Source organism: Pituophis catenifer, unplaced genomic scaffold (assembly GCF_029215685.1).
Source record: "Pituophis catenifer annectens isolate HBS135680 unplaced genomic scaffold, rPitCat1.0.hap2 SCAF_13, whole genome shotgun sequence".
NCBI classification, from domain to species: domain Eukaryota; kingdom Metazoa; phylum Chordata; class Lepidosauria; order Squamata; family Colubridae; genus Pituophis; species Pituophis catenifer.
In genome coordinates, this window is record NW_027256893.1 from 4,787,098 (window position 1) to 4,859,186 (window position 72,089).

At 43.2% G+C, this 72,089-nt stretch overlaps 1 protein-coding gene across 1 annotated transcript; it reads left to right on the forward strand.

Moving 5' to 3' along the window:
* Positions 1–7,232: 7,232 nt before the first annotated feature.
* On the forward strand, positions 7,233–56,153 carry DRC7 (dynein regulatory complex subunit 7). Its single transcript, XM_070952979.1, is given in 18 exon segments — positions 7,233–7,378; positions 11,091–11,265; positions 15,985–16,110; positions 17,555–17,749; positions 23,816–23,848; positions 23,850–23,975; positions 25,355–25,573; positions 30,564–30,692; positions 31,291–31,363; positions 32,514–32,642; positions 34,268–34,396; positions 37,618–37,844; positions 40,108–40,323; positions 45,025–45,135; positions 49,050–49,160; positions 51,931–52,125; positions 53,431–53,570; positions 55,823–56,153. Coding segments are annotated over 18 exon segments (2,571 nt in total). The 5' UTR covers positions 7,233–7,235; the 3' UTR covers positions 55,917–56,153.
* Positions 56,154–72,089: the final 15,936 nt, after the last annotated feature.

Below are 72,089 nucleotides of genomic sequence, written 5' to 3' on the forward strand. Positions count from 1 at the left end.
TTATCTCCAAACCAGCTGATCCCCTCCTTCCAAGGTTCTTGGGATGACTATTCCTTTGCCAGATTGGGGCCTTCTAACGCCTCTGAAAATACTGCAATCCAAGGCAAGAAGCCACTGTTTAGAAGCTGGGTTGTATCTTTGGGGTGTCTGGCTTTCCAGGGTGTAAGAAAATTCTTGGTTCTTCTTCCCAACTTTTGATCTCCTCTTCTCTTTTTAAAACTGCTTTGAGAGAGAATCTTCCAGAGGTTCCTTTTAGATCTTTGAAGAGATCTAAAGTGCAAGATTTAAATCAGATACCCACCCTGCTGCTCTATCTAAGGGGCAGAAATAATCATAGATGAAAATTTTATTTATTTTTTTATTTTGCTGAAATAAACCGGTGGCTATGATGAGTTAAAAGGACGCAATGGCTCAGTGGCTAAGATGCTGAGCTTGTAGATCAAAAGGTCAGCAGTTCGAATCCCTAGTGCCGCGTAACGGGGTGAACTCCTGTTACTTGTCCAGCTTCTGCCAAGCTAGCAGTTCGAAAGCACGTAAAAAAATGCAAGTAGAAAAATAGGGATCTCCTTTGGTGGGAAGGGAACAGTGTTCTGTGCGCCTTTGGCATTGAGTCATGCCGGCCACATGACCACAGAGATGTCTTCGGACAGTGCTGGCTCTTCGGCTTTGAAACGGAGATGAGCACTGCCCCCTAGAGTCAGGAACAACTAGCACTTATGTGCGAGGGGAACCTTTACCTTTACCTTTACCTATGATGAGTTAGGAAAGAAAGAAGGATATACCAGGAAATTAGACGAGACACAACAGTTACCCTTCTCATAGTGACTGAAAGTTGCAATTATTCGGCTAACGCTCAAGTTTCAAACATTTCTTCCTCTGAAGGAGCATGAGGTGAGAAAAGAAACAGAATTTTAAAATGTTAAAAAAAAATGATGATGGCTGCAAGATATATTTATGACACAATGGCAAGTCCCATCACAGGCGTTTAGCACGGATGTCAAATTTAGAGAGTAGATGCAAGCAAAAATGAGAATTTGTGTACATTTAGTCCTCAACTTACAAACATTCATTTAGTGACTGTTCTAAGTTACAATGGCACTGAAAAAGTGGCTTACGACTGTTCTTCACACACCTATGACCATTGCAGCATCCCCATAGTCATGTGATCAAAATTCGTATGCTTGGCAACTGACATGTATTTTTGACGGTTGCAGCATCCTGGGGTCATACGATCACATTTTGTGACCTTCTGACAAGCAAAGTCAACGGGGAAGCCAGATTCCCCACCCACTCAACAATCTCAATAAGGATAGTGCACCTTCAATAACGCAGCAATAGTTGGTCTGTAAGTAATGATGTGTAGGTATGTTTATTGTTGTTTCAGGTCTACCCTTCTTCTGGGGGGTCGGCATGTCAAGACTGATTTGAATTTTCACCTATATCCTGTTTCGCTCGCAAGCTTGACAAAGAATGGAAAGGGTTGGGGTGGATTGTAATTCAAGGGTGGGGGGAATGACATCCAAACATCGGCAGTTCCCGTGAGACATTGCCCCCCCCCAAGGACACCCAGAGCAGATGCCACATTGTGATTGGCTGGTTCCCAAAAGAAAATGAACAGAAGTGATTGGTGGATGTAATGGACTGTGGATGGCCCATGGGGAGAGAGGGAATGAACTATGAATGTTTTTTTCTGCAGGAAGCCCAGAGCTGATTTTGCTTCTTCTGTGCCAATGTGGATTTATTCAGTAAAGTTTGTAGTCTTGGTCAAAAGATATTCTTCTTCTGGATTCACCAACTGGACAGTTGACATTTAACAACCGTGTTACTAATTTAACTGCAATGATTCATTTAACAACTATAACAGGAAAGGTCATAAAACAGGGCAATAGCAATGGCATTTAGACTTCTCTACCGCTTCACAGTGCTTTTACAGCCCTCTCTAAGTGGTTTACAGAGTCAGCCTATTGACCCTAACAATCTGGGTCCTCATTTTATGGCCCTCGGAAGGATGGAAGGCTGAGTCAACCGTGAGCCAGTCAGGATCGAACTGCTGGCAGTGGGCAGTCAGCCTGCAATACTGCATTCTAACCCCTGTGCCACCAGGGCTCCTAGGACGAACTCACTTAACAACTGTCTTGCCTTGCAACATAAAATTTGGGCTCAGTTGTGGTCATAAATTGAGGACTACCTGTATTAGTACATCAAGAGATCCATTTGAATCAATGCTGGTGTCTCCTTTTTTCGTGGTCTACAAGAATTTCACAAAATGTTTTATTTTGGAGCAGTAGTATGGCCCACCAATACAGGTTGCCCTAGGCTTATGAACACAATTCAGCCCAACACTTCTGTTGCTAAGCAAGACAGTCGTTAAGTGAGTTTTTGCCCCTTTTTGCGGCGTTTCTTGCCGCCGTTGTTAAGTAGGTAACACGGTTGTTAACTGAATCTGGTTTTCCTCATTGATTTTGCTGGTTGTGACCCGGGACACTGCAACGGTCATAAATGTGAGTCAGCTACTAAGCACTCGAATTTTGATCACGTGACAATGAGCATGCTGCAACGGTCGTTAAGTGTGAACAATGGTCTAATGTCCCTTTTTTCAGGGCCGCTGTAACTTCGAACAATCACTAAAAGAATGGTTGTAAGTGAAGAACTATCTGTAATGTGATGATCATTTGCGCCCCCCCCCCCCCCCCCGGTGGTCTTCTGATAAGCAAAATTAATGGGGAAAAATTCACTTAACAATTGTAGCAAAAAAAGCTTGTAGAATCAGGCAAGATTCACTTAACAACTACGCTGCTTAGCAATAGAATTTCTTGTTGCAGTTCTGAGCTGAGGACCATCTACAGTAGTGGCCAAAATTGTGGAAACCTTTTGGGAAAAGTGTATTTTCTAAAACTAGCTCATATCACCACTTTTTTTTTTGGAGTAGTACCATAAAGTTATATATCAATGGAAGGACAATTTAATCAAGAATGTAATGCAATAACTTTTATGAAGGATTTGCTATTAGAATAGCAGTCACAGTATAAAGAAGAAATGTGAAACACGTAGAAAGAACGAGATATACAAAAATTATCACCATAGAAAAAAACGAGATATACAAAAATGATCCCCATGTCAGTTAATCCTTAGTTGGGTAACCTTTAGCACGAATGACGGCCTTACAATGTCTTCCCATGGAGTGAATCAAGTCTTTTAGTTCTGCAGCTGTTCTAATGTGAAACCAAGGTTGAATGATGGCTTCTATTAACTGGGTTTTATTGCTGGGTCGCTTCTGACTAACAAGTTTCATAGATTTTCAATTGGGTGAAGGTCTGGGCTATTCCCAGGCCATTCCAGCAGTGGGATAGGATTATCCCGAAACTCCAAAAAATAGTGGTTATTAGCCATCAAACCTCAAAAATACACTTTTCCCAAATTTTGGCCACTACTATATATTGACTTATGATTGAAGCTTGTTTGCCATAACAATTATTTTTCTATTGATGATATAAAAAGGATGAGGGGAAAAATCCGAAAATTAAAACCAAACAAACAGGTGACTGTTATTGATCGTTATTGCAGAGGAAGTGCTGGGCCGTTCTCTTAGAAATCCGCCAGAAATTTCATTCCGTTTGCCTATCTTTGCTTCTTAATATCCCTGTTTCCCCAGCTGGAGCAACTTTAAGCTGGTTGAAGCAAAGGAGCAAACTACCACTCCCAGAGGCCTCTGCTTCCGGAAGCTGGTTGTCATGGAGACGGAGATCAACAGATCTTGCAGGAAAGAGCAGAGACTTGGAGGTCAGTAGGAGGGAAGGGTGACCCATCCATAGTGTGAATTTAGAAAAGGAACAAGCTCTTTTAAGGTCAAATAAACATGGAGGAGCGAAGGACAACTGCTAGTGCAATTCACATGCCTTTAACTATCATTGCTTTGTTAGATGCAGGCATGGAAGCATTGATATACTTTCAACTTTTCCAAAGTTTAGAAGCTTGGGGAAAAAAACACCCTGCTAGAAATATTGCAACCTTCTCTTTGCGCTAATTTATTTTTAAGGGAATGCTTTTTGCTACTTGCTGGGTCTTAAGCCCAGACTTCGGTTTTGCTTTGAAAATAACTTTACTCTCACTTTCCATCATTTTCTCCTGGTAGTGTTTTTTTTTCCTCTCTGTCATTCAGCTTAGAGTCTGTTCTATTTGTTAGCCAAAAACGCTGGAAAGCTGGAAGAAAACTTTGTACTTCGGTTGCTAGAAAACCTTCATTTCTCAACCAAAAGAACAGAAAACAAACCAACTGAAAAATGGGAAGTGGAAATAATAATTTATTGAGCTGAAAATGCCTGTGATCTCGGGAGTTTTAAATCTCTGATAGAGGAAATTTTTAAAAAAACACACAATTTTTCCTCTCTCTCTTTTTAGCCTGTCATATTATTTCCTTAGCAGGGCTTAACTGACAAACATGACCACAATGGTGATTACAGATATCTAATCTTAAAATAATCTTCCGGAATAACGGTCCATATTTTTGCCGTAAATAATGCTCGATCAAGGATGAGCTTGAAGGCTGGTCTCCTTCTTTCTATCTTCTCAGAAGGAAAGGGACAAAATCAGGAGGGAGGGAGGATTGGGGGAGAACAGCTTGACCTGTTGTAATGTTGCCAGCCCTTTATTTTATATATTTCTGCTTTGCTGTTTACAACCCTCCTTGGAATTCCTTGTTTAAGAAGGACACGGCGGAAGAAGGGGGATGCGTGGAGATAGAGATAAGGCAAACACATTGACGGTTATTCATCCTGATTTGTACTTAGGAAAAAAAACAAACAATTAGCTTCAAGGTTTGGACCACAACCGTTACTGAGAGAGGGATGGTGGAATGCTTCTCAGAAGTTTTTGGAGAGTCAACTTTCATCCCAGAGCATAGAGCTAAATTCCTGAAAAATGTTCATTTCCACAACATGGGAACAAGTCGGTTACGTTGAACCAGCGTTACTCAACCAGTTGTTGAGTGAATTTTACCCCATTTTATGACCTTCCTTACCCCAGTTGTAATCACTGTGGTCCTTAAGTTAGTCACATAGTTGCTAAGCAAATCTGGCTTCCCCACTGACTTCCCCATTAACTTTGCTTAAGAGCAGTAAGTGTGAAAGGGATCTTGGGAGTCTTAGTGGACAACCAGTTAAATAGGAGCCAGCAGTGTGTAGCGGCAGCCAAAAAAGCCAATGCAATCCTAAACTGCATTAACAGAGGGATACAATCAAGATCAAGGGAGGTACTAATACCACTCTGTAAAGCCTTAGTAAGGCCACACCTAGAGTACTGCATCCAGTTTGGGTCACCACACTATAAAAAAGATGTGGAGACTCTAGAAAGAGTGCAGAGAAGAGCAACCAAGAAGATGAGGGGACTGGAGGCTAAAAGATAAGATGGACGGTTGCAGGAACTGGGCATGGCTAGTCTAGTGAAGAGAAGGACCAGGGGAGACAGGATAGTCTTTTCAATATTTGAGGAGCTGCCACAGAGGGTAGGGGGATCAGCTTATTTTCCAAGGCACCTGAAGACCAAACAAGGAATAATGGATGGAAACTCAACAAGGAGAGATTCAACCTGGAAACAAGGAGAAATTTTCTGACAGTGAAAACAATCAACCCATGGAACAGAAGTTGCCTTCGGAAGTTGTGGGAGCTTCATCACTGGAAGCTTTCAAGGACTGTCCTCTGTCAGAAATGGTGTAGGGTCTGCTACAGGGGCAGGTTTCAAAACCCGTTGCTAACGGTTCGCTCATGTGCAGAAGGGTCCGGGCAGGTGGGCGGAGCCTCTCGCCACTGCTGCTACGGGTTCGTCCGACCTGGGGTGAACCGGTAGCAACCCACCACTGGTCTGCTGGGCCTACAAGGTCCCGTCCAACTCTGTTAATCTGTAAAATCTGTCTGAAGGTCGTAAAAGTGGATCACATAACCCCAGGACACTGCAACCGTCATAAATATGAATCAGTTGCCAAGCGTCTGAATTTTGATCATGTGACTACGGGGTTGCTATAGCAGTTGTAAGTGTGAAAAGCGATCATAAGTCATCTTTTTCAGTGCTGTTGTAAATTCAAATGGTCACTAAATGAACTGTTGTAAATTGAGGACTACCAGCATATCTACTTTCTGTAGATTTTTTTATTATTTATCCCATTTGATCCTAAAAGGCTTAGGAATCACATCCCACCATCCTACATCCTTTTCTTTCTAGGATTGGTTGAGTAGAATGCATCAAAATAACTTCAAATAATTCATCTGCGAGATAAGACTTTTGAAGATTCAGCAGTAAATCCCAGGTTTTTCAAATATTGAGTGCTGCCTTGGAAACCTGGTTCCAAAAATAACTGGGCCTTTAAAGATAAGGCCCATCACATACAGAACAAAACAGAACAGAACAGCAATGAATAGAATATAGAATAGAATAGAAATAAGAGTAGAACAGAACAGAACAGAACAGAACAGAACAGAACAGGAAGGGACCTTGGAGGTCTTCTAGTCCAGCAGAAGAACTATACCATTTCAGATAAGTGGCTGTCTAGTCTCTTCTTAAAAACCTCCAGTGATGGAGTGCCCATGATTTCTGGTGGCAAGCTGTCCCACTGGTTAATTGTCCTCACTGTTAGGAAGTTTCTCCTTCATTCCAGGTTGCTTCTCTCTTTGATCAGTTTCCAACCATTCTTTCTTCTCCTGCCCTCTGGTGCTTTGGAGAAAAATTTGATCCTCTCTTCTTTGTGGCAGCCCCTCAAATACTGATGCCATACCATCAAATACCATGCTGGCTCAGGAATTCTGGGAGTTTTGTTTTTTTTTAATTTGATTTATATGCCGCCCTTCTCCGGAGACTCAGGGCGGCTTACAATGTGCTAAGCAATAGCCTTCATCCTTTTGTATATTTATACAAAGTCAGCTTATTGCCCCCACAATCTGGGTCCTCATTTCACCTACTTTTGAAAGGATGGAAGGCTGAGTCAACCTTGAGCCTGGCGAGATTCGAACCTGCAGTAATTGCAGACAGCTGGTCTTAATAACAGGGGTGCTTTAGACCACTGTACTACCAAGGCTCATTGTTGAAGTCCATAAGTCATAAAAGGGCCATTGTTCCCCACCCCTGACATAGATGAACAATATATCCAGAGAGCGGGTGACATCTTTTGTCCTGTATGTGTCATTTTGCTTTCTATGACTTTGTCACCCAGGTTTTTTCAGATAACCTGTGCTGTTGCGAACAGCAAGATGCAGGGCCGAGAGGAAAAATCTGGATCTCCCCCAACCGGAGGTGAGAAAGAATTGCGAAGCTCATCAAAGCTCACTAACGAAGTCCAAGACCTGGAGAAGCAGCTGTCACGGATCAAAGTCCATGTTCCTAAAACTGTATGGTAAGCAATATCTTACTACCTTACTATCTTACTACCAAGAGCCTTGGTAGTACATTGGTCTAAGGCACCCTGTTATTAAGCTGGTTATTAAGACCAGCTGCCTGCAATTACTGCAGGTTCGAATCTCTCCAAGGCTCAAGGTTGACTCAGCCTTCCATCCTTTCTAAGGTAGGTAAATTGAGGACCCAGTTTGTGGGGGCAATAAGCTGACTTTGTATAAAGATACAAAAGGATGAAGGCTATTGCTTAGCGCATTGTAAGCCGCCCTGAGTTTCTGGAGAAGGGCGGCATATAAATCAAATTAAAAAATTAAAAAAAAAATCTAACTTACTTTGGGGCATGGAAGTTAGTTACCGTATTGACCCACTTTCTGGGTTCTCACAATAACTTGTACCCTAAGCCTAAGCCTACTAAATGGCCTGAAATTTCACAATGTGAAATTGATTAGCCTATTGTGAAAATGCCCACTGAAATTTATAAGCACAGTATGAAAATCTATGTTGAAATGTATTAAATGTATTAAACCAGGTTAAAATTGACACTGAAATTTATAACATATTGTGAAAATCTACATTGAAATGTATTAGCGTGTTGTGAAAATCCATGTAGTAGCATGGTGGGAAAATCCATGATGAAATTTATTATCCCATTGTGAAAATTCACATTGAAATTTATTAGCACAGGATGAAAATCTATGTTAAAATGTATTAAATTAGATTAAAATTGACACTGAAATTGTATTGTGAAAATCTAAATTGAAATGTATTGGCTTGTTGTGAAAATCCATGTTATATAGTATGCTGGAAAATCCATGATGAAATTTATTAACACATTGAAAATATGCTAAATGGTTGATCTTGGTTAACCATCTTGTGGAAACACGGATATCTATCCAAATCAAAGATGGGTGCAGTTACCTCCTGTCTCACTCACCTCTTAAAAACTATCTCAATTAATTAACTACAGGTAGTCTTTGATTTACAACCATAAGTGAGCTCAACATTTCTGTTGCTAAGCAAACGTTTGTTAAGTGAATTAGCCCCATTTTGTGACTTTTCTTGCAAACAATTGTTAAGTGATTCACTGCATTTGTTAAGTTAATAACACAGTTGTTAAGTGAATCTAGCTTCCCCCTTGACTTTGTTTTTAAGAAGGTCGCAAAAGGGACGTGACCCCAGCATCCGTCGTAACTATGAACCAGTTCAGTGGTGAAATCTAAAATTTGTTACTACCGGTTCTGTGGGTGTGGCTTGGTAGTCGTCGTGGGTAATGTGACTGGTTGGGCATGGCCATTTTTTAAAAACTTTTAAAACCATTTTTTCTACAATCTTTTCGGTGAAGAGGTTGTAAAAAAATGCTTTCAAAAGGTTTTGACGATCCCAGCTGAGTTGCCTTATCGACGGAGACTTTTTTTCTTTTAAATGCCTCTGCCGATCAGGCAACTCAGCTTGGATCGTCAGAGGCATTTAAAAGAAAAAAAGCTTCCAATGATTGCACGGCTCACCTGGGCATGGAGTGGGGGCAGGGATTTTTGCTACTGGTTCTCTGAACCACCCACTGCCATTGCTACCGGATTGGGAGATCCGGTCTGAACTGGGAGCATTTCAGCCCTGAACCAGTTGCCAAGCATCTGAATTTTGATCCCATGGCTATGGGGATGCTGCAATAGTCATAATTGTGCAAAACGCTCATTAATTGCTTTTTTCAGTGCTGTTGTAACTTTGTAAGTCAAGGATCATCTGAATTAGCCATATTTTAGTTTTGTTTATTGGCCAAAAAAAAAAACAAGACTGGGAGTTCGTTTATGATCCGATGTGTCCAATGTCTCAGGAATTTTAGTTCAATTAACCATCAGAAAGTGTACTATGAAAGTGTACTTAGCTCCAGTTACAATATTTTCTCTAGGATCAAATCCAGTGGTGAAATCCAATTTTTTTTACGACTGGTTCTGTGGGCGCGGCTTGATGGGTGTGGTCTGGCTTGGTGGGCGTGGCAAGGGAAGGATATTGCAAAATCTCCATTCCCACCCCACTCCAGGGGAAGGATACTGCAAAATCCCCATCCCCTCCCCTCTCCTGGGGGAAGGATATTGCAAAATCTCCACTCCCACCCCACTCTGGGGCCAGCCAGAGGTGGTAATTTGCCAGTTCTCCGAACTGCTCAAAATTTCCGCTACCGGTTCTCTAGAACCTGTCGGAACCTGCTGGATTTCACCCCAAAATGATGCCATTCTTCCCAAAATTAGGAATTTAAACTTTCACATAGATTCAGCAGTCTTGTTCATGTGCACCGAACCATGGCAGAAATATGACTCGGTAACATCTTGTTTCTCCCACAAGTGAGACAGCCTGGGAATTGTGCTAAATTGCTTTTCGCTTTCTTCTGAAATCATCCCCTGGCAGCCTCGAGGTGGGTGAAATCTCTGAAGTGTTATCACCAGTTTATTTTGGAAGTCAGGGCTACATGGGAACAGAAGCCAGTGAGGCAGGAGAGCGATGGGCCAAGGGGAAGCCTATCTCATGCCAGCTGTTTTCTGCTGACTCGAGGATGGGTGAAGGTTGTTTTAACGTGATAGCTGGGAAAAGCCCTTAGCTGAAGTTCTCCGTTCTTATGCTGTAGGAACTTTAAAAATATACTGTTGTAGGTGCTCAGAGAGAGTTCTGTTTCTAGCTTAAATAAAAGAAATCAGACGTCACTTTTAGTCTCCTAAAAGTCAGCAAGTTATTCCCTGAAATCTCAGCACATGGCTAGGTATCAGTACAGGTAATCCTCAATTTACGACCCCAGTTGGAGCCCAAAATTTATGTTGTTAAGCGAGACATTTGTTAAGTGCGTTTTGCCCAGTGGTGAAATGTAAAATTTGTTACTACCGGTTCTGTGGGCGTGGCTTGGTGGGGGGGGGTGTAATGTGACTGGGTGGGCGTGGCCAACTTTTAAAACCATTTTTTCTACAACCTCTTCGGCCGAAGAGGTTGTAAAAAAAATGCTTTTAAAAAGGCTCTGCCGATCAGGCAACTCAGCTGGGATCGTCAGAGTCTTTTAAAAGCATTTTTTTCTACAATCTCTTTGGCCGAAGAGGTAGAAAAAAATGCTTTTAAAAGCCTCTGACGATCCCAGCTGAGCCCCACAATCATTAGAGGCTTTTTTTTTTTTACTTTACTTTTAAAAGCATTTTTTCGACCAAAGAGGTTGTAAAAAAAATGCTTTTAAAAATAATTTTAAAAAGCCTCTGATGATTGCACGGCTCAGCTGGGCACTGAGGGGGGCAGGGATTTTTGCTACCGGTTCTCTGAACCACCCGCCTCTATCGCTACCGGATCCAGTCCGAACCGGGAGCATTTCACCCCTGGTTTTGCCCCATTTTATGACCTTTCTAGTCACAGTTGAAAAGTGAATAGTTGCAGTTGTTAAGTGAGTAGCAAGGTTGTTAAGTGAACCTGGCTTCCTCATGGACTCCCTTTTGTGACCTTCCCCAAGGTCACAAAAGGGGATCACGTGACCCCGGGATATTGCAACTGTCATAAATATGAGTCAGTTGCCAAGCATCCAAATTTTGATCATTTGACTGAGGATGCTGCAATGGTCGTAAGTGTGAAAAATGGTCATAAGTCTCTTTTTTTCCCAATGCCATTGTAACTTTGAATGGTCCCTCAGTGAACTGTTGTAAGTGGAGAACTAACTGTATTTCCTTCTTTGTCCTTCCTGCATATAGTGAATTTGACTGGAGCAAGATTGACACAGCCCACTTGCCGGAGTCCTACAAAACCAACACGCCCAAGGAACAGTTGCTTCTGCAAGTAGCTGACAATTTTCATCGGCAATACGCACACCTTTGCCCAGACCGTGTACCCCTCTTCCTTCACCCAATCAACGAATGTAACGTGGAAGTAAGTTGGGCAAAGAGTTCTAAAAAGGAACTTCCAAGTTGCCCCAAGAATCTATAAAGCCTTAATAAGATCACACCTGGAATACTACATCCAGTTTTAGTTTACCACACTACCCTGTTTCCCCCAAAATAAGACATCCCCTGATAGTAAGCCCAATCGGGCTTTTGAGCACATGGCAATAAGGCCAAGTGCTTATTTCAGGGTTCAAACAAATATAAGACAGGGTTTTATTTTCGGGGAAACATGGTAGGTAAGTAGGTAGGTAGGTAGATAGACAGATACTATATAGATAGATAGATACCCTGTTTCCCCCAAAATAAGACATCCCCTGATAATAAGCCTAATTGGGCTTTTGAGCGCACGGCAATAAGGCCAAGCGCTTATTTCAGAGTTCAAAAAAATATAAGACAGGGTCTTATTTTCGGGGAAACACAGTAGGTAGGTAGGTAGATAGATAGATAGATAGATAGATAGATAGATAGATAGACAGACACTATATAGATAGATAGATACCGTTTCCCCCCAAATAAGACATCCCCTGAAAATAAGCCCAATCGGGCTTTTGAGCTCATGGCAATAAGGCCAAGTGCTTATTTCAGGGTTCAAAAAAATATAAGACAGGGTCTTATTTTCGGGGAAACATGGTAGGTAGGTAGGTAGGTAGATAGATAGATAGATAGATAGATAGATAGATAGATAGATAGATACCCTGTTTCCCCCAAAATAAGACATCCCCTGATTATAAGCCCAATTGGGCTTTTGAGCGCACAGAAATAAGGCCAAGCGCTTATTTCAGAGTTCAAAAAAATATAAGACAGGGTTTTAATTTTCGGGGAAACACAGTAGGTAGGTAGGTAGGTAGGTAGATAGATAGATACTATATAGATAGATAGATACCCTGTTTCCCCCAAAATAAGACATCCCCTGATAATAAGCCCAATTGGGCTTTTGAGGGCATGGCAATAAGGCCAAGCGCTTATTTCAGAGTTCAAAAAAATATAAGACAGGGTCTTATTTTGGGGGAAACATGGTATAAAAAGGATGTTGAGACTCTAGAAAGAGTGCAGAGAAGAGCAACCAGGATGATTAGGGGACTGGAGGCTAAAAGATAAGATGAACGGTTGCAGGAACTGGGCATGGCTAGTCTAGCGAAGAGAAGAGAAGGACCAGGGGAGAAATGATAGCAGTCTTCTAATATTTGAGGGGCTGCCACAGAGACGAGGGGGGTCAAGCTATTCTCCAAAGCACCTGAAGGCCAGACAAGGAATAATAATGGATGGAAACTGATCAAGGAGAGATTCAACCTGGAAATAAGGAGGAACTTTCTGACAGTGAGAACCATCAACCAATGGAACAGACGTTGCCTTTGGAAGTTGTGGGAGCTTCATCACTGGAGGCCTTCAAGAAGAGATTGGACTGCCATCTGTCAGAAATGGTGTAGGGTCTCCTATTTGGGCAGGGGGTTGGACTAGATGACCTACAAGATCCCTTCCAACTCTATTAATCTGTTAAATCTGGAAACTGCAGTTTGATGAACAGCTAAGAATGGTCTGCTAGAAATGGTTATAATAAGATAACACAGACCCTATTCCATTCTAGACCAATGATTGTCCAGTCTCTTCTTTAAAACCTCCAGTGATGGAGAACCCACCATTTCTGAACTTCTCATCCACTGAATATTTTTTCTCACTGTTAGAAAATTTCTCCTTAGTTCTAGGTTGGGTCTCTCAATCATCCAGGTTATCATAGCTTCAAAGGTTTTTTTCTTCTTCAAAAGGCACCTGAACTGTTTTTTTTTTTTTCTGAGAAAGAAGGAATCATTTTGCTTCTCATCCAAGAAGCTTCATCGGTTCTGATAATGGGGAGGATAGATGGAGAGGTTCTGATAGGATGGGGTGTGTGCATGTGTGGGGTGGGAGAAATGGAAGGATTATATTTCTTTGCAGTCATCTGGTCATTAGCACTCTCCCTGGGAATTCTTAAGGTCACGTGGGGTTTATTTGTGCCCTCAGGGTCACCTGAATCAGGGTGCAATTGCTTGTGGAATCTTCTTGAAACTGCTTCTTCTTCTAACCTCTTCAGCACCTATTATTCTATCGCCCCACTCTCAGAACTGATGAAGCTTCTTGGATGAAAAGCAAAATGTTTTCTTCAGAATAGAATAGAATAGAATAGAATAGAATAGAATAGAATAGAATAGAATAGAATAGAATAGAATAGAATAGAATAGAATAGAATAGAATAGAATAGAATAGAATAGAATAGAATAGAATAGAATAGAATGGGGTGGAGGGGAGGGGAGGGGAGGGAAGAGAAGAGAAGAGAAGAGAAGAGAGGAGAGGAGAGGAGAGGAGAGGAGAGGAGAGGAGAGGAGAGGAGAGGAGAGGAGAGGAGAGGAGAGGAGAGGAGAAGAGAAGAGAAGAGAAGAGAAGAGAAGAGAAGAGAAGAGAGGAGAGGAGAGGAGAGGAGAGGAGAGGAGAGGAGAGGAGAGGAGAGGAGAGGAGAGGAGAGGAGAGGAGAGGAGAGGAGAGGAGAGAAGAGAAGAGAAGAGAAGAGAAGAGAAGAGAAGAGAAGAGAAGAGAAGAGAAGAGAAGAGAAGAGAAGAGAAGAGAAGAGAAGAGAAGAGAAGAGAAGAGAAGAGACGAGACCTTGGAGGTCTTTTAGTCCAGCCCCCTACTCAGGCAGGAGACCCTATACAATTTCAGGCAAATGGTTGTCTAATCTCTTCTTAAAAACTTAGAAAGCTCAAGAAAAAACTGTCCAGTTGCCTTCTGAAGAAAGAAAAAGCACATTTGAGTTTCTCCTTGATGTTTCCATCTGTTATTTCTTGTCCTGCCTTCAGGTGCTCTGGAGAATAAGTTGACCCTCTCTTCTCTGTTGCAGCCCCTCAAATATTGGAAGACTGCTGTCATGTCACCCTAGTGTTAGACTTGTGTGAAATCTCAGAGTAATTTCCATGGAGAAGAAATAGCTATTCAACCAGTTGATTATGGCCAATTTTTCCCCTTGACCAAAGCACAAGCCACAACTTTCTTTTCTGTCCATAATTTGTCCTTATTACTCATTTTCTTAGAGACCAATTAGTGGTGTCACCAGAATTAGACTTGGGAAGTAAGGGAGGCACACCCATTTTGAGGGAAACCACTATCCAGTACCCACAATTTAGCTATTTTCAAAGCTGTTACTTCCCCATCTCGCTGTGACACCCATTTTTTTTTTTTTTTTTGCTTCTTGATCAGCTTTTAACAAAAATAGAGGAGAACAAACTTTTACAGCCAGCTTGTTAAAAATGCAGAGGATTTTTAATGAAGCAAATCCAAGAACTGAATTTCCTGGAATTCTCTAAGGTGATTTTCCCAGGAAATTGCAGGGGGGGGAAAAGAGTATGTTTATAATAAATACCACAATCTTTTGCTGCTTGTCCTCCACATCCTTATTTGTAAAGTTCTCTTTGAAGTTGTTTTTTTTTAAAGTAGAATGTTGTTGAATCTTTGAAAGGACAACTTTTATATTTGCTTATCTGTCGGCGAAGCGGGTGACTTCCCAGCTGCAAAATTGTAATGGTGTAAAAGTTGCCTACAAAGTTCCTCTCTTGGCATTATCTGATCAGGATAAGCAGACAAATCTGTACATTCCTTCCCGGGATGAACTTCTGCATGTCATTTGCAAAAACTGCTCGGCCTTTTGCGTGGAGCGAGCAAAGAGCAAACAGCAGCTGGCCAACCTCTTTTTAAAAATATAACTTTCACATGCCGTGAGTTGTTGTTTTTTTTTAAAAAAATAAAATAAGCTCAATTATTTTGCGGGAGTATCTAGAATGTTATTCTGACCTACAAAAACAGGACCTACAAAAATGGGCTTATCTAGAAACTCACAGGAAATGAACAAATTGAAACAGATTTTTTTTTTTTTTTTTTTAGAAAAATGTTTATTTTTTTTAAATGACAGAGCATGTGATCAGATTGTGAGATGATAATGGTTACCGGTAATACAACCCATTTTGAAAAAGATTAAAAAAACAACAACAACAACATTAATTTTACCAAACCTTTTTTTTCAGGGTTTAGGTTGATATTTTGGAAGCCTTTATTTTTTTAACCATGAAGAGTTTGTGTCATATCTGAGAATGTTTTGATGCATAATATGGAAATGCTAGAGCTTTTACAACATTTTAAAAAAATGTTCTTTATCACACCTTTATTATTTTTATAAATAACTCTAGGCGCAAACACACACAACACTCCTTTTTCCTCTTATTTTCCCCACAACCCTGTAAGGTAAGTTGGGCTGAGGGAGAAGGACTTGGCTCAAAATCACCCATCTGGATTTCATGCTTAAGGTGGGACTAGAACGCACAATCTGGTGATTGGTTCATAGTCACCCAGCTGGCTTTCATGCCTAAGAAAGGACTGGAACTCACCATCTCCTGGTGATCGGCCTAAAGTCACTCAGCCAGCTTTCATGGCTAAGGCAGACTAGAACTCACCATCTCCTGGTGATTGGGTCAAAATCCCCAAGCTGGGTTTTGGTGCCTAAAGCCACTCTAGAACTCACAATTTCCTGATTTCTAGCCTTTACCTCTAGACCAAATTGACTTTCTGAGTTCAAATCCCAACTCCATTGACATGGGATTATATTTCTGATGAGTTTAGAGTCCCGATTGGTTGATTTACATTTGCTTTGCTTGTAAAAATAACCCAACGGCTTTTTTTGTTGCAGAAATTTGTAAGCACAACGGTCCGGCCAACTCTGCTCCCTTACTCAGAGTTATACAACTGGGATAGTGCTGCCCGTTTTGTTTCTGATTATCTCAACATGGAGCCTCTTCCTTCTCCACTAGCACCGGTAAGAAATAGGACCTGCATGGGTGATCTGAAGGTCCCATGGGGAGCTGATGCAAAGAAGACCTCAAAGCCATGTAGATATGGTGCTAAAGATGGCCTAAGGCAAGCTCCCTCTTCAGTGTATCCTAACCCCCTGGTCAAAGGCCTTTCACACCTACTAGCACAAGTACAGTGCCAATGGCTACATCATTGGAAGATCTGAAAGACCAGGTTAAGGACACTGTCTTGGAGAAGGTCCATCTATGTGGTTGCTACAAGTTGACATTGAATGCATGTCCCAAAGGTGCTTTTTCAAGAGGCAACTGGACTTCCTTGGTTTTTCCTTGAAGACGGTTCACTTCTCATCCAAGAAGCTTCTTCAGTTACTTGGATGAGTAGTGAAACGTCTCCAAAGAAAAACCAAGGAAGTCCAGTTGCCTCTTGAAAAAGCATCTTTAAGACAACCATGATCTGGATGACTGAGAATCTCCATAGACACTGAATTCATGGCATATAATCAATCGGTCAATCAGTTACATTTATTGACTGATATATTTTGTAGACTTGGGTGTTTAATTTTTGTTGCATATTTCATGAACTAAAGTTGTATATTTATTGAACTAAATAAACTATGAGTAAAAACAGTATATCAAAATATTTACTGAAGCATAAAGGTGTAAAACATACACAGTGAAATCAATAGCAATATATATATATATATATATATATATATATATATATATATATATATATATATATATATATAAAAGCGAAAACCACTCATGCATTAATCACGAAATCTCCAGAACCATAAAGCCTACAAATTTGAAATTTGCCATGTATGTTCCTCTTGGATTCTAGGTGGAATCTAGAAAGGATTTTTCAAAATGACCATCAGAGCATTAGTATTTCCTATATTATTATTAACACGCTCTGATGCTAAGGAGTTCTACTCCCCCTCCCCAGCTGAAAAGAAATCTGTTCCAAATGCAAAACACAAGCAGAGGAGAGGAGTTTCACTCTCAGCTTTACTTTCACAACAGCAAGCAGCTTTACTACAGAACAGCTGAGCTAAGCCACACCTAGCCTCCTTCCTGTCTCCTCCTTGCTCACACAGCAAATACTCTTTGAGTTTCCAAACACCCCTCAACTCTCTCACACACTGACAGGATGCTAGCCAGATGAATACCGATGGATGTTGGGGGCTGGGACATTCTACCCCCCTCCCCCTCTGTTCCAACTGCCAGTTGCATTATATTAACACACACTGATGCTACGGAGTTACACATTCTACATTAAGTTTCAGGCTGCAAGTGTCAATTGATCAAGCCCGAGCACATAGTTTCATAGCGAAGCACGGGTGTCCAGCTAGTCAATAATAAAAATAGACAACGCAAAGAACTAAAGTTGCAATAAAAAGATTAAAAATCACAGCAGGTTGAAGGATATGTGTTTTCTCTCTCCAGCCCTGCTACTTATGTTCACCAACAACCATCTTGAGGTACCAGCAAGGAAACTGTTTTGATTTTAGCATCCTTTTATGCTCTCTGCTAATTGGGGCTGGCTATGATGCCTATTGCGTGAACGGTTATGCCACCAAGGACATCTGCATGATGGATGAGTCCAAGGAAGAGTGCCCGCTCTTACAGAAGCCGGAAGAGGTGAGAACGGGACTTGAGTGGGATCCAGAGGCAGTTTGGCCTATTGGTTAACGCGCCAAAATAGAAACCAGGTGATGGTAAGTTCCAGTCCTGCCTTAGACAAGCTGGTTATTCTTTGGGACAATCACCAGGAGATAGTGAATTCTAGTCCCACTTTAGACATGAAGGCTGGCTGGGCCCAATTTACCTCTCTTTCAGCCCAATTTACCTCAGAAAGTGGTTGTTGTGGGGAAAAATAAGAGGAAGAAGGAATATTATTTTATTGATTTATTTATTTTATTTCGAAGTTATATACCACACCTTCTCCCGAGGCACTCAGGGCGGTGTACAGCCAGATAAAAACATACAATACAAACATTAAAAAACAATTAAAAGGATATATATTAATTTGGCCCCAATTTAAGATAACAAACCAATTAAAAAATTAAAAATATGTTAAAAAATATGTTAAGCCAGCCCAGCTTGCTGAAAAAAGAAAGTTTTAAGGGCACGGCGGAAGGCACCGAGATCTTGGATTCTCCTTATCTCTAGGGGCAGCTGATTCCAGAGGGTAGGTGCCCCCACAGAGAAGGCCCTCCCCCTGGGGGTCGCCAGCCTACATTATATTAGATATCTATATTAGGTATCTTCGCTGCCTTGACTTACTTATAAGAAAGAACAAAGTGGGATTAATAAAATTTAACAAATAAATTTTAAAAGATAGAAAAGAGAGAAAGAGAGAGAATAACGAGTGGACAGCTAAGACTGACTTTGTACTTTAGTTTTAAATCTCCCCAAAATCAGGAATAGTCCAGTTAGGTTAACACGTTCTATTAAAAGGCAAAAGCTTTTTGTCTAATGCTGAAGTGCTAAAACAGTGTTTCTCAAACCTGGGACTATTAAGATATGTGGAATTCAGCTCCAGAATTCCCCAGCCAGCATGGTTCCCAAGACTGAGAAACACCAAGCTAAATACAGGTAGTTCTCAACTTACAGCCATTCAAAGTCACAATATCACTGAAAAAAGACAATTTTTCATACAATGGTTGCAACATCCCCATAATCATGTGATCAAAATTTGGATGCTTGGAAATTGGTTCATATTTATGATGGTTGCAGCATCCCAGGCAGTGGTGAAATTCAAGTTCCCCACTTCAGGGGAAGGATACTGCAAATTCCCCATTCCCACCCCACTCCAGGGAAAGGATACAGCAAAATCCCCATTCCCTCCCCACTCCAGGGAAAGGATATTGCAAAATCCCCATTCCCTCCCCACTCCAAGGGAAGGATACTGCAAAATCTCCATTCCCTCCCCACTCCAGGGGAAGGATACTGCACAATCTCCATTCCCTCCCCACTCCTGGGGGGAAGGATACTGCAAAATCCCCATTCCTACCCCACTCCATGGGAAGGATACTGCAAAATCTCCATTCCCTCCCCATTCCTGGGGAAAGGATATTGCAAAATCCCCATTCCCACCCCACTCCTGGGGCCAGCCAGAGGTGGTATTTGCCGGTTCTCCGAACTACTCAAAATTTCCGCTACCGGTTCTCCAGAACCTGTCAGAACCTGCCGGATTTCACCCCTGATCCCAGGGTCATCCTTTTGTGACCTTCTGACATGCAAAGTCCATGGGGAAGGCACATTCACTTAACAACCGTGTTGCTAACTTACCAACTGCACTGATTTGCGTAACAACTGTGGCAAGAAAGGTCATACAGTGGGCAAAATTATTACTGACCCCCTCCCAGCCTGCAGTCAGAAGTGGAAGTGCAGCAAAAGTGCAGTGCAATTCAGAAACGCAATTCAACATCATTTAGAAATCACAGAAAACCCCACCGAATTCCCCACCACCACCACCAATCCCAAAAGAACCCAAGAAGAAACAGGAACTCCCAGCCCTGCGTGTGAGCTCTGCATTATTCCCCAGCCCATGGCCACACACTTCCTTTCTTCAAAAGTTAATTTCCAGCCCCTCCCCCACCCAAAAATTGTCCTCACAAGTCAATTTGTGACTTTGGCACCCACTGCCTGCAGAGCCCTCGAGAGCAGTGTTTCTCAACCTTGGTAGCTTGAAGATGGGTGGAAAGAAAGAAAAGAAAGAGAGAGAGAGAGAGAGAGAGAGAGAGAGAAGGCGGAAGGAAGGAAGGAAGATGGGAAGGAAGTAAGGAGAGAGAGAGAAAGAAAGGAAAGAAAGAAAGAAAGAAAGAAAGAAAGAAAGAAAGAAAGAAAGAAGAGGGAGAGAGGAAAGAAGGAAGGGAGATGGGAAGGAAGGAAAGGAGGAAGGAAGGAAAGAAAGAAGGGAGGGAGGGAGGGAGGGAGGGATGGGGGATTCTGGGAGTTGAAGTCCACCCATCTTCAAGCTACCAAGGTTGAGAAACACCGTTCTAGAGGGCAGCATTGTTTTGATTTGCAGGGTGTAAAAGAAAGATAATGTCATTTTTTTCTTTTCAAAGTCTCCGTACATATTGTGATTGAACAGTATCACTGAGGATAGTTTATAGTCCTTTTTTTATTGTTGTGTCATTTAGAGAATGCTTTGTATTGTTTTGATACAGTGGTCTTTGATTAATACAACATGATGCAGTTAATTAATAGAATCAGTTCATTAAAGGTTATTAACACTTTAATTTTAGATAATACATTTATTTTATTTATTTATTTGTTTAAATTTCTATACCGCCCTTCTCCAAATAGGACTCAGGGCGGTGCACAGCCTAAGTAAAAACAAAGCATACAAAATTTAAAAAACAGTATTAAAATAATTACATATTCTGGCCGTAAATTAAAACAACCCAATTTAAAACCAATTTAAAATTTAGCTCAAGCCAGCCCAGCTAGTTGAAATAAATAAGTTTTCAGGGCCCGACGAAAAATCCGGAGGTCTGTTATTATACGTAACTCCGGGGGAAGGTTATTCCAGAGGGTGGGCGCCGTCACAGAGAAGGCTCTCCCCCTGGGGGTCGCCAGCCGACATTGTCTGGCGGACGGCACCCTGAGGAGGCCCACTCTGTGCGAGCGTACTGGCCGGTGGGAGGCTATTGGTGGCAGTAGGCGGTCTCGTAAGTACCCCGGCCCTAAGCCATGGAGCGCTTTAAAGGTGGTCACCAACACCTTGAAGCGCACCCGGAAGACCACCGGGAGCCAGTGCAGCTCGCGCAGGAGAGGTGTCACATGGGAGCGCCTCGTCGCCCCCATAATCCCCCGCGCGGGCCGCATTCTGGACCAGCTGGAGCCTCCGGGTGCACCCCAGGGGGAGCCCCATGTAGAGAGCGTTGCAGTAGTCCAGGCGGGAAGTGACTAGTGCCTGAGTGACTGTGCGTAGAGAGTCCCGATCTAGAAAGGGGCGCAACTGGCGTATCAGGCGAACCTGATAAAAAGCCCCCCTGGCCACGGCCGTCAAATGATCTTCTAAAGACAGCCGTGCGTCCAGGAGGACGCCCAAGTTGCGAGCCCTCTCCGTGGGGGCGAGTGATTCGCCCCCAATAGCCAGCGATGGCGTCAGCTGGCTATATCGGGACGCTGGAAGCCACAGCCACTCGGTCTTGGAGGGGTTGAGTCGGAGCCTGTTTCTCCCCATCCAGGCCCGCACGGCCTCCAGGCACTGGGACATCACTTCAAGGGCATCGTTGGGGTGGCCTGGGGTGGAGATGTACAGCTGGGTGTCATCAGCGTACTGATGGAACTCCACCCCGAAGCCACAGATGATCTCACCCAGCGGCTTTACATAAATGTTGAACAGAAGGGGCGAGAGGACCGACCCTTGTGGCACCCCACAAGCAAGGTGCCTCGGGGTCGACCGCTGCCCCCCCGTCAACACAGATTGCGACCGGTCAGAGAGGTAGGAGGAGAACCACCGCAGAACGGTGCCCCCCACCCCCAACCCCGCCAACCGGTGCAACATGATACCATGGTCGATGGTATCAAAAGCTGCTGAGAGGTCTAACAGGACCAGGATAGAGGAGCAACCCCTATCCCGAGCCCTCCAGAGATCATCCACCAACGCGACCAATGCCGTTTTCGTGCTGTGCCCAGGTCGGAAGCCGGACTGGAGCGGGTCTAGATAGACAGTTTCATCCAGGTACCGGGGAAGCTGTTGTGCTACCACACTCTCAACAACCTTCGCAACAACCGTATCAGTGATATCAGAAACATATCAGTGTTTCTCAACTTTGGCAAGCTGAAGATGTGTAGGTATCCTGGGACTTGAAGTCCACACAACTTCAATTTTGTCAAGTTTGAGAAACAGTGACTTAGACTATTGAGAAAGGAAGGAAGAGAGAAGGAGAAAGTGAGTGAGAGAGAGAGAGAGAGAGAAAGAAAGAAAGAAAGAAAGAGAAGAAGGTGGGAGAGAGGAAGGAAGGAAGGGAGATGGAAAGGAAGGAAAGAAGGAAGGAAGGAAAAGAGGGAGGGAGGGAGGAAGGAAGGAAGGAAAGAACGAAGGAAGGAAGGGAGATGGACAGGAAGGAAAGAAGAAGGGAAAGAAGGAAAGGAGGGAGGGAGGAAGGAAGGAAAGGAAGAAGGAAGGAAAAGAGATGGGAAGGAAGGAAGGAAAGGAGGGAGGGAGGGAGGAAAGAAAGAAAGAAGGAAGGAAGGAAAGGAGGGAGAAAGGAAGGAAGGAAAGAAGGAAGGAAAGGAGATGGGAAGGAAGGAAAGAAGGAAGGAAAGAAGGAAAGAAGGAAGGAAGGAAAGGAGGGAGGGAGGAAGGAAGGAAAGAAGGAAAGAAGGGAGATGGACAGGAAGGAAAGAAGGAAAGGAGGGAGGAAGGAAGGAAGGAAAGAGGGAAGGAAGGAAGGAAGGAAGGAAGGAAGGAAGGAAGGAAGGAAGGAAGGAAGGAAGGAATTATTGCTGGAAACCAGCAAAACATTTAGTGAATTGTGGTCATTCATGGATCATGAAGCTGGTCTGCCTAACGTATGGTTACGTGCCTGTGGGGGCTGGCCTAACCATTTACAACACCTGAGCATGCTTTATGGGTCGTAAAGTACCCATTCCCTGGCCATCGTAACTGTGAAAATGTCTGGTTGTTAAGTGAGGACTACTTATACAAAGGTAGAAAAAAAAGAATCAACTCAGTGACCAAGTCCAAGAGGTTTGGGGCAATCCCTCTGCCGTCTCTGAGATGATGGCCAAGAGCAGAATATGCCACATTAGGGGCGGGTTCCAAATCCCATTGCTACCGGTTCGCTTGCGCGCGTGTGCGCAGCACTTCTGCACATACACAGAAGTTTCTGCGCGTGCACAGGAGCGTTTGGGCTGGTGGGCGGAGCCTCCCCCTGCCACCGCTACCGATTCACCTGATCTGGTGTGAACCGGTAGCAACTTATCACTGTGCCACATCCTGTTGTGGCCCGTCAGCGGCCTGTGTAGCTAGTAGCTGATTCCGACAGCAAGGAGGCTGGTGTGGTGCTGTGCCAGCAGCCTGTGCAGCTGGCACTCGAGTCGGACAATGAGGAGGCTGGAGAAGATGTGGTGCCAGAGGCGGGGATTCAGCCAGGGCCTTCAGAACCTCCAGAAGCTCCCATAAGTGAAGAGGACGAAGAGGAGGAGCCTCTTCTCGATGCACGGGCACGCAGAGCTGTCAAAAGGCAGGAGTGGCTCCTCAGGAGGAGGTCTCCTCGAGAGTAAGACTTGGGGCTAATTGGCCACTCCCTTAGCTTATTTAAGGAGGAACGCCAACTGAAGCAATTTGCAGGGAACAACTTAAGTTCATTCTCCTTCGCGTCTTGATCTTAGTTCTCTGCAAATTGCTTCTGGGCTTTCTGCCAACCATAGTAAGATTACGATTATTTATTCTTTGGATTCTTGTAGGCTGTTAAGAAAGTTTATTAACTGCCTTTGTTTGAAAAAGACTGATTTAATTTAGTAAACTAAGGTTTGTACAGACTTTGTGTGTGCTGCGTTCTTTGGGGTCCGTAGCTGGGGCAGAACCCATCCTTCCTTTTGCACAATTAAAAGCATTTGGGCTTCACCCGCAGTCTCCTGACCATAAGCAGATTTTCTTTTGCGGGGGTGGGGGTGTGGCTGAGGTGAATAATTGTCAAAGTTTGGATTAAAAAAGGGGGGGGGGATTGTTTTTGGCCACAGGTCCAAGTTGAAGAGAAGAAGGAGAAGGCTAAGAAAATACGCCATCAAGCCCCCGCGCGACCTGCGGAGCAAGTATGAGTTACACCAGGAAGAAAAGCAACAGGCTAAAGAACAGGCTGCAGAAGAGAAGAAGCAGAAGGAGGAAGAAGAGAAGAAAGCCGTACGTTGTTCAGAAGAGATTTGTGGGTCTGGGGTGGCCTGACTTGAGTGTTTGTGGGAAGGCATCAAGAGCTCCAAGAGACAGGTGACAGCTCAGCCCTGGAGAAACCTGGTTAGAAGCATTGCAGGTCATTCAGAGATTCCCATTTCAGTTTCTCTGGTTCTGTGTTTGACCCATATTAGCACTAATAAAACCTTCCCTGAAGACCTGCTACCTTGATCTTGGACCAGCTTCCAGGAGTTTAACCTCCGGACACCATTGCCCAAAGATGTGTGATGCTTCTTTTGAGTATTTTTTTTTTTAAAAAAAAGATTTTGTGCTTCTCTCTCACGGGAGAAATTTGTAACTTTGCAAGATCGTGTGAAATATCAGGATTTCCATGGGATTTTGCTGGAATCCGTGAGAGTTTAGCCAGTTAATTTTAAAATACTGGTCCAGGCCACTAAAGATGTCATGAATCATGCAGGTCTATGACAAGTCACCCCAGACGACTCACCATGGCCAACTAGCTACACCCAACTTGCTGCGGTCAACTCGCTGAGGGACAAGAGTTTCACTAATATCAAAGAAATGGTGGGATGGAATCATTAAAGAAAGGACAAATTCACTGCTTGGAACTTGCTGGGAGACCTGCCCCTCCATTCCTCCCTCCCTCCCTTTCTCTCTCTCTCCCACCCTTCCTCCCCCCTCTCACTCTCCCCTCCTTCCCTCTCTCCCTCCCCCTTCTGTCTCCCTCCCTCCTCCCCCTCCCTCACTCCTTCCTTCCTTCCTCTCTCCCCCCTCCTTCCCTCTCTCTCTCCTTCCTTCCTTCCTTCCTTTCCTCCCCTCCCCTCCCTCTCTCTCTTTCTCTCTCTCCCCCTCCCCCCATTCACTCTCCCTCCTTCCCCTTCTCTCTCCCTCCTCCTCTCCCTCCCTCTTTCCCGCCTTCCTTCTTTCCTGTCTCTCCCTCCTTCCCTCTCTCCCTCCCTCTCTCTCCCTCCTTCCCCTTCTCTTTCCCTCCCCTCTTCCTCCCTCTTTCCCTCCTTCCTTCCTTCCTTCCTTCCTTCCTATCTCTTCCTCCTTCCCTCTCTCCCTCCCCTTCTCTATCCCTCCCTGCCTTCCTCCCTCCTTCCTTCCTTTCTTCCTTCCTTCCTCTCTCTCCCTTCTTCCCTCTCTCCTTCCTTCCTTCCTTCCTTCCTTCCTTCCTTCCTTCCTTCCTTCCTTCCTTCCTTCCTTCCTTCCCTCCCTCCCTCCCTCCCTCTCCGCAATGTAAAAAAATGCAAATAGGATGATTAGGGGACTGGAGGCTAAAACATACAATAAGTAGGGGGTTGGACTAGATGACCTCTAAGGTCCCTTCCAACTCTGCTATTCTGTTCTGTTCTCTCTCTCCGCTGCAGCTGGAAGAGAAGCCAGTACCGGACCGTCTTCAGGGTCTCCGTGTCCACGCCTGGGTGCTTGTTCTCTCCGGCAAGCGGGAAGTGCCTGAAAGTTTTTTTATTGACCCTTTTACTGGAAAAAGCTACAGCACCGTTGACGATCACTTCCTGGGTATCGAGAGTCTGTGGAACCATCGGAATTATTGGATCAACATGCAGGATTGCTGGAATGGTTGCAGGGTAAGAGCCTGGCTGGCCCTTCCTAGATTCCTGGAAGAATCTCGAGTTTCTTTTTCAATTGCAAGCCCTAGATTAGAACCCGGAACACAGAATTCTAAGGCTGGAAGGGGCCTTGGACGTCTTCTAGTCCAACTCCCTGCTCAAGGCAGGAGACTGTCCGAAGAATAATTTGGTGGTTGCAACTTGAGCCGGGGTTGCGCAAGAATAAATAAAAACGACATCCAGACAGCTGTGAGGGAAAGAGAAATATTTATTCCCCAAAGCAAAGCGGTTTGCTTTGCAGGCAGCTGCAGAGAAAATGGGTACAGAGCAGGGGTGAAATGCTTCCGGTTCGGACGGATTGCCCGATCTGGTAGCGATGGTGGTGGGTAGTCCTGAGAACCGGTAGCAAAAATCCCTGCCCCCACTCCCCATGCCCAGCTGAGCCGTGCGATCATCAGAGGCTTTTTTTTTTTACTTTTAAAAGCATTTTTTCTACAACTTCTTCGGCTGAAAAAATGCTTTTAAAAGTAAAAAAAAAAGCCTATGATGATCGTGCGGCTCAGCTGGGATCGTCAGAGGCTTTTAAAAGCATTTTTTTCTGCAACCTCTTCGGCGGAAGAGGTTGTAGGAAAAAAAAAAGCCTTTAAAAGCCTCTGGTGATCCCAGCTGAGTTGCCTGATCGTCAGAGGCTTTTAAAAGCATTTTTTTCTGCAACCTCTTAAGGTTGTAGAAAAAAATGCTTTTAAAATAAAAAAAAAAAGTTGGCCACACCCACCCAGTCACATTACCCCACAACCACAAAGCCACGCCCACATAACCGGTAGTAACAAATTTTACATTTCACCACTGGTACAGAGATATTGCTTTATAGTGCAGCTTGTCCTAGTTGTGGAAATGTGTGTGTTGTTGATTCTAGGATGACACTTGAGGGGCATGGGTATATGCAGACTCCAGAGAAAGGGGTTGATTAAATCAAGTGATGTGGATCGAGTCTCTTCGTTTGAACCGTGAATATTATAATTATGTCAGTGGTGAAATCCAAATTTTTTTTACTACCAGTTCTGTCGGCGTGGCTTGGTGGGCGTGGTGTGGCTTGCTGGGCGTGGCCTTGGTGGGCGTGGCAGGGGAAGGATACTGCAAAATCTCCATTCCCACCCCACTCCAGGGGAAAGGATACTGCAAAATCCCCATTCCCACCCCACTCCTGGGGAAAGGATATTGCAAAATCTCCATTCCCACCCCACTCTGGAGCCAGCCAGAGGTGGCACTTGCCGGTTCTCCAAACTGCTCAAAATTTTCACTACCGGTTCTCCAGAATCTGTCAGAACCTGCTGGATTTCACCCCTGGATTACGTGTACATCGTGTTAATTGAGTTTTGTGTCTTTGCTTGTGTGTGTTTGCAATTTAAAATAAGCGTTGAATTAATTCTGATGTTTGCATAATGTTAAAGGATTTTGAAGGCTGAAAATGAGTAACTTTGTGGAGACCTGAGTCAGTTAACATAAGATTTCCTATAGAATACTTCTAACACAGTTTATAAAATTTATAAATTCTTCACACAAGACCTTATACCATTCTGGACAAACAGCTGTCCTGTCTCTTCTTGAACACCTCCAGTGATGAAGCAGCTACAACTCCTAGAAGTTAGCTGTTCCACTGATTAATTGTCCTTACTATCAGGAAATTTCTCCTTAGTTCCAGGAAGGATCTCTCTTTGATGAGCTTCCGCACAGTTTCTTCTTGTCCTGCCCTTTAACAATTAATTATTAATTCTATTAGTAATTTAATAATTAGACGAACAAGTTTCATAATCCGATGGCATATTAATATAGTGATATTATTGAACATTACAATTGCAGCAATAAAAACTAATGTGAATTGAAAAATTAAAAGATGAAATAAAGAGAGAAAGTACAGAACAGAAAGAAAATAGAGAAAGAGAAAAGAAAGGAAAACTAAGAATATAATAAAGAAAAGGAATAATAACTTCCCCTTCATCCCAATGAGCATCAATAATTTTCGTAACTTGTCTCATTTTCTTAAAATAGAAACATATGATATGTCCGCCCCATATCTCATCTCTTATCTATAAACAAATCCATACAGCATAATCATTTCAGTCCTGATGTCAGCCAAAGTCCAAAAAGGATTACCAAGGATAACAATATATTTTATCCAGGTCACTCCAGTGGTGGAATTCAATTTTTTTTACTACCGGTTCTGTGGGCGTGGCTTGGTGGGCATGGCATGGCATGGCTTGGTGGGGGTGGCAGGGGAAGGATACTGCAAAATCCCCATTCCCACCCCACTCTGGGGGCAGCCAGAGGTGGTATTTGCCTGTTTTCCGAACTGCTCAAAATTTCCGCTACCGGTTCTCCAGAACCTGTCAGAACCTGCTGGATTTCACCCCTGAACCTGCTGACTACCACCTCTGGGTCACTCTCTTGATTTCTTATTTGCATATCAATTATTGAGATAGCAGACATTTTCTTTTATATGTCCATTTTACAGTAAATCCTTTTCTATATAAGTATATGTAGCCTGTCATTTTTAATTCTACTTTCAAGTCAGTCTTGATCTTGTCAAATAAAACTTGTTCTTCTTCCATAATATTTTTTTAAACATAGTACATCTATCAAAAGAGACACAATTTAAAATTAACTCCTGGGTCCATTGTTCAACAATGCCATTCAATATGTCCAATGTTAAAATATTTTGCTTCATTCTGTAATTGTAAATTGAGTTTGAGCAGCCTTTTGAAATTATGATCTTTAGTTCCCTCTAGTGTCCAATTTTTAAAGTCTTATTCTACTATTCTTTTTTAAAAAAAAATTCTGAAGGAAAGCAACTTGGAAGGAAAGATTCTTCCTAAATAATTCCAAAATCTTATTTCATATTTACCTGGATCTTTTGTCCATTTGTATTTTTCTAAAATCAAAAAAATTATCACCTTTTTGCCATTTATTGCAGAATTCTTTTATTAAGTTCTTAAACTTGCAGTTAAAACTTTCTTTTGTTAAAGATTGAAAGAAACTCATCCAGTGCTATAAAATATTTTGATCCAGAGATTCCGAATAGCTGAAAAGCACTTAATAAGCTAATTCCAAAAGTGAATGGAAAAGGAAGTAAGCAGACATAATTTCCTTTCAACAGCATCAAACATGGTTTGAACAAGCTGCATTTTCACTCAACTCCCAAATCATTAAACCCCCCAAGAGATGGATAAAGGAGAATAATTGTGGCTCAGGGTTCAAATGAGGTACTCACCGAACTTGGAGAACACCAATGACCCCCCACCACCACCCCCGCTCCAGAGACCACTGTGTTATAGTCTCTTCATGAAGAGCAGCTGTCTGGAGTACTTGTGGGCCATCTCAAGTCCTCTCCTTGTCTGAAGAGCAATCCCAAAGATCTGGTCTACTCACCAGCTTCTCATTCTGCCAAAATTGGCTTCGCTTTTTTCATGGAACTGTCTTCAATTTGTCGTTTCTTCCCCAGAAATTAGAAATCTCCAGCCTCCACAGTTGGAATATTGCATCTAGTTTTAGTCGCCACAATATTGAAAAGATGTTGTTGTGGCCCATCAGCGGCCTGTGCGGATTGTAGCTGACTCTGACAGCAAGGAGGCTGGTGTGGTGTTGCGCCAGCAGCCTGTGCAGTTGGCACTCGAGTTGGACAGTGAGGAGGCTGGAGAAGATGTGGTGCCAGAGGCGGGGATTCAGCCAGGGCCTTCAGAACCTCCAGAAGCTCCTTTAAGTGAAGAGGACGAAGAGGAGGAGCCTCTTCTTGATGCACGGGCGCACAGAGCGGCCAAAAGGCAGGAGTGGCTCCTCAGGAGGAGGTCTCCTCGAGAGTAAGGCTTGGGACTAATTGGCCAGTCCCTTAGCCTATTTAAGGAGGAACGCCAACTGAAGCAATTTGTAGGGAACAACTTTAGTTCACTCTACTTCGCGTCTGGATTCTCTGCAAATTGCTTCTGGGCTTTCTGCCAACTTTAGTAAGATTGTGATTACTTTATCTTTGGTTTCTTGTAGGTGTTAAGAAAGTTTATTAACAGCCTTTGTTTTGATAAAGACTGAGTTATTTTAGTAAATTAAGTTTTGTACAAACTTTGTGTGTGCTGTGTTCTTTGGGGTCCGTAGATGGGGCAGAACAGATGTTGAGATGATTAAGGGGCTGGACGGAGGCTAAAACAATACAAAGAATAACTTACAGGAATTGGGTATGTCTAGTGAAAAGAAGGACTAGGGGTGACATGATATTAGGAGAAACTTCCTAACAGTGAGAATAATTAACCAGTGGGACATCTTTCCGTCAGAAGCCATGAGTGCTTCATCACTGGAGGTTTTTAAGAAGAGACTGGACAGTCACTTGTCTGAAATATACCGTCTCCTGCTTGAGCGGGGGCTTGGACTAGATGGCCTCCAAGGTCCCTTCCAGCTCTCTTCTGATTGATTCATTGATGTCAAGCCTTGTGGTTTCAAGCTAAATTACAGAATTACAGAATAATAGTGCTGGAAGGGACCTTGGAGATCTTCCAGTCCAACCCCTTAATCAAGCTGGAGACACTGTACCATTTCAGACAAGCGGCTGTCCAGTCTCTTCTTAAAAGCCTCCAGTGATAGAGCATCCACAACTTCATGTTGTGGGTGCTTCATCACAGGGACTGATACAATTTCCGTTTTCAAGGAAGCTTCCCACTCTCGAAATTTTTGCTAAATTGTTTAGACCAAGTCTACCACATGAGCAAGGTTCCAGAAGTTACTACTTTCAACTTCTTGTTCTAATTGTACTGAAAAGCTACTCCGTATGTTCTGTTGCAAACGACAGAGCCCAGGGGAGTTAGCAGACCCCTGCGGACCCCAATTTTAACATCAAGACCCCTTTTGGATGAGGGCAGAAATCCTGCCTTTTAACTTGGCGTTAAGGGGCGAGCTGCCCAGCTGATGTTGGTCTGAACAGAACTATTTCTTGTAGAGAATTCACTGGAATTTCTTGCCCTTCTAGGATCTCCAGTTTGATCTCGGGGACCCTGTGCGATGGGAATTCATGCTTCCCAGCACCGACAAACCTTTCTTGTCCCTGCCAGAAATGGAGGAGGAGGAAGATCTGGGTGAAGACGACGTGGAAGATTTGGTAAAGTCTGGGACGACAAAAAGTGACTCCCGATACTAACAGTTTGGCTGCTGAGTTTGTGCAATCCAACTATCCAGATCACTTAATCAGAACAGAACTGGAAGGGACCTTGGAGGTCTTATATTCAACCCCCCTACTCAAGCAGAAGACCCTATACAATTTGAGATAAGTGGCTGTCCAGTTGCTTCTTAAAAACCTCCAGTGATGAAGCACCCACAACTTCTGGTGGCAAGCAGTTCCACTGGTTCCACTATCTGAATTGGTAGAGTCTCCTGCTTGAGCAGGGCAGGGGTTGGACTAGAAGACCTCCAAGGTCCCATCCAGCTCTATTCTGATTGATTGATTGATTGTATTTTGCACCAATATCTTCATCAATGTCAAAAGTCAAGGGCAAAATGCATGGGCCATCTCTCTTTCTTCTGTCATGCCTTATTGCCGTAAAGGTAGCCCACCAATGATCAGTAGAAAGTTTCTAAAATTAAAGCAAGAATTTCTGCTCAGAAAGGTAATTCAGGCTGTCAAATGCAGAGCAGGAGTTAGATAACATGGAGTTTGGTAGGTGAACATTCTCACAGCCTTGTTTCTTGCATCCTGGTAGATGAAGGAAGAAGAATCAAAGAGTTTTGACATGCCTGCATCTTGGGTGGAACAGATCCATGTATCTCCCAAAGGTATTGTTGGGTTTTTTTTCATCTTGACCTGTCTTCAGTAGACAAGCTTGGCGAGGAAGTGACAGCAATATGATCTAACCATCTTAGAAGCATCAGTTTGTAACAAATTGCCTATAACTGCAGCAAGCAGATAACTAAGGATCTTCTCCTTCTCCTTCTCCTTCTCCTTCTCCTTCTCCTTCTCCTTCTCCTTCTCCTTCTCCTTCTCCTTCTCCTTCTCCTTCTCCTCCTCGTCCTCCTCCTGGTCCTCCTCCTCCTTTCTGAGGTAGCTTCTCTGCAACTTAACAAGGACCTTAGAAAAGAAATCTGGGATGAAGCCTAAAAGAAAGTCATCATGTTGAGTTCACCTGCTAGATTCCAAGGGAAGGTCATCTTTAACACTCATGGTTTTATGAAGGGAAGAATCAGGACTAGGGTTAGGATTAGGGTTGGCGTAGGTTCAATATTTGGGATACAAAGGAGGCGTTGGATTATGGAAGAGCTAAACATAGTTATAGTAAGGTAGAAAAGTTCAATATGGTTTCTCAGACCAACAAAATATGAAGTCCATGTGTCAACGTTCCAACTAATGCACCCATAGAATTCCGAGGCAGGTAGATTCCTCAAAGAACAATTTTATTGGATACATCATATTGGCACAACTGGTGAAAACTGACTCTGAAAGTTCCTATGGTTTTCACCTAATTAAAAGAGAAAGTTTTCCCCCTTCCCCAAGTCATCAGTCACATGGTCCAATCGAGGTGCTGACCGGTTGCTTGGTTACTTCGCTCCTCCTCTCCCAGCCACCTGTTGGAATGACCTTGGTTCCTACAGGAAAACTTTTTTTAATTTGACTGCAAAATCCCAGTTAACTATTTCCCTCCCGCTCCCACCTAGTGGCAACCCTGAAGCCTCAAAAATGGCCCCAGCCAGGTGTGCTTCAGGGTTGACACCATGCATGCAGTCAACCTGGTAAGTAGCTACTCAGCCAAACCAGTCTGTCATTCTTTTAGAATCAATCAGGCATCCAAAGTGCAGCTCAGTCACAGTTAGCCATCAGACCAGCATTGTTGATAGCTAGGAAAGAAATAAATTATATTCCATCAATATTTGGAGAACATCAACTTCTCATTCTCACCATGTATGGATATCAATGTCTTCTTATCTCTAGAATTTGAGGCTCGCTGTCCTAAAGGCAAGAAACTGATTCAATATAAGAATGCCAAGTTGGAGAAATGGGCACCCTATCTTAATGTCAACGGCCTAGTCACCCGACTGACACTGTACGAAGATCCAGATTGTAAGTAGATTGAAAATTGAAGATCCTTTGGGAAAAGAATCCTGTTCGGTTTGATGTAGTGTTTGGGGATAATTCTCTGTTTGCCTTTCATAATTTTTATTAAGAGTTTTAAAAATAATAAAGGATAATACAAACCAAATTTAGAAGAAAATGAGAAAAGGAAAAGAAAGAAAAAGAATAGAAAGTACAAAGAAAATGAAAAGAAAGCGAATGTGGAAAGAAAGAGAACGAAAGAAAGAGAAAGCGGAAATAAGAAAGAAAGAAAGAAAGAGAAAGGAAGGAAGGAAGGAAGGAAGGAAGGAAGGAAGGAAGGAAGGAAGGAAGGAAGGAAGGAAAGAAAGAATGAGAATAAAGATGGGGTTCAGTTTCTACCAGAAATTAAATTCTTGGATCTTTGGAGATGACTTTATAAGACTTTAAGACTTGTGGACTTCAACCCAGAATTCCCCAGTTGGCTGGGGAATTCTGGGAGTTGAAGTCCACAGGTATTAAAGTTGCCAAGGTTGGACATCCCCGGCATATGGAAAATCTGTCAGAATGGTATAGTCCACTTTTCCTTAAACTTTCAGAGCAGAGAACTACAAAGTCCTTCATGTGTTAATGCATAAGTTTTTTAGTCTATTAGTAATTCTTGTAATTTTTAATTGTTCCAGCAACTGATAGCTTTTCCTCTGTCAAAGACATGCAGCCACCGGTATGTACGCTTGGACCCCAGCCTGGCTGTCATTTAATTGCACTTCTGCTGTTCTACATGACCACCAGGCTTATATATGATTGTAGCAGCATAAGAAGCAAAGGGACCACGCAGGAATAAACAATAGCAACCAACCAATATTCTCACTCAAGAGGAACTCTTTCTTTCATTTCTGGAGGGCCTCATCCCTCTTGTGCCCACCACAAGCTGATTACAGATTAAGAGAGTTGGAAGGGACCTTGTAGGTCATTTAGTCCAACCCCCTGCCCAAACAGACCCTACAGCATTTTTGACAGATGGCAGTCAAGTCTCTTCTTGAAAGCCTCCAGTGATGAAGCTCCCACAGCTTCTAAAGGCAACCTCTGTTCCATGGGTTGATTGTTCTCACTGTCAATTTCTCCTTATTTCTAGGTTGAATCTCTCCTTCATCAGTTTCCATCCATTATTCCTTGTCTGGCCTTTGGGTGCTTTGGAGAATAGCTTGACCTCCTCCTCTCTGTGGCAGCCCCTCAAATATTGAAAGACTGCTATCATGTCTTCCCTGGTCCTTCTCTTCACTAGACTAGCCAGGCCCAGTTCCTGCAACCGTTCATCGTATGTTTTAGCCTCCAATCCCCTCATCATCTTGGTTGCTCTTCTCTGCACTCTTTCTAGAGTCTCAACATCTTTTTTATAGTGTGGGGACCAAAACTGGATGCAGTATTCTAGGTGTGGCCTTACTAAGGCTTTATAGAGTGGTATTAGTACCTCCCTTGATCTTGATTGTATCCCTCCGTTAATGCAGTTTAGGATTGCATTGGCTTTTTTGGCTGCCGCCGCAGACTGCTGGCACATATTTAGCTGGTTGTCCACTAAGACTCCGAGATCCCTCTCACAGTTACTGCTATTAAGCCTGGTTTCACCCAGTTTATTTTTCTTTTCCCCCCATCAGGTACTAAGGTGCTTGAAGTGAAAGAGTGGTTCAAGAACCGCGAAGACAAGTTGGACATTCGAGAATTGAATAAGCAAACCAACATCATAGCAGAGCAATTCATACCTGGACATGCCCTGGGCCTGAAAGGTATCTGGTACAATGAAGGACCTTGGTTCTTGGCAAGGAAGGGAAGAAAAATCTTCTGCTTCTAGCCTGGGCATTCCTTCCTTCCTTCCTTCCATCCATCCATCCATCCATCCATCCTTCCATCCTTCCATCTTTCCTTCCTTCCTTCCTCCCATCCTTTCTTCCTTCCTTCCTCCCATCCTTCCTTCCTTCCTTCCTTCCTTCCTTCCTTCCTTCCTTCCTTCCTTCCTTCCTTCCTTCCTTCCTTCCAGAGGACTGAAGTGCTGCATCTCTATCGGGCCTTGCTGTGAGAAAGCCAGGCTTTCAATGCCTACGGCTATAGGTAGGAAGACGGGGGCATCTCGAGAGTGGAGCCTTTGGTGCCAAGTCCCTCTCCTGCCCCCATGAAAATCATCCCCCACCCCACCCCATCCACTCCACTAAATGCACATACTTTACTTTTATTTGATTTGTATACCGCCCTACTCCCGAAGGACTCAGGGCGGTGAACAGCCAACAATAAAATACATACATACAAAATTTAAAAAGCAGAAATAAAATCGAATTAAATAGTTTGGCCCAGACAGATTAAAACCCCAATCAATTTAAAACCAATTTAGACTTTAAGTATTAAAGATATTAAAACCTTAAAATATTAAAATTGTTTAAAAGAGGGAGAAAATTAGGCCAGGCCCGCCTGATGAACGTAGAGTGATAGGATTTGTTTTAAATGGATAAAAAGATCTGTGCTGCTCGTTATCAAAATCCGAGTGGAAGTGAGGATCCCCACCGCCTGGAACCGCCGGAAAATGTGACGCACAGAGGCCGACAACCTCCGAAGGGTGGGGGCCGGTGGGTGGGTGGGGCTACATTCGGTGTATAAGACGCACCCAGATTTTCACCCTCTTTTTTGGGGGGGGGGGAAGGTGCGTCTTATACTCCAAAGAATACGGTAGTTTCCTAGTATGATTTATGTTGATTGCTTATTTAGTATCCTATGACTATCAGTAAGTGTTGTATCTTATGATTTATGAAGAATGTATTTCTATGATGACTATGATCATGCTTTATCACTTATAGCTTTTATGTACAATGAGAGCTTACGCACCAAACACAAATTCCTTGTATGTCCAATCACACTTGGCCAATAAAGAATTCTATTCTATGCTATGCTATGCTATGCTATGCTATGCTATGCTATGCTATGCTATGCTATGCTATGCTATGCTATGCTATGCTATGCTATGCTATGCTATGCTATGCTATGTTATCCTATCCTATCCTATCCTATCCTATCCTATCCTATCCTATCCTATCCTATCCTATCCAGTGGTGGGATTAAAATAATTTAACAACCGGTTCTCGGCCCTAATGATTTCTTCCAACAACCAGTTCACCAAACTGCTCAGAAGGTTAACAACCGGTTCTCCCGAAGTGGTGCAAACTGGCTGAATCCCACCACTGATCCTATTCTATCCTACTCTACTCTACTCTACTCTACTCTACTCTACTCTACTCTACTCTACTCTACTCTACTCTACATTCTACTCTACTCTACTCTATATTCTACTCTACTCTACTCTATTCTATATTCTACTCTACACTCTACTCTACTCTACTCTATTCTATTCTATATTATACTTTACTCAATTCTGTTCTTTCACTGCCTACTCCCTTGAATGTTTTGTAAAAAGTCAGATTAAAAAGAAATACACAGGTAGTCCTTGACTTACAACAGTTTGTTTGGACCAATGTTGGAAGTTACAACAGCACCAAAAGAAAGTAACTTATGACCATTTTCCACACTTACAACCGTTGCAGCATCCCCATGATCACGTGATCAAAATTCAGACATTTAGCAACTGACTCATACTTTTGACGGTTGCAGTGTCCCGGGATCATGGGATCCCCTTTTGCGACCTTCTGACGAGCAAAGTTACTAACTTAACAACTGCAAGGGTTCACTTAGCCACCGCGGCAAGAAAGGTGGTAAAATGGGGCAAAACTCACTTAACAACTGTCTTGCTTAGCAACAGAAATGCTGGGCTCAATTGTGGATGTAAGTTGTGGACTATCTGTACTCCAAACAGTAACGTGTACAATGTGTGCACATTATGTACAATGCGCAATGTGCCAATCCTTGAGCCACCAGAAGAACATCATGGCATGCATCAATCTCTCTCTAGAAGTTCTACTGTATTCAGAGGTGGTATTCAGCCGGTTCGAACAAGTTCGGGCAAACCGGTAGTTCCGACGATCAGTTGGCCCTGCCCACCCAGCCCCGCTCTATCCTGTCCTTTATTTCCTGCTTTGTAGCTCATCTCAATCGCGCAGCACAGCTGATTCCCCCTCCCCTTCGCTGTTCTACTTACCGTTGCTGACTTGGAAGGTAAGCAGCTGAGCTTCTAAATGCTCCATCTTCAGCACTGCGCGCAAGCGCTCACCGAACCGGTTATTAAACTAGCAGCATCCCACCACTGACTGTGTTGTGGCTCCGTTACCGGAGCCTGTGTCATCGTCAGGAGAGGACTCCAAGAGTGAAGGGGAGGAGTTGGCAAGGCCTCCCTCTCCAGGACCCTCCTCTCTGGTAATGCCTTCGGTGTCCGCCAAAGGGCAAGAGATAGGGCCAGGGTCAAGCATGTCCACGCAGCCACAGGTGGACAGTGATGAGGGTAATGAGTCTTGGATGGACCCACGCCAGCGTCGCAGAGATAAGCGCACGCAACAGAAGAAAGGGCGTGCCCAAGATTAGGCTGAGTCACTGGACCACACCCCACAGGATATAAAAAGGAGCATGGTGGCCAGTCAAACCTTGTGACGAACATAGCTGAAAGCTTCCACGCCATTCTGCATTGCCGGACTTTTGCTTTAAGACTTTGCTGGAGTATCTCTGGACTTGATTAATTCCGTAATTATTGAGCTGCTTTCCTTTGATATATCAGAAGTGGGGAGAAGTTATCTCTCCTCTTTATAAACAATAAACTCTTGGCAGGCAGCCACTAGGTTGGTGCCAAGTTCCGTTATCATAAGGAAAAGGATTTTGCTGGCTGGTTTAGTCTTTAACTCCTGAACGTCTGTTGGTGTGTGTGCGTGTGGTTGGGGACAGAACAGAGTGTTTTACTTGGGCATTGCTAGTTTAAAGCAGGAGAAGAAAGGAAAAAAGGATGGCGATCCATCTCACCAGCTCTTCTGTACACTCTCTAACTGGAGATTCCACCCTGGACCTCTCTTTGCTTTCCCAGCACATATGTACAAGACCATGGAACCGGAGACCGAGCGCACGATGGAGTTCTACAATGAGACACGGGTGGACGGCCTTCAGAAACGGACCGAAACTTCCCAAGAGATGGCAGAATATTTTGAAGGCCGCTTAGATTTCCTCAGCTACCGTCACGTTGAGTTTGGCAAAAGAATCAAGAAACCTACGAAGAAGATGGCTACCACCGAAAGCAATGCCCGGCCAATTTTGGTAAGACCAGCTCATTGGCGATATTCGGTTGATGTCCTTCAGAGACAAGACTTAGAAGGTGGGAAACCCCCAGTAGGAACCTTTTGAGAAGGGGTCTTTTGAGGACGGGTATTGTTGTCATAGATTTATTTATGTATTTATGTATTTATGTATTTATGTATTTATTTATTTACTTACTTACTTACTTACTTACTTACTTACTTACTTACTTACTTACTTATTTATTGGTTCGATTTATATGCCGCCCTTCTCCAGAGACTCAGTGCGGCTTACAATACATTAAGCAATAGCCTTCATACTTTTGTATATACCTGCTTAGTAGGGCTTTCGCCCCTCCCCCCAAGAGGTGTTCTTTTTTATACAAAGTCAGCTTATTGCCCCCACAATCCAGGTCCTCATTTTACCTACCTCGGAAGGATGGAAGGCTGAGTCAACCTTGAGCCTGGTGAGATTCGAACTTGCAGTAATTGCAGGCAGCTGGTGCTACTTAACAGCACTTTAGTCTGCTATGCCACCAAGGCTCTTGCCAGTTGGATGTCCAGTTGGATGGAAGTGGATTGCTATGAATATGCAAGTTTCTTGTAAGCCAGGGGTGTGAAACTCAAGGCCCGTGGGCCGGATGTGGCCTGCGAGGTGCTTAATTGTGTCCTGTGGGGCGCACGCTCACTCCCTTTTTGGTCCTCGGTGCTGAAAAGGTTCGCCATCACTGGTCTAGTCAATCTTCTTTCCTTTGATATGCAAAAGGCATTTCTGACCCCTTGCAAGTGCTCCTTTCCTTCCATTTATTCTCCGGAGCAGCTGAGGGTAGGACAAGAAGCAACGGTTGGGAGCTCATCAAAGAGATATCCAACTTAGAAATAAGGAATAATTCCCTAACAGTGAGAACGATTGCAGCGTGGCCTGCTGGAGCTGTGGATGCTCCATCGCTGGGGGTCTTCAAGAAAAGATTGGGCAAACATTTGTCCAAGAAGATGGTATGAGGACTTCTGCCTTGGGCAAGGGGTTGGACTAGAATAGAAGACCTCCAAAGTGCCTTCCAGCGCTATGATTCAATGAGTTTATGATTGCACAGAAATTAGTCATGACAAAACAATGATCTGCCTGCAATTTGGCAGTTCAAATCTCACTGGCTCAAGGTTGACTCAACCTTCCATCCTTCCAAGGTGGGTAAAATGAGGACCCAAATTGTTGGGGGCAAATAGGCTGACTCTGTAAATCGCTTAGAGAGGGCTGGAAAGCGCTGTGAAGCGGTATATAAATCTAAGTGCTATTGCTCATCCATCCATCCATCCATCCTTCCATCCATCCATCCATGATGCGCAATGATTAGAATGCAGTATTGCAGGCTGATTCTGCACACTGACAGGAGTTCAATTCTGAGCAGCTCAAGGTTGATTCAGCCTTCCATCCTTCCGAGGTGGGTAAAATGAGGACCCGGGTTGTGGAGGGTAATATGCTGACTCTGTAAAGTGCTTAGAGAGGACTGTAAAAGAACCATGAAGCGGTATATAAGTCTAAGTCAGGGGTGGGTTCTAAATTTTTTTACTATCAGTTCTGTGGGCGTGGCTTATTTTGTGGGTGTGGCTTGGTGGGGGGCAATGTGACTGGGTGGGTGGGGCCAACTCTTTTTTTTTTAACTTTTAAAAGCATTTTTTCTACAACCTCAAGAGGTTGCAGAAAAAAATGCTTTTAGAAGCCTCTGACGATCAGGCAACTCAGCTGGGATTGCCAGAGGCTTTTAAAGGCATTTTTTTTCCGTACAACCTCTTTGGCTGAAGAGGTTATAGAAAAAATGCTTTTAAAAGCCTCTGACGATCCCAGCTGAGCCGCGTGATCATCAGAGGCTTTTTTTTTTTTACTTTTAAAAGCATTTTTTTCGACCAAAGAGGTTGTAGAACAAATGCTTTTAAAAGTAAAAAAAAAAAAAGCCTCTGATGAGGTGGGCGGGGTAAGCGAGAGGCGACCAGGCCAGGGACCGGTTCAGGGGCGTGGCCAGCCAATATTATTACCGGATCTCCAAAGTACTACAAATTTTTACTACCGGTTCTTGCGAACCGGTGCGAACCGGGAGCAACCCACCACTGGTCTACGTGCTATTGCTATCTCCTGTTTTCATGAAAACTCATATACTGACAATAAAGTTGAATTATTGGATGTGCCCAAATACCAGCATAGCTATCTAACTCTCTACAACCCAACCAATGCATTGTAATTATTGGTGGCTTAATACTACTTTATCCTCTTCCATTTGCATACTTTTCAGAAAATCACTGAGAGGTTCCACAGGAACCCAAGCAAACCAGCTGATGAAGACGTGGCCGAACGCATTTTTTTGATCTCAGAAGATAAGATTCTCCTGACCTACCATTGCAAGGAGAATTACATCACCCCTTCCAAGAGGGAGTTCAATAAGCATACCGAGGTGGACAGCAAGGGAAATAAGATTATCATGAGCCGAGATATGTGCATCAGTTATCAGGTGAATGAAGCAGAGGTGGTATTCAGCAGGTTCTAACCAGTTCTGGCAAACTGGTAGCAGAAATTTTGAGTAGTTCGGAGAACCAGTACCAGAAATTTTGACTGGCCCCGCCCCTATCTATTCTCTGCCTCCCGAGTCCCAGCTGATCGGGAGGTAATTGGGATTTTGCAGTAACTTTCCCCTGGAGTGAGGTGATTTTACAGTATCCTTCTCCTGCCATGCCCACCAAGCCATGCCAACCAAGCCACACTTACAGAACCGGTAGTAAAAATTTTTGAATCCCACCACTGGAATGAAGCATATGGTATGCGCAGCTCATGGTGAATGGAAGCTAGCATGATGGGTGAGATTTAAATGAATGGTTGCAAGACGTAAATACAGGTAGTCCTCGACGTACGACCACAATTGAGCCCAAAATTTATATTGTTAAGCGAGACATTTGTTAAATGAATTCAATCAATCACCTGTTTTGAGGTTCTGAAGCAAATGAGTATAGATAGACCACAATTTACAATTCATAAAACGTTTCTTCCCTTGAGTACCGCCAAGCTAGATGTTTCCTGTTTAAGGAAACAGAGTAAAACAGATGTTGGGCTTTGTGTATCTAGTGGTTAACTACTCAGTTTTACCATGGCTGAGGAAGTATAGAAAGGACAAGCAAAACCTGGGTTTTCCCCTATACCGTACCTCGTACTTGGCATTCTAGGTAGACCTCGGCTTACAATAATTCACTTAGTGGCTGTTTAAAGTTACAACAGCACTGAAAAAAAGTGACTTATGACTATTCTTCACACTTACAACCATTACAGCATCTCCATGGTGAAGAATGGTTACAGGAACTGGGCCTGGCTAGTCTAGTGAAGAGAAGGACCAGGGGAGACAGGATAGCAGTCTTCCAATATTTGAGAGCTGCCACAGAGAGGAGGGAGTCAAGCTGTTTTCCAAGGCACCCAAAGGCCAGACAAGGAATAATGGATGGAAACTGATCAAGGAGAGATTCAACCTGGAAATAAGGAGGAACTTTCTGACCATGAGAATAATCGACTAATGGAATAGAAGTTGCCTTCGGAAGTTGTGGAAGCTTCATCACTGGAGGCTTTTAAGAAGAGACTGGACTGACATCTGTCAGAAATGGTGCAAAGTCTGCTTGGGCAAGGGGTTGGACTAGATCAGAGGTCCCCAACCTTGGCAACGTTAAGACTTATGGACTTCAACTCCCAGAATTCCTCATCCAGCCAGCATGGTATCCAACCTGCAGCATGACTGGCTGAGGAATTCTGGGAGTTGAAGTCCATAAGTCTTAAAGTTGCCAAGGTTGGGGACCCTTGCACTAGATGAACTACAAGATCCTTTCCAACTCTGTTATTCTTTTATAGTCACATGATCAAAATTCAGATGCTTGGCAACTGACTCGTATTTATGATAGTTGTGGTGTCCCGGAGTCATGTGATCCCTTTTTGCGACCTTCTGACAAGCAAAGTCAATGAGGAAGCCAGATTCACTTGACAACCATGTTCCTAATTTAACAACTGCGGTGATTCACTTAGCAACTGTGGCCGGAAAGGGTCATAAAATGGGGCAAAATTCACTTAATAAATGTTTCGCTTAGCAACAACAATTTGGGGCTCAATTGTGCTTGTAAGTCGAGAACTATCTGTAATTGGTTGCAGGAGGTGTGATGAGTACTAAAAAGAATGAGTCCTAAACAAACCATGTGACCCCTTATTTCGACCGGGAAGAACTTTCTATCTGTCCCTTTTCCTATGTCGGTGACCTTCCCAGCATGGCCAACTTCCTGGCCATTCTCTTCAGCCGTCCCTCTCTTCCTATTGCAGCGCATCACTTACTAAACAAACGCTGAGTACTGGGACAATATTTTCATATCAAAATCTGTCGAATACCAAATTCGACAAGCACCGAGGCAACACTTACTATTTTTTGAAATACCACCTTGGCATTTGACTCAGAAAGGATTAGTTAAAAATTATCCCCAAGTAAAATAATCCTGAGGAAAATAATTTTTGCTAAAAGCAAAGTAGACCGTCAAAAGGGAATCTCTTAGCCATGTGCAAACACGATGATTCAACCTAGTTACCGTAATACATTCATGCAGACCTCAACTTACGACCGGCCATTTAATGCTGTCCAAAGTTCCGATGGATTTCAAAAAAGATACTTACAACCTGTCCTCAGGATTATGACTGCCGCCACCACTACCCCACTGTTGTCACGCAATCGCATTTCAGGCACTATCAACCCCAACTTGCATCTTACGACCAGTTGCATTGTCCCACGGACACATGACTGCAGTTGGTGATGTTTTCTGCTGTTTTGCAATAGAAAAAGTGCCCGTTGGATACAAGGCTTTGGAATTTTATCACCTGCCCCAGAATAGAATAGAATAGAATAGAATAGAATAGAATAGAATAGAATAGAATAGAATAGAATAGAATAGAATAGAATAGAATAGAATAGAATAGAATAGAAAGAAAAGAGTAGAGTAGAGTAGAGTAGAGTAGAGTAGAGTAGAGTAGAGTACAATAATAAAGAATAGAATAGAATAGAATAGAATAGAATAGAATAGAATAGAATAGAATAGAGTAGAGTAGAGTAGAGTACAATAATAATAAAGAATAGAATAGAATAGAGTAGAGTAGAGTAGAGTAGAGTAGAGTAGAGTAGAGTAGAGTAGAGTAGAGTAGAGTAGAGTACAATAATAATAAAGAATAGAATAGAATAGAATAGAATAGAATAGAATAGAATAGGGTAGGGTAGGGTAGGGTAGGGTAGGGTAGGGTAGGGTAGGGTAGGGTAGGGTAGGGTAGGGTAGAGTAGAGTAGAGTAGAGTACAATAATAATAAAGAATAGAATAGAATAGAATAGAGTAGAGTAGAGTACAATAATAATAAAGAATAGAATAGAATAGAGTAGAGTAGAGTAGAGTAGAGTACAATAATAATAAAGAATAGAATAGAATAGAATAGAATAGAATAGAATAGAATAGAATAGAGTAGAGTAGAGTAGAGTAGAGTACAATAATAATAAAGAATAGAATAGAATAGAATAGAATAGAATAGAATAGAATAGAATAGAATAGAATAGAATAGAATAGAATAGAGTAGAGTACAATAATAAGAATAGAATAGAATAGAATAGAATAGAATAGAATAGAATAGAGTAGAGTAGAGTAGAGTAGAGTAGAGTAGAGTACAATAATAATAAAGAATAGAATAGAATAGAATAGAATAGAATAGAATAGAATAGAATAGAATAGAATAGAGTAGAGTAGAGTACAATAATAAGAATAGAATAGAATAGAGTAGAGTAGAGTAGAGTAGAGTAGAGTAGAGTAGAGTAGAGTAGAGTAATAATAAAGAATAGCATAGCATAGCAGAGTTGAAAGGGACCTTGGAGGTCTTCTAGTCCAACAAGAGTTGGCTGTGTTTGCAGTGGCCTGTAAGTCCTGTAAAATAAGATATGAATAACCGCCATGAATGTAGAATAGAAGAGCCGTGGTGGCGCAGTGGTTAGGATGCAGTATTGCAGGCTACTTCTGCTGACTGCCAGCTGCCAGCTGTTCAGCAGTTCAATTCTGACCGTCTCAAGGTTGACTCAGCCTTCCATCCTTCCGAGGCCAGTAAAATGAGGACCTAGATTGTTGGGGGCAAGAGGCTGACTCTTTAAATCGCTTAGAGAGGCCTGTAAAGCACTGTGAAATGGAATATTAAGAGCCTTGATAGTACAGTGGTATACGCACCCTGTTATTAACACAGCTGCCTGCAATTTCTGCTGGTTCGAATCTCTCCAAGGCTCAAGGTTGACTCAGCCTTCCATCTTTTCTAAGGTAGGTGAAATGAGGACCCAGTTTGTGGGGGCAATAAGCTGACTTTGTATAAAATATACAAAAGGATGAAGGCTATTGCTTAACGCATTGTAAGCCGCCCTGAGTCTCCAGAGAAGGGTGGCATATAAATCAAATTAATATATATATATATATATATATATATATATATATATATATATATATATATATATATATATATATATGTCTTAAGTGCTATTGCTATTTTCCTTCCTTCCTTCCTTCCTTCCTTCCTTCCTTCCTTCCTTCCTTCCTTCCTTCCTGTTAGAATGCAGTATTGCAGGCTAACTCTGCCCACTGCCAGGAGTTTGACTCTCACTGGCTCAAGAGGTTGACTCAGCCTTCCATCCTTCCGAGGCCAGTAAAATGAGGACCTAGATTGTTGGGGGCAAGAGGCTGACTCTGTAAATCGCTTAGAGAGGGCTGGAAAGCATCGTGAAGCAATATGTAAGGGCTATTGCTATTCTTTCCCACACAAAGCGGTATATAAGTCTAAAGGCTATTGCTATAGAAGGGCCATTGTGGTGTAATCTTAAGGCATCAGGCTAAAAACCTGCGGACTATGAGTTCTAGACCTAACTGAATGGAAGAAGAAAAAAAAATAGAATATACATTTTATGATCAAATGGAATATAAAGGTGGGGATCATTTCTGGAAATATTGCTTTTAAAAAAACACAGGCACACAGAAAGGAGAAAACAGCCCAGCGATCTCAGGAGCACTGAGATTGTTCTCCCCCTCAGCAAATGGCTGACTCGTTTCTGAATCTGCTTTGAATCTACTTTGCCCAATCTATTTTAAGGTTCATAAATCTACTTTTGGGTCCATTTTGTTCTCAGGCGGGGCCTGTGGAGAAAGAAAAGAAATTGTTCCATCTCTACGAGATGCTGATGCAGCTCATTGAAGATGAGAAACGTTCCCGGCATCTAGTGTGGGAATCTGAGATAGAGGTATTGGTGGGGGAGAAATTTTTTTATTGCTGGTGGGTGGGTAGTGATGGTGTACAGAGCCCTGCCTTCTGGTAAGCTTCTCTGGTTGAACGTACCCTCGCCCAGTTTCCCTGGCTACCCTGTGTTTGCACGCATTAGTAGAGAAGTAAGAAAGTAAGCTTTTATTGCGGTCAGAGACCAGATTAAAATACACATAGAAGGGGAGTATATTTTACAAATATGAATAGATCATGTGACAGTACACCATCTACTGCCTCAGATACAATCTGTACTGTCAATACTAGTGATCCTCTGCCATAGGGGTTACCCGTCTCTTCCCCTGTTTTTTTTCAGCCACGACTACAGCAAATTTTTTTGCCACCTTTGAAGTTATATTGGGGTCTGTGTCCTGGAGTAGGAAATAAAGGCTGAACAGATCGGGTGAACCAGGGAATCTCTGGGAAATAGGAGAAATGAATCTTGATCTTATGTCTCGATGGTGGGGACATACGAATGTAATGTGGAACAGAGATTCCGGGGATCGGCCATCACATGTACAATAGATGGATTTTACTCCCGCCAAGAGCCTACTGTCGAGGACATTCGAGGGGATCACATTAAATTGTGCCTTCATAAATGCGAGCCTATATTTGATAGAGTGTAACACGGAGAGATAAGGCGGAGGGTGAGGCGAGGGAACGATACCAAGGGAAAAAGGTGAGCATGTTAGTAGAGAAGTAATTGCTCATTGCTTCATGCTTCTGTCTTAATTACCCCTTGATATTACCACTTGACACTGGGATGCGGTGGCTCAGTGGCTAAGACGCTGAGCTTGCCGATCGAAAGGTCAGCAGTTCAGCGGTTCGAATCCCTAGTGCCGCGTAACGGGGTGAGCTCCCATGACTCGTCCCAGCTTCTGCCAACCTAGCAGTTCGAAAGCACGTAAAAAATGCCAGTAGAAAAATAGGGACCATCTTTGGTGGGAAGATAACAGCGTTCCGTGCGCCTTTGGTGTTGAGTCATGCCAGCCACATGACCACGGAGACGTCTTCGGACAGCGCTGGCTTTTCGGCTTTGAAACAGAGATGAGCACCGCCCCCTAGAGTCGGGAACGACTAGCACATATGTGCAAGGGGAACTTTTACCTTTATTAGTTCCTGTTTCCCCAAGAAGGAATCTGTAATCTTGAACTTCTTTCGATCATTCATTCTTTCCAATCATATGACCTTCGCCATCCCACTCCCCCTTTAACCTCTAATCTCAAATGTCTATGGAGATTCTCAGTCCTCCAGGTCATGGTTGTCCCAGATATGCTTTTTCAGGAGGCAACTGGACCTTCTGGTTTTTTCTTTTGAAGACGTTTTGCTTCTCATCCAAGAAGCTTCTTCAGCTCTGACTGGATGGAGGGAAACGGAAGGATTGATATTCCTTGCAGACAGCTGGTCCTTTGCATCCTTTCAGAGGGTCATTGAAGCACTGGGAGGTTTATCTGTGTCCTCAGGGTCACCTGAGTGGTGCAAATGGTTGTGGAGCCTCTACTATGTAATATTTTAGCACAGGGCTCTACAAACATAATCATAATCATAAGTTTATTTGTCAAGCATATATAAGATAACAGGTAAAAGTATAAACATAATTTGAATACATGAAAAGAGGAAATAATAAGGAATATTAGGACAGGGACGGTAGGCACGTTAGTGCACTCATCCATGCCCCTTACAGACCTCTTAGGAATGGGGTGAGGTTAACAGTGGGCAGTTTAAGGTTAAAGTTTTGGGTCAGAGTCAGGTAGAGCATTCCAGGCATTGACCACTCTGTTGCTGAAGTCGTATTTTCTGCAATTGAGTTTGGAGCGGTTTACCTTGAGTTTGTATCTATTATTTGCTCGTGTATTGTTGACAACTTTAAGTCCACAACTCTTAAAAAACTATGCTGGCTGGAGAATTCTGGGAGTTGAAGTCCACAGGTCTTAAAAGTTGCCAATTTTGGAGAGCCCTGTTTAGCATAATACATCTGTGCAGTTCCAGATCCCATTTTCTGAACGAGTGAAATAAGAGAGAATATTTATTTTTATTTATTTATTTGTTTTAATTTGTACACCGCCGTTCTCCAGTGGGACTCAGGGCGGTGAACAGCCAGAATAAAAACAGAACATACAAAATTTAAAAACAGTTTAAAAAATAATTAAATATTTTTGGCCACAATTTAAAACAACCCAATTAAAATCAATTCAATTTAACTGAAACAATGGGATCAAGCCAGCCTGGCTAGGTGAAATAAATAAGTTTTCAGGGCCTGACGAAAAGTCCGGAGGTCTGGTATTGTGCGTATCTCTGGGGGGAGGTTGTTCCAGAGGGTGGGCGCCGCCACAGAGAAGGCTCTCCCCCTGGGGGTCGCTAGCCGACATTGTCTGGCGGACGGCACCCTGAGGAGGCCCTCTCTGTGAGAGCATACTGGCTGGTGGGAGGCTATTGGTGGCAGAAGGCGGTCTCGTAGACCCGGCCCTAAGCCATGGAGCGCTCTAAAGGTGGTCACCAACACCTTGAAGCGCACCTGGAAGACCACCGGGAGCCAGTGCAGCTCGCGCAGGAGAGGTGTCACATGGGAGCACCCTGTCGCTCCCATAATCCCCCAGGCAGCCACATTCTGGACCAGCTGGAGCCTCCAGATGCACCCCAGGGGGAGCCCCATATAGAGAGCATTGCAGTAGTAGCTCAGGGTTGAATTGTTGGGTCCTTGGTGCTCTCTGAGTTTGGTGTTTTCTTGCAGATGTTTCATTACCAACCAAGGTTGCATCATCCCTGCTTTAGTAATGAAACACCTACAAGATGACCACCAAGCTCAGGGAGCACCAAGGACCCCAGGGGTACATAATACAAGAAAAGTAGATTAAACTTTCCTGACCATTTGCATTCCATATATGTAAATGTTGGGAGTTATTTTCAGCCATCATAATGGGTTTTTATTTTCCAATGTGGATGGAAGCTAACAAATGGGAAGGCTGTTAAAGGTTGCAAATGGACATCTAGTTTCACAGGGTATAATGCTTTCAAAATATGGTCCTAAGTGTATGACGGTAAATATACGTGTCTCAGGATAATGTTGCAGGATCCAATCTGGATCGGTCACCAGGGCCAGAGGTTTTGTCTTACAAGCTTCCGAGTTTTTGGACTTGTGCTGGAGCCCATCCTCAGGGAAGTTCCCTCTAGCACAGGGGTGGGCAAATATGGCCCCTTTATGACCTGCTCTGCTAGAGAGAAGCTTCCTGAGGATGGGCTCAGCGTGTGTCCGAAAGCTTGAAAGACTAAACCTCTGGTCCCGGTGACTGATCCAGATGGGATCCTGCCTTATGCCTTTGTTCATTGCAAAGAGATCATATGGGTTCTAGTATAGTTTTTTATCAAAATCATAAGATGCATGGGTAGAGAGTTTTACAAGTGATCCTCAACTTACAGCAGTTTCTTTACGAACTGAGTGGGACGGATGATGATGGGGAAGCAAAGGGGGGAATGGCAGGGAGATAGGAACCAGAGGTGTCCATCCAGAACAAACCAGCCCACTATGGACGAGCCGTGAGAAGGGAATGGGAAACTACCAAAAGGAGCCAAACCTTGGAGCCGTTCGCAAAACATTGGAAAGGAACAGAATTGGAGATTGATAGATTGTTCAGAGAGAGGAAGCCAAGGAAGAAGGGAAAACTGTAGACTTTGTGCGAGAATATTCAGATCCAGCTTTGCTTTTGCTGTAACCGCTTGAACTTAGTAAAAGTTAACCTTTCACTTCAATTGTGGAGTTGAGTGTCTCGCTTTCCTAAGTCTCTAGCCGGGCCATCTTGACAAACTGGTTTTCCTGCATCTGCAGAAGTTGAATGAGATGGTCTATGGGGTGCTTTCCATGGTCAACCATCTATCTCTGATATCTCTATCCCACCAAAGGTCCTGGAGCTTCTGAGGATTCGAGGAGAGGAAGAAACTGCTAGCAAGTTGAGTGTCTCCATTTATGACACAGAAAGGAACGAGAAGAGTAAAGAACATCGTGAAACCATAGTAAGCTGGAGGTTCTTTTGGATCGAACCTACACAGTATTTATTATCCTTGGAAATTATCAAAACAATAGAGGGAATTAGGGATTGAAATATTGGAATTCTTGGCATGTTAATTGTCATCTCAAAGTTCTTGAGAAGGTCAGGAGGACTATGGCATAAGGACAGGCAACATTTGTGTGTCCAAGAATAATAAATACCTCCCAAAATTCTGGGTGTAGCACAAAGTCGCAATGATATCACGGGAGGAATTGGAGTGAAAAACCTGAATTCACCAATTTTTCTGGTGGTTTTAAGAGGAAAATGGGAAGAAAGTCATTTGGAAGGCAAACCTGCTTCCCTCATTATCCCACCAGAATAATATAGGGTTATATATAGGGTAATAATATAGGGCTATGGTTGTCAAATTCTTGCAGCAAAATTTCTGGGTATTTTCAGCAAGCTCTTAATCGTGCAAGTTAAAAGCAGACAAATTCATTAATAATTGGTTAAAAGTTTTTAAAAAAACGATAAAAAGGAAAAAAAATGGCTGTCAAAATTTGGCTGTTTTACCGCAAATATCAGGGTGCTTCCCTGTTTTGAATGTTGAATATTTCAGGAATACTTCTTCTCTTTCCCAAGTGCACAGTTTTGTGCATCTGGGATGCCAGGATGACACCAGCGGAATCTGTGGTGGTTTTGAGTTTCTTGGTTCCTGTAGAGCAGGGGTGGGAACAATGGTCCTTTTATGACTTGTGGACTTCAACTCCCAGAATTCCTAAGCCAGCATTGCTGGCTCAGGAATTCTGGGAGTTGAAGTCCACAAGTCATAAAGTGTCCACCTCTGCTGTAGAGAGTAGGGGAAATGATCTTGATGGAGATACATAGGACCTGTTACCTAGGCAAAAGGAACTGAAGGCTTTTTTGAAGTCTAAACAACAACAACAAGAAGAAGGGGCCAAGACAAAGACTTCTCTAAAATACTGATCCATTTTCGTCTGAGATGGTATAAAGGAGGGGTGGCAAACTCAATTTCATTAATGGCCACATCAGGGCTATGGTTGATCTCGGGGGTGGGGGGGCAACTGGGTGGGTGTGGCCAACTGGGTGGGTGTGGCCAGCTTGACACCACTCCCCAAACTGCTGGCATGTTTCCTCTTCGTGCTGGGTAGACTGAGCCGAAGCTACGCTGTCCCGATGTTTCCTCTTCACACTGGGTAGACCGGGAGGAAGTGACGCGGGCTGGCCCCTTACATTTTCCAGGACAGCCCCATAAGCCAGGCCAACCACATAGTGGGCTGGATATGGCCCTTGAGCCTTGTGATTGACACCCCTGGTATAAAGCAGGGGTGAAATGCTACCGGTTCCCTCCAGTTCGGTCAAACCGGTAATGATAAAAACTGAACCGGTAGTTAAAATAAGCTACCGGTTTCTCCAAGCCGATATTTCCAACGATCAGCTATGGCGCGGGATTTAGCTTTGCTAGAAAGCGACGCTAAATCATGCGCCACAGCTGATCCCCCCCTTGCTTCTACTTACCTTCCCAAGCTTCCTTTTGACATGCACTGCACATGTGTGTGCGCGCAGCGTGCATTTGGTGCACCCTGCGCATGCACATGCAGCGCACATTTAGCACGCATAACACAGCCAGTGAAACGGTAGCAAACCGGTTCGGATTTCACCACTGGTATAAAGCCTCTTGCCTTGGGCAGAAGGTTGGACTAGAACAGTGGTTCTCAACATCTTCTTTGCCATGGACCCCCTTTGAATAACTTTTGTGGCCACGGACCATGGCCACAGACTCCCAAATTTTAAATCAAAACATTTCTTCAAGCCTTCACAGACACCCCCCCCCCGTGATGACAACGTGGGGCCCCCAGGTGTCCATGGACCACAGGTTGAGTACCACTGGACTAGAAGACCTCCAAGTTGCCTTCCAGCCAGAGGTGAAATGCTCCCGGTTCAGACCGGATCGCCCGATCCGGTAGCGATGGAGGCGAGTGGTTCGAAGAACCGGTAGCAAAAATCTCTGCCCCGCCCCCCATGCCCAGCTGAGCCGCCCAATCATCAGAGGTTTTTTTTTTTTTTTACTTTTAAAAGCATTTTTTCTACAACCTCTTTGGCCAAAATATGCTTTTAAAAGTAAAAAAAAAAGCCTCTGATGATCACGCGGCTCAGCTGGGATCGTCAAAGGCTTTTAAAAGGAAAAAAAAACCCTTTTTTTCTTTTAAATGCCTCTGAAGATCCCAGCTGAGTTGCCTGATTGGCAGAGGCTTTTTAAAAAACTCAGCTTGGATCATCAGAGGCATTTAAAAGAAAAAAAACCCTATTTTTCTTTTAAATGCCTCTGACAATTCAAGCTGAGTTTTTTAAAAAGCCTCTACTGATTAGGCAACTCAGCTGGGATCGTCAGAGCCTTTTGAAAGCATTTTTTTACAAACTCTTTTCCAAAGAGGTTGTAGAAAAAATTTTTAAAAGTAAAAAAAAAAAAAAATTGGCCATGCCCACCCAGTCACATTACCACGCCCACCCCCACCAAGCCATGCCCACAGAACCGGTAGTAACAAATTTTAGATTTCACCACTGCTTCCAGCCCAAGGATTCTACAATTGATGATTCTATAAGAAGAAAGAGAAAGTACACCATAATCAGCCTTGCAAAATTCTGTGGTTATAGCCAGTCTCAATAAAAGTAGTTTTAGCCTTTCTGTGGAATTGATTTTGCGGTCTGGTCCACCCAGTAGGGCTGCCATCAAGCCCCCCATCAACCATACTGGTCTGTCCCTTTCTCCCCAGGAACGCCTACAGCAAGAGGAGCGCCAGCGCCAAGTGGAGCAGGAGCTGGACTACCTGGCCCCCTTCCTGATTCAGGTGGGAGGCATTGAGAAGATGACCAAGTGGCTCGCTTTGCGCCTGAAAGAAGACTGCCTGAACGATTTCAAGCATCGTCTTGTTGACAAGGCCAACCTCATTCAAGCACGATTTGAGAAGGTACCGTGGTGGTCGTTGGACCTCTGACTTTCCATGGCCCAATCCGAGAGCTGGCTTGCCCTAGATAGACCTTTCTACGTCTTATGGACCCAACTGCTCTCCAGGGGTTCTTGTTGATGTCTCTGTAAAACACTGGAACCATTAAAACTAGAGTTGGAAGTCTTCACTGGCTTTTCTCTATGGAAGGGGAAGGATGGGCTATGGGAGTATGGCCAAGGCAAGGGGATCCCCAAAGCTTCATGCTGCCACTCAGGTTCCATAAATCTGGTTCCATTTCTTTATCTCCTCAACTGCTACCACACTGGTTACAAACAAGGATGTCTGCAGGAAATGGTCAAAAAAGTCAAGATAGTGATAGTGACATTGAGAAGTGCATCTCTACTTTTTTTTTTTTTTTTTTTTTTTGTGGCCAAACTCTCCAGATATTTTGATTCAGGCTGTCTGAATATTCATTGTTTTATCTAGAGCAGCGGTCACTGGTGGTCCACGAGAAAATTGTGGTGATCCGCAGGGAAAATTATTTGCATTTTTTATATTGCACTAAACCAGGGGTCGTCAAACTAAGGCCCCCAGGCTGGATACATACAATGAACGTTTGTGTTGCTGCAGAGAGTCTCCCACTTCAGCCAGTTTTGGATGCGAGGTAAGTGCAGGGCCCACGCGGAGGCTCTGAGAGGGTGAAAAATGGGCCTCCTGGAAGTTCCGGAAGTCCAGAAATGGACCTGTTTCTGGCCTCTGGAGGGCCTCCAGAGCTGGAGTGGGAGGCCATTTTCACCCTCCTGAAGGCTCACAAAAAGTCTCCGGAGCCTGGGGAGGGCGAAAAACAGGCCTATCAGAAGTCCAGAAACAGGCCCATTTCTGGTCTCCGGAGGGCCTCCAGAGCCCGGGGGAGGCCCTTTTCACCCTCCCGGAGGCTCGAGGAAAACCTCCGGAGCCTGTGGAGGATGAAAACGCTCCCCCCCCAGCACCGTGGTGCAGGAGGCAGAGTAGGCCATCCCCCCATGGCCACACCCACCCAGCAAGAGAACAGGTTGCTAACATTTTTCAATCCCACCCTTGTGTTCACTCATATATTAGCCCAGGCCACAGTGGGGTTGGCCTGTTCTGTGTTGGCCTACCGTGGAACCTAGTCCTTGTCTGCGTACTATCTGAACCCGAGCAGTCCATGAAACTGGAATATGGTTTATTTCCAAGGCTTTGCCTGTTGCATGCTCACATCCTTTGTCTTTTGTTCATGGAGAAGATTTGCCTGCAGTGTGAACCCAGCCATTCTCTCTCTCTCTCTCTCTCTCTCTCTCTGCATAGGAAACTCAAGAACTCCAGAAGAAGCAGCAGTGGTACCAGCAGAACCAACTCAGCATGACCTTGGAGGACGAAGACGCCTACCTGAACTACTGCTCAGAGGCCATGTTTCGCATCCGCATTTTGGAGCTACGACTCAGCAGGTATTTGATTTGATTTGATTTGATTACATTTCTATACCGCCCTTCTCCCAAAGGACTCAGGGCAGTGTACAGCCATATTAAAACAAACCCATCACAAAAATTAAAAACCGTTAAAATAAATTAAAGCAATTTGGCCATTATTAAAACCCTTAGCTAAAACCCCTTTAAAACCAATTTAAACCCATTAAAATTAATTTATTCGGTCAGGCCAGCTTGATTGAACTATAGAGTCTTCAGAGCACGACGGAAGGCGCGGAGGTCGGGGATCCTTCTTATATCTGGGGGCAGCTCATTCCATAGGGCAGGAGCCCCCACAGAGAAGGCTCTCCCCCTGGGGGTCGCCAGCCAACATTGCTTGGCCGACAGCACCCTGAGGAGGCCCTCTCTGTGAGAGCATATCGGATGGTGGGAGGCAATTGGTGGTAGAAGGCGGTCCTGTAGGTATCCCAGTCCTAAGCCATGGAGCGCTTTGAAGATGGTGACAAGCACCTTGAAACGCACCCGGAAGACCACTGGGAGCCAGTGCAGCTCGCGCAAGAGAGGTGATGCCCGGGAGTGACGAGTCGCTCCCATAACCACTCGTGCGGCCGCATTCTGGACCAGTTGGAGCCTCCTGGTGCTCCTCAAGGGGAGCCCCATGTAGAGAGTGTTACAGTAATCCAGACGGGAAGTGACAAGGGCGTGAGTGACCGTGTGTAAGGTGTCCCGATCCAGAAAGGGATGCAACTTGTGTGAATGGGACAATGGCCCAGACAATGTAGGAACAAAAGTAGAATTCTGGGTCCTTGAAACATGTAGACCCTCTCTACCCTATTAAGTTCAAATTGTTGAACTTTTTTAGAGAGGCCAGACTAGACTAGGCTAAAGTAGACTAAACTTAAGTAGTCTAAACCTTTGCAAACTCTAGCACAGTTAGTGCAAAGAATAGCACCACATTTTCACTAAAAAGAAATTCTCCTTAAGGACATTCATCTAGTTTAGTGTTTCTTAATCGAGGCAATTTGAAGATATTTGGACTTCAACTCCCAGAATTCCCCAGCCAGCTGGGGAATTCTGGGAGTTGAAGTCCACATATCTTCAAGACATCAAGGTTGAGCAACACTGCTCTAGTTTCACAGAATCATACAACAAGAAGGATTGTTGAAGGTCATCTAGATCAAAGGAAAGTCTAAGTCAGTGTTTCTCAACCTTGTAGATGTATGGACTTCAGCTCCCGGAATTGAACATGGTGACACATAGAAGTGGGTTAGGAACATCTCGGATGTCCTAAACATTTCCCTTTGTCCGTCCACTTAAATCCCAGGCTGTGTTCACACCATCTGCTAGACTAGACTAAAATGGCATTGGGTAGCTACTCAGCCTATGGATGGTTTCAGATTGTGAGTCAAGCCACCTTATTAAGTATCATAAGATTTATTTTATTTTATTTTTGATGTGTGTGGTTGCTCATCTTGAAACACAACTTTGGGTGGCTCACAACACCAATAAAAAGCCCTAAACCACCAACCATAATTTGGTTTGATTCTTAATCGTATTGCGCTGATCTGCTGATCTGACCCCAAATCTGCATTTATCAAGAAATGAATTAATCTGGTTTTTGTGGTTAGCTATCGAGATATTTGACTATCACATCTACTATACGTCTAATCTTTAATTTTTTCTTATCTAGAATAAACACGATCCATTATTTGATTTGTTCCCTGGGGGGGCTATTTTAGAAAGAGGTCTATTTAACAATGAAAATAATGATAGTGACAACAAGGGGTACTTCATGCTATGTTTATGATTTCTAAGCCATTAGATATGACTTACGTCATGACCCCAGTCAGCATCACTGATAACACACTGGCAAAACTGATTAAAGAAAAGAACATAAATACTTTTGTTTCCACACGGAAACCGCCTCTGAACTTCGTGCTTGATGTGGGAAAAAAACGAAACTTTGATTTTGGGTTTCACAGATTGATTGGTAGACTTTTGTAGAAATGACTGGTTCATGCTATTATGGTAAAACAAAAAGTCTTGATTTGTTGTGAATGCCTTATTCTACTGCGAAAGAGAGAGTCGGAAGTCAATGTTTCTTTTTCTTTTTCTTTCCTTACCCTTCCTCACTTTTCTTTTCCCTTCTCCCTCATTGTCCTCTTATTTGCTTTTGCATTTTGTATTTTATAATACTTTATAACCTAATAAAAATTCCTGGTAACTCACAATTAGTGGAATTGGAACAGTAATTGTTTGTCTTTCTTCCCCAGGCATAAAGAGAGAGCACCGCTGAAATACATAGCATTGGAAGAGAAGCTTTCTAAAGATCCTCGTCTTTCTGAACATCTCAAATTTTACGTTTAATTCTTCCATGAATCATTGCTGGGAAGAGCTCCTCAAAAAAGCCAGATGAAGTTCATGAAACTTCCAAATAGCTTTGAAGAACGTTTTATTTTTCTCAGGCCACTTTCTTCCTCTCTTCCTCACTTTTGCAACTTTCTGGTAAGAAAGCATCAAGGAGAAGGAACTTTAATTCTTTGAATCTCTTAATGGAGCAACAATTTAAAACCTCTGGGTTTTGATAGCTAGATATATGGGTGAAAGATAGTAAAACTCTCAGATTACTACTACTTCTTCTTCTTCTTCTTCTTCTTCTTCTTCTTCTTCTTCTTCTTCTTCTTCTTCTTCTTCTTCTTCTTCTTCTTCTTCTTCTTCTTCTTCCTCCTCCTCCTCCTCCTCCTCCTCCTCCTCCTCCTCCTCTTCTTTTTCCTCCTTCCTCCTCCTCCTCCTCCTCCTCCATCATCATATTTTGTTGCATGTTCTACTTTTCTTTCAGAGTCTGTTCTAAATTGTTATGCTTCCTACTCCCAGTGACAGGAGCCATGTCCTATCTCAATGTATTCAATGGGATCAGAGAGTACTTTGGCCTACAAGTTGTCTTAATTCTTCCCTTCTCTAATTTCATCATTAAAGCTTTCAATTTTGTTTGAGTCGATGCCATTTGAAACGATTTCACGTGATTGTACAACAATAAACTTAATATCAAATTTCAATCCAAAGTACTCCCTTTCCTTTAAAAGCATTGCAAAAAGTGATTTACAGCCAGTCCTTGCACTTACGACTGTAAGGACATCCTCACAGTCACACAATCAAAATCCAGGTGTTTGGTAACTGGCATAGATTTTGATGCTTACGCCATGTGAATGCTAATTACGACCTTCCCAGCTTCCAACAAGCACAGTCAATGGGTAATGCAAGCGTCACTTAAAAACTGTGTGATTCCCTTAACAACTGGCAGTGACTCTCTTAATAATCCTGCTGAAAAGATCGTAAAATGGCCCATGACTCGCCAAACAACTGCCTTGCTTATCCATGGAAATTCAGACCTCAATTGTGGTCATAAATCAAGGATTATCTATAGCTAACGTAGGGGCGGAAAGGGGGATTCTGAAAAGAAAACCAATACAGTTTCTGAGACTGTGCCCATCGCTTCCGGGAGTCCAGGGCCATTTGCTGAAATCAGAGCGTAAGTGAAAATTTTAGACACTTAGTGTCACACCCATCCCACGAGTTGACTTCAACCAGAAGTCCGCCTTCTGATATCCTGTTGCGGGCTTCCAGTTCAAATGGAGAAGTTAGGGGTGTGTTTCCAATAGATGGATTTCAGTATTGCTCAGCTATGTTTCTAGCTAAACGTGCAGATTATGCACATTTATGACTTATGCAACATACAAGTTATTAATATTGCTTTATTACACCACTTTTTTCCCCTGGTAAGTGGTTCGTGGTCATACAAAACTATATATAGATGTTTTGAGGATGTTTCAAAGTGTGTTGTAGCCTTTATCTCTCTAAACGTTCCTTGTAAGGTTCCTCCTAATCATTATCCCCATAATAATTCATTTCTTCATCTATCCATCCATCCATTCATTCATTTAGTCACCCAACACCCATTTAGTCACTTGATTAAGTGACTCTGAGTGGCTTATATTTCTAAAATATTTCTAAATATTTCTAAAACTGTAGAACAATTAAAATAATTAATTCAAAACACTAAGACAATAAAAAACATCCAGAAAATAAATACAAACAGCAGTTGAAATAATTAATCAACTAACAGTAAAGTCAAGTCACGGATCCATTAACATAGTCCGAGCCCTAGGTTGAGTATACAATATAGCAAAGTTTTTAGAGCCTTTCAAAGGGTAAATCTAATTTCCAAGGGGAGGATATTCCACAGAGCAGGGGCCACTGCAAAAAAAGGCCCATTTTCTAGTCCATGCCAGCTGAATCCACAGCGTGCCCAATCTGCTCCATTGAATTGGATGGGTAGAGACTCTTGGAGTCTCCCCAGATAGCCCAGTTCCAAGCCATGTAGGGTTTTAAGGGTGACCCAGAAACATACTGGCAGCCAGGCAGATCACAGAACAAATGTGTTACATGTGCCGTGTAGCCAGTACCATTTATTACAGGTGCAGCCACATTTTGCATCAGTTGAAGTTTCTGAATGGTCTTCAAGGGCAGCCCCATGTAGAGCATATTGCAGTAATCTAACTGGGAGGTTACAAGGATAATGGTTATTGCAGAGGTTGAGGTTGAGGAAATGTTACTTAAAAGCAGACGTAACCACAGAAAGCCCAAAAGGCAAGGCCTCTCTGCTGCAGCCAACTACTACAATGTAAACAGCATTGTGAAAATTACTATAAATTAGCTCCCCTCCTAACAATTTTCCTGATATGAGAATCCACGTTTTTGCCATGCTACCATTGTCCACGGTGAGATGGACAATCTGTCAACAATCCAACTGGGCATCTCCAATTGTCCCTTCCTGCCCCCAACTCCAAAACTGTTATGGATGCAAATCCCCCCTCCCCACCCATTGGAAAATGTGACTTCCTTTTCAGCATATGTTATACTCAGTTCTCTTGCAGAGGTGAGAAGAAAGAGAAGAGAGTGTTGAAAAGAAAAAGAGAAGGACGCGTGTTGGAAAAGAAGGTTGGGTTCCTTGCCAACAGTTGCTCTAAGCCTCACTTCCTGCTCCCTTCAACTGTGCCCGGTGTGTTGATCTGCAAACAGATCACTTCCGAGGAGATGCATGCATCCCTTGAGAGAATTTCTAGCAGAAATGATCAGGTCTGGGAAATGTTCAGTTGCCATATTGTTATTGTGTTGGTCTCTGAGAGGTTAGCTGCAGAAATTCAGATGACCATTAGATGGAGACAGAATTTCTTGGCTTTTTCTTTCTCATCTCTTTTCTGCCACCTTATGTTCTTCTGTATCTTTGCACACCTGAAAGTCCCATTCAAGGCTTACGAGGGTTTTCAATTGTCAACCTCAGAAGCAATAAGAATATTAAAAAGAGATCCTTTCACCCCAGTGGAGAAGATTGTGTCCTAATCTGCCTTCCAGGTGCTCAAGCAAAGATGATCCTTTCAAGAGAAGGCTCTCGTCTGGAAGACATTATGTCTAGATAAGCCATGGTGGCTTCAGTTTAGAAGACAGAGTTGTTTATCTCTACCAAAACAGGAAAGGGGAGGCAGACTGCAATTCTTCCATTCGTGGATAAACAGGTGAAGACTTGTCAAGGCAACAGACTTTGAAAGGAACTATCAGTTTCATGGTAGGACATATCTCAGGAACATCTGAAGACAACTCGTCTCTAAATACCTTCTCCTGTCCTCTTCTCTCAGTGAAGGCCTGCAGCCGGGGTGCCTCTGTCTCTGTGCTCAGGCCGTTTTGTGCCCAATCTCACTTCTGCATACACAACTTCAGTATCAGGTTGAGCTTCCCTTTTGTGGAATCTGATGTCAGCATATGTCACCTCGCTCATTTGCCTGGTCAAAGTGTGCTGTTAGGAAGACAGGGACAGAAGAAGGAGAAGGTGATTTTTAACTGTGATCTTAAAAGCAGCAGGTTCTCTAAACAGGAACAAAAACCATCATGTGTTCTGAGCAGTGGTGGGATTCAAAAATTTTTACTACTGGTTCTGTGGGCATGGCTTGGTGGGCATGGCAGGGGAAGGTTACTGCAAAATCTCAATTCCTTCCCCATTCCAGAGGAAGGTTACTGCAAAATCCCCATTTCCTCCCGATCAGCTGGGACTCGGGAGGCAAAGAATAGATGGGGGCGGGGCCAGTCAGAATTTTTACTACCGGTTCTCCGAATTACTCAAAATTTCCACTACCGGTTCCTCAGAATTGGTCAGAACCTGCTGAAACCCACCTCTAGTTCTAAGACTCCACAAAGAAACCGGCTGTCACAGACCATTTGTGAGAAACAGACATTACAAGAATTGGTCACATGACTTGTATATCCATAGAACAGAGTAGGAAGGGACCTCAGGTCATCTAGTCCAACCCCCTGCCCAAGCAGACCCTACACCATTTCGGACAGATGGCAGTCCAGTCTCTTCTTGAAAGCCTCCAGTGATGAAGCTCCCACAACTTCCAAAGGAAACTTCTGTTCCATGGGTTGATTGTTCTCACTGTCAGGAAATTTCTCCTTATTTCCAGGTTGAATCTCTCCTTGATGAGTTTCCATCCATGATTCCTCCTCTGGCCTTCAGGTGCTTTGGAGAATAGCTTGACCCCCTTCCTCCTCTCTGTGGCAGCCCCTCAAATATTGGAAGACTCCTATCATGTCTCCCCTGGTCCTTCTTTTCACTAGACTAGCCATGCCCAGTTCCTGCAACTGTTCTTCGTATGTTTTAGCCTCCAGTCCCGTAATCCTCTTAGCTGCTCTTCTCTGCACTCTTTCCAGAGTCTCAACATCTTTTTTATAGTAAATTCATCCCCTTTTGGGGTTTATGCAATGAACGATAAACCACGCAAATCTCCAGAATTGAAGCAAGGAATTACTATAATCCCCCTTCTCCCTTTGTTCCTTTCAAAACCCTACAGAAAATTAAAATGAATTAAGCTTCACATATTGTACGAAGGCAGCCATTACTACAAACATAGAGAGTGAGAGACTTCCAAGCATATACAGGTAGCCTTTGACTTTCAGCCATTTGTTTAGTGACTGCTTGAAATTATAACAGCACTAAAAAAAAGTATCCGGTCCCTTTTTCACACTTACAACCGTCGTTGCATCCTCTTGGTCATGTAATCAAAATTCAGGTGCTTGGTGTGCATTTATAACAATTGTAGTGTCATGTGATCCCCATCTGTAACTTCCCAGTCAACTTCCAACAAGCAAAGTCAATGAGGGAATCTGGATTCATTTAATGACCACATGATTCGCTTAACAACTGCAGGAATTAATTTAACAACTGGCAACCACTTACAAACTGTGGCAAAAAAAAATCATAGAGTTGATGGTGACTCAAGTGGCTCATCTCCATTTCAAGGCCATTAAACTAGTGCCGTCCGAAGACATTTCCGCAGTCAATGTGGCCAACATGACATCACAGGTGTTTTCTGCCCACCGAAATGGTACCTATTTATCTACTTGTATTCACACATGCTTTCGGACTGCTAGGAGCCGTGGTGGCACAGTGGTTAGAATACAGTACTGCAAGCTACGTCTGCTGACTGCTGGCTGCAGTTCAGTAGTTCAATTCTCACTGGCCCAAAAGTTGACTCAGCCTTCCGTCCTTCCGAGGTCGGTAAAATGAGGGCCCAGATTGTTGGGGGCAAAGATGCTAACTCCGTAAACTGCTTAGAGGGCGCTGTAAAGCACTGTGAAGCAGTATATAAGTCTGTGCTATTGCTATTTTCCTTCCTTCCTTCCTTCCTTCCTTCCTTCCTTCCTTCCTTCCTTCCTTCCTTCCTTCCTTCCTTCCTTCCTTCCTTCCTTCCTTCCTGTTAGAATGCAGTATTGCAAGCTGACTCTGCCCACTGCCAGGAGTTTGATTCTCACTGGCTCCAGGTTGACTCAGCCTTCCATCCTTCCGAGGTGGGTAAAATGAGGGCCCAGATTGTTGGGGGCAAGAGGCTGACTCCGTAAACCACTTAGAGAGGGCTGCAAAGCACTGTGAAATGGTTTATAAATCTAAGTGCTACTGCTTTGCTATTGTTAGGTGGGCAGAAGCTAGCTAGGCAAAGACGGGCACTTACTCCACCATGTAACACTTGGGTGTCGAACAGGGGTGGGTTCTAATTTTTTTTACTACCGGTTCTGTGGGTGTGGCTTATTTTGTGGGCGTGGCTTGGTGGGGGGAATGTGACTGGGTGGGCGTGGCCAACTTTTTTTTTTTTTTACTTTTAAAAGCATTTTTTCTACAACCTTAAGAGGTTGCAGAAAAAAATGCTTTGAAAAGCCTCTGCCGATCAGGCAACTCAGCTGGGATCGTCAGAGGCTTTTCAAAGCATTTTTTTTTACCACCTCTTTGGCTGAAGAGGTTGTAGAAAAAATGCTTTTAAAAGTAAAAAAAAAAAAAGGCTCTGATGAGGTGGGCGGGGTAAGCGAGCGGCGACCGGGATGGGGACCGTTTCGGAGGCGTGGCCAGCCAATGTTATTACCGGTTCTCGGAACTACTACAAATTTTTACTACCGGTTCTTGCGAACCGGTGAGAACTGAGAGCAACCCACCACTGGTCTTGAACTCTGGACTGTCGGCTTTCTAGTTGATAAATTCAATGTCTTTAACCTCTGAGCCAACGTGCTACCCAGCCAGGAAGAAATGTACTTGCAAGATTCTGTCAACGTAACTTTACTACAAGGATAGAGCTATTACTGCTGGGTGTGCTTCTTGTCTGGACTACCTCATAGGACTGACCAACATTCATTAGTTGCATAATATTAAGGCTGCTCCTGGTGCCCAACTGTATTACAAGAGGTCAATGTACTTTTAGAATTGCGAAAGTATGCAAATACTGTATGAAAATTGGTGCTTTCTGGAATCGGGGGATTTCCCAGCAGAAAGATAGAAGCTCTGGAGGGAAAAAATTAAAATATTAAAAATACAAAAGGCCAAAGTACTAGAGATTCTTTTTGATTCGATGGATAATTCGGAATTTGATGGAGATATAAAAAAAGTGACTGAAAAGAAAATACTAATGTTCCTGAAAGATATAACTTTTTTTTTTCAAGCATGATTTGGATGTTTAAGACTTTGGCTACTAAAGTTCATCACATAGCAGAGTCCTCACCAAAGACTTTTTCAGACCACAGTTCAGGGATTTTAACTTTTAAAAGGAAAAAATAGCCCTTTTAGGTATGGATGGAAAGAGATGTTGCTATGAAAGGAAACAATAGAAAATTGCAAAAGGAAGTTAAAAGATTTTTTTGAGAATAACCTCAATTGGATAGATCTAGTCTTGAAAAAAAGAAGGACTAATAATAATGGGTTAAACGTAATAATGGGTTAAAAAAAAAGGTAAGAGAAAATACAAGCGATTTTGGATAGGTTGAAAAAAAAAAGGAAGAATTATTTGAAACTGTCCAGAAAGGACAACTATTAGTCATCAAATCAGACTTCTATAGCAGCAACTAACTATATTGAGTCTGACCAAGATGGAAATAAAGATGAATTATGCAAAACAAGGACATTTTGACTTTGCAAATAAATCGGGGAAATGATGGGTACATGACTTACAAAAAGAGAACAAAAATCAAGCGATACTAACTGACAAGAAGAAAATCCTGTAATGACAGATAATACAAAGGTGCGAAAAGAGTTTCATCGATATTGTACTTTATATACAGGTCAAGAAATATTTCTAGGTGAACATTTACGTAAACAGAATTTCCCGAAAATCACAGAGAACCAAGCAAATGTTGAATGGGCCTATAAAAATAAGAAGCTATTAAAAAGGCTAAAACAGGAACAGCATCTGCTCCAGAACGTCAGCCTTACTATAAATGCCTTGAGGATGAACGTTTACAACCTTTAAAATAAGTGATGAGTAATATTTTACACAAAAGGGACATGGTGGCTCAGTGGCTAAGACGCTGAGCTTGTCGATCGAAAGGTTGGCAGTTCAGCGGTTCGAATCCCAAGTACCACGTAACGGGGTGAGCTCCCGTTACTTGTCCCAGCTTCTGCCAACCTAGCAGTTCGAAAGCACGTAAAAAAATGCAAGTAGAAAAATAGGGACCATCTTTGGTGGGAAGGGAACAGTGCTCCGTGCGCCTTTGGCATTTAGTCATGATGGCCACATGACCACGGAGACGCCTTCGGACAGCGCTGGCTCTTCGGCTTTGAAACGGAGATGAGCAGCGCCCCCTAGAGTCAGGAATGTCTAGCACATATGTGCGAGGGGGAACCTTTACATATTTAATATTTTACACAATGGAAAGATTCTGGATAGCTAGAAAGAGGCTAATATACTGTAGCGCTTTTAATTGGCTCAAGACTAGAAATAAAGAATAATAATTATAAGGAGAGAAGATTAGAAGCAATATATATATATATATATATATATATATATATATATATATATATATATATATATATTTGTTTTCTCAGGTTTTCGCGGGTGTTTGTATGTAGGTCTTTGGTTATTCGGGTCTTCTCCCACGTAAAATTGGAAGTGTCTTGGCGACGTTTCGACGAAGTCTCATTCGTCATCTTCAGGCTGGTGTTCTTGGCTTCGTGCTTCCAGGAGCAAGCTTCCTTGCTCCTGGAAGCACGAAGCCAAGAACACCAGCCTGAAGATGACGAATGAGACTTCGTCGAAACGTCGCCAAGACACTTCCAATTTTACGTGGGAGAAGACCCGAATAACCAAAGACCTACATATATATATATATATATATATATATATATATATATATATATATAAAACAAATGTATGGAGTGGAATAAAAATGTATATAACATGAATGTAGAAATGTATAATATTAAAGATATAATTAAAATATATAGATCTCTATAAGGGAAAGGGGGAAAAAAAGGAAAATGAGGGGAAGAAGAAAAATTAATAGATTAAGATATAGGGGGAAAAGAATAAAGTAAAAAATGGAAGACCACTATGAAACAATGCTTAAAAATGATAAGATATTTATATGTTGTATGTTGTGTAAATGTCAAATTTACCAAACTAAGTAACAATTTTAATTAGCAATTTTACGATGTTTGTGTGTCTATATTTTTCTTGACTGTACACCGCCTTGAGTCCTACGGGAGAAAGGCGGTATAGAAATATAATAAATAAATAAATAAATAAATAAATATGTATTTTAATAAAATTATAATTTTTTTTTTAAAAAATAATTCAGTTGCTTGGCAACTGACTCACATTTATGACAGTTGCAGTATCCTGGGTGGGTGGGGTCACGTGATCCCCTTTTGCAACCTTTTGACAAGCAAAGTCAACGGGGAAGCCGGACTCACTTAACAACCGTGTTAATAACTTAATAATGGCAGAGGTTCAATTAACAACTGTCTCACTTAGCAACAGAAATTTTGGGCTCAGTTGTGGTCATCAGTGGAGGATTAACCATAATAAGAACGACTGGAAATTGAAATAGAGCAGTGAAAACAAAAAAGGGGAGAAATAATAGAAAAAGCTATTGTTAATAATTAAAAAGATAAGGGGGTCGGGGCTGCCTGGACTCCATAATGGGAAACATTAAATTGAAAATGAATACAGCAATAGAGAGAGATGAAGGAATCGGAAGGGTGGAGGAAGGAGAAAGAGGGATGGAAGAGTAGGGAGGAAGGAAGGGAAGGGAAAGTAGAGTAGGAGAGAAGGCAAGACAGGGAGGAAGAGAGGAGGAGAAGGGGAAGGGAAGGGGAAGTAGAGAAGAGAAGAAGAAGGTGGGGAAAGAAAGTTGGAAGGAGAAGAGGGAGAGGCTAGGTTTGAGGAGAAAGTTTGCTGTACAGTTAAAAAAAAGATGAAGTGGAAGAAAGGCAACTCTGAACAAACAAATATAAATATATTAGGAAAAAGAATGAATTGTTTAAGAATAAAAGAGGACAAATATGTATAAATAGTAAAGTTAGAATTTAGGGATAAATGAAGGAGGTGTTTATGTATGCAAGTATAGAAATACTGAGGTATATTCAAAAAAAAGGAAAGGGGGGGAAGATGATATTGACAAAAATTGAGTAAAATGTATTTGAATTTGACTAATTGTATAAAATAAAAAACGACCAACACTCTTTTCAAAAAAAAGAAAAGAAAAGAAAAGAAAGATGTGGGAGAGGAGAAAAGAAAAACCCAATAAAACTTAAAAAAAGAAAAGAAAAAGCTAAAAGAAAAAAAGGAGAGAAAAAAAAGAAAAAAGCTATGAAGAATTGGCTCCCTATATTCTTCACAATCATTACAATTATATTTTAACATTTCTCTCTATGAAGCAACAATATGACTCTCTCCTTTCTATAATTTATCCTGTCAAAACCATAAATTCATTATTTTCATTTTGCACAAAAAGCCCATCAGAGGTTTTCGGACAGCAATAAAGATCGATATTGTCTTTTCTCTAATCAAAAAAGTTAGTTTATCCATCTCAACAAGATCCATCTTGTGAGAAGGTCACAAAAGGCGATCACATGACCGCCTTAACGGTCACACTTGCGCCCGTCAGAGTCTGAATTTTGATCACGTGACCTCAGGTTGCTGCAACCGTCATAAGGGTGGAAAAAACGGTCAGAAATCACTTTTGTCCCTGCCGTCGTAACTTCAAACAGTCACTCCATCAATGGTTGTAGGTCAAGGACTACCTGTATTGCTATTAAAATGTTCAAGAAAAAATATTTTTAAATAAACCCCAAAAGTATTTAAACACACAGTAAATGCCAAGTACAGGGACCCCGGTGTGACTTCATGATGAAGTAGTCATTTGATTTACCTTTTTGGCTTCTTCAGCTACCGTAGGCTCACTCTCCAAAGGGTTTTCTGAAGCTCCTACGAGAGTGAAATAAAGAGGAACACAAAACATTATTCCTCAACGACATTCAAGAATTGTCATGAAGGAGTCAATTAACAGAGTTGAAAGGGACCTTGTAGGTCATCTAATCCAACCCCCCCTGCCCAAGCAGGAGACCCTACACCATTTCTGACAGATGGCAGTCCAGTCTCTTCTTGAAAGTCTCAAGTGATGAAGCTCCCACAACTTCCAAAGGCAACTTCTGTTCCATGGGTTGATTGTTTTCACTGTCAGAAAATTTCTACTTATTTCCAGGTTGAATCTCTCCTTGTTCAGTTTCCATCCATTATTCCTTGTCTGGCCTTTGGGTGCCTTGGAAAATAGCTTGACCCCCTCCTCTCTGTGGCAGCCCCTCAAATATTGGAAGACTGTTATCCTGTCTCCTCTGGTCCTTCTCTTCCCTAGACTAGCCAAGCCCAGTTCCTGCAACTGTTCATTGTATGTTTCAGCCTCCAGTCCCCTAATCTTCTTGGTTGCTCTTCTCTGCATTCTTTCTATAGTCTCAACATCTTTTTTATAGATTTGCAACTGGCTGACAAATCACACTCAACAATGTAGTTCCTTAATGGAACTACATCTACAGCTCCCACAACTTCCGAAGGCAACTACTGTTCCATGGGTTGATTGTTCTCACTGTCAGACAATTCCTCCTTATTTCCAGGTTGAATCTCTCCTTGTTCAGTTTCCATCCATTATTCCTTGTCTGGCCTTCAGGTGCTTTGGAAAATAGCTTGACTCCCCCTCCTCTCTGTGGCAGCCCCTCAGATATTGGAACCCTGCTGTCATGTCTCCCCTGGTCCTTCTCTTCACTAGACTAGCCATGCCCAGTTCCTGGAATCATTCATCATATGTTTTAGCCTCCAGGCCTTTGATCATCTTAGATAGATTCAGATTACCAGAGTTGGAAGGGACCTTGTAGGTCATCTAGTCCAACCCCCTACCCAAGCAGGAAACCCTACATCATTTCTGACAAATGGCAGTCCAATCTCCCCTTGAAAGCCTCCAGGGATGAAGCTCCCACCACTTCTGAAGGCAACTTCTGTTCCATGGGTTGATTGTTCTCACTGTCAGGAAATTTCTCCTTATTTCCAGGTTGAATCTCTCCTTGATCAGTTTCCATCCATTATTCCTTGTCTGACCTTCAGGTGCTTTGGAGAATAGCTTGACCCCCTCCTCTCTGTGGCAGCCCCTCAAATATTGAAAGACTGCTATCCTATCTCCTCTGGTCCTCATCTTCAGAAGCCAGAGTGATGCTCCTGGTTCTGCACTGTTTTTCCCTTTGGAAATCCATTCCTACTCCCACACCATTCCAAGTCTGAAGAAGCTCCTTGGATGAGAAGCAAAACATCTTCAAAAGAAAAAACCAGAAAGTCCAGTTGCCTCCTGAAAAAAAACACCTCTGGGACAACCATGACTTGGAGGACTGAGAATCTCTAAAGACTTTTAGCCATACAATTTGGGGTGAAAACCCTTGGAATGGTGTGGGAGTAGGAATGGATTTCCAGAGGGAAAAAAAACCTGCAGACTACAAGAATAAGGAGCACCACTCAGCTGACCCTGAGGACACAGATAAACCTCCAAGTGGCCTCAACGACCCTCTAAAAGGATGCGAATGACCAGCTGTCTGCAAGGAATATAAATCCTTCCATTCGCCACCATCCAGTCAGAGCTGAAGAAGCTTCTTGGATGAGAAGCAAAACGCCTTCAAACTGAAAAACAAGGAAGTCCAGTTGCCTCCTGAAAAAGCACCTTTGGGACAACCATGACTTGGAGGACTGAGAATCTCTACAGACTTTAAGACTAGCCGACGGTTTTAACCACGCAGTGTGTACATAGTAGAGAAATTAAACGCTTTCCTCCATTTAATATGCTTGTGCTGCTGAGGTCGTAAGGAAACAGGAACTGCAGGTTAAGAAACCAATCTAAAAAGGGGGAAAGGTACTCTAGGAAAAAGGGGAACTGGGTGGGGAAAAGGTGGGGAGATAGATAAAAAATGAGGAAGTTCAGGGAGAGGGGAAATGCCTGCAATTACTGCGAGTTCAAATCTCACCAGGCTCAAGGTTGACTCAGCCTTCCATCCTTCCAAGGTAGGTAAAATGAGGACCTGGATTGTGGGGGCAATAAGCTGACTTCGTATAAAATAGAACACCACTTGGGGGGGGGCAAAAAAGCTCTACTAAGCAGGTATATACAAAAGTATGAAGGCTATTGCTTAAAAGCATTGTAAGCCGCCCTGAGTCTCCGGAGAAGGGCGGCATACAAATAGAACCAATAAATAAATAAATAAATAAATAAATAAATAAATAAATAAATAAATAAATAAATAAATAAATAAATAGGCATGTCCAAGAAGGTTGTGATCTTGTAGTTTTTGTCAAAGGGGGCTGCAAGGGAGGGATGTGTGATTCTGGGGGAGGGAATAAAAAGATGATAAATCTATTCCTGGGTGCACCTACTTTGTTAGTCACCCCATTTTTTCTAGAACGTATTTTACAATAAATTGTTTGCTGCTTCACTTCATGACTCTGTCAAATTTCAGCCTGGTGAGTTTGTTTCTCACATCCATGAGGGCATCTAGGTGCAATTGAAGCTGTTGGCAATCAGCCATTTACAACAGGGGTCCCCAGTGGTGAAATCCAATTTTTTTTTAATACTGCTTCTGTGGGCATGGCTTGGTGGGCGTGGCAGGGGAAGGATACTGCAAAATCCCCATTCCCACCCCACTCCAGGGAAGGATATTGCAAAATCTCCATTCCCTCCCCACTCTGGGACCAGCCAGAGGTGGTATTTGCCAGTTCTCTGAACTACTCAAAATTTCCACTACCGGTTCTCCAGAACCTGTCAGAACCTGCTGGATTTCACCCCTGGTCTCCAACCTTGGCAACTTGAAGACTTGTGGACTTCAACTCCCAGAGTTCTTCAGCCAGCTTTGCTTTGCTGGCTGAGGAACTCTGGGAGTTGAAGTCCACAAGTCTTCAAGTTGCCAAGGTTGGAGACCCCTGCTTTATGACATGGGCCCAGGCAACTTGAGGGACTGTCTCATCTCACTCGGATTGGCCTGGCCCACCCATGCTGGCACAGGAGTCATGCTGTGGGCCCTATTGGCTAGGATGTTCCAGCTGGCAGGGTCCATGAGAAGGGCCTTCTCTTCATCACACCTGCCCTGTGGCACAACTTGTCCTCCAGAGTGAAGTTCATTCCAACCTTCCTGAACTTCTGTAAGTGCCTAAAAACCTGGCTGGCTTGGATGTCCAAAAGAGGGGCTTCTTGTTGGGGGTGGTTGATAGATTAATATCAAGTCCCACCTGTCTTTGTTCATCCCATTCCTTCCCTCCCAACGTTTAGCTATTGTATTTTATATTTGTACACTTCGTAGTATTTTATTTATATAGTTTTATTTTTAATATTGTAAGCTGTCCAGAGTTGGGTGATCAAGTAATTGGAAAAATAAGCAAAATAAACCAAGAAATCAACACAATAAATCAAGAGGAACTAAGACGATTAAAGGCCTGGAGATTAAAACCTATGAAGAACGGTTGCAGGATTTGGGTTTGGCTAGTCAAGAGAAAAGAAGGACTGGGGTGACATGATGGCAGAGTTCCAATATTTGAGGGGCTGCCACAAAGAGGAGGGGGGGTCAAATTACTCTCCAAAGCACCAGAAGGCAGGACAAGAAACAATGGATGGAAATTAATCAAGGAGAGAAGCGACCTGGAACTAAGGAGAAACTTCCTAACAGTGAGGACAATTAACCAGTGGAACGGAAGTTGCCTTCAGAAGCTCCAACACTGGAGGTTTTTAAGAGGAGACTGGACAGCCACTTGTGTCAAATTGTATAGGGCTCCAGCTTTATTCTGATTGATTGGAATGTTATTCAAAGACAGAAGACTGATTTTCTTCATCAGAAAAGGGGTCACCAGACTCCTCCTCCTAGGTTGTTGTTGTTGTTGTTTGGCCACCAAAGGTCAAGGCTGACTCACTCTGCACTTTCGCTCGCAGCCAGACAACTGAAATCAGGGAGCGGGGAAGGAATGATTGGAAGGTATGGGTGGCTGGGAGGGAACTGAGGAATTCATGAGCACCATCTGTGGCCTGGGAGAATCTCGACACCTCAAGGTTGCAGGATGAGAACCTTCTGAGCCGAGCAGACTCTTTCCCAAAACAAAGAGATTGCACTGGATTGGTGGACACTGGACAGTGGGTGGCCCAGTTGGGAAAGGAGGGATTTTAACGATGCAGCTTTTCGCGCGAAAACTTCAGAACTGGCTTTGCTTTCTACTGTGTCTATATGGATCTATCAGTAAAATAAAATGATGTCCGAAGAGTTTCTTTCGCTGCATGTGCCAATAGGATGGTTGACACCAACAACTATCAAGATTCTTCCACCTGACTCAAAACCGTGGAAAGAGACCTGTGGCTTGTTCCCCTCCTTCTGAGAATGAAAAGTCTGTGTTGTGGCCTGCCGGCAGCCAGCAGAACTAGCAGCGGAGTCAGACAGTGAGGAGGTGGGGAGGAACGTGGGCCAGTCCTGGGGGCTGGGGAAAGCTTGGACAAGGGCTCTGCATCAGAGACAGAGAGGGGGCCAAGGCCATCTGATAGTTATGTGCAGCCTCCGGAGTCTGACAGCAGCAAGGCAGAAGGACAGCCGGAGCCTGTTCCCAGTGTGCACATGCGCAGAGCTGCCAGATGACAAGAACAATTAAGATAATAGGATCGACTTGGGAGTAGGGCTTGGAAATGATTGGCCCCTCCCATAAGACATAAAAGAAGAGCGAACGGGGCGGTGAGCTTTTGCAGGAAGCAATTAGTTCATCTGGCCGATTCAAGATTTGAAAACTCTGTTTGTGACTCTGTGCCAAGTTTGGCCTTGCCCTGCGTCTGTAAATTAGCTCTTTGGCAGCATTCCACATGAGATAGGTGGGTGTTGATAATCTTCCCCTGAAAGACTGTTTATCAAGTCTTGCAGACTGTGAATGAAAGTAATTTACAATCATATAAATAAAAGAGGTTTTGGGGGACTAAGATTGTGCTTTATACTTTCTAAGGACTCTAGGTCAGAACAGTCTGAAAGGACAGCTCTGGAAGAAGGTCGCACCTTTATTTTTCCTCTTGGATCTCCACACCAGGACTCCGAGAAGCAGCAAGAAGATGAGGGTGCCCACAGCTACTCCAACTCCCACAGGGATTCCGATTCCACTGTCGGTATTTTTTTTGGGCAGGCCTGATTGCCTGCCGTCACCATCGACGTTGGTGATCTGCGACGGCTTCTCACGTCCTGCTTAAACAAGCAACACAAAATGAGCTGGTAATAATGGACAGCCTCCGAAGAGAAGCTCTTATCTACAGGAAGTCCTTGACTTACGGCCACAGCTGAGCTCAACGTTTCTGTTGCTAACCAACAGAAGCAAATTTTTCCCCCATTTTACAACCTTTCTTGCCACAGTTGTTAAGTGAATCACTGTAGTTGTTAGGTTGTTAAGTGAATCCTGATTCCTCATTGACTTCATTTGTTGAAGGTCGCAAAAGGGGGTCCCATGACCCTGGGACACGGCAACCATCATAAATGTGAGTCAGTGGCCAAACATTCGAATTTTGATCACATAACCACAGGGGGATGCTGCAATGGTTGTAAGTGGGAAAACGGTCATCGGTCGCTTTTTTCAGTGCCGTTGTAACTTTGAGCGGTCACTAAATGAACTGTTGTAAGTCGAGGACTACCTG